We start from the raw sequence: 72,089 nt of genomic DNA on the forward strand, positions 1-72,089 counted from the left end.
TAATAAGTGGGATTTCTTGCCTTATAGTCCTACTGAATAGACTGTTAGAATTTGTATTATGGCAAGAAAAAAGCAGCTGAGTAAAGAAAAACGAGTGGCCATCATTACTTTAAGAAATGAAGGTCAGTCAGTCCAAAAAATTGGGAAAACTTTGAAAGTGTCCCCAAGTGCACTGGCAAAAACCATCAAGCGCTACAAAGAAACTGGCTCACATGAGGTCCGCCCCAGGAAAGGAAGACCAAGAGTCATTTGGTCTGTACTGTGTGTGTATATATATATATATATATATATATATATATATATATATATATATATATATATATACATACACACACTATGACTTATCTCGGCTAAGATAAAGCCTAGATCCTCAGGCTACATTCACACTATGGGCGTAGCCAGGATCAAACCTGGGGGGCAGAACCTCATACTGTTCTGCAGAATTTCATACTGCACACCTCAGCTGCTGCAGAACCTCATACTGCACACCCCTACACTTGAAAATAAAGCCTGCACCTTAAGAAGATGTGTTGATGAATGCAGTCTATTTATTCCAACTGTCAATTGATGTTGATGTGTTACTGAAGACGAGCACTGCCTGTCCTGGGCGTCCTTTTGGGCAGTTATGAGGTGGACCTGACTGGTGCTAAAAAAAAAGGAGTGTTAGTCTGTGTGCTACCCGGCTTTCATTCTTTTTGGTACAGATATGATATGGATAGACAGATATGGATAAATGGATAGAGCAGATTTCTAATCTGCTTTTGCTATTGAAAACATTATCTATGAGCTCAAAAACCTTTCAGGTGATGCGGTTTATTAAAAAGCTGATCTGCTTTGGCAACTGAAAAACGTATCCTCAAAAAACACAGGGAAAACGTTGTGTGTGAATGTAGCCTTAGATCAGGAATAGAACAGCCATTTATAGGACATTTCATAACTTTCCAAAAATTCCTATGAAAAAATATTCAGCACATTCTGCATTCAACTACTGTACCCAATTTATTATATATTTTAGGAGTCGGAGTCAGTCTATTTTATACCGACTCCACCAAAATGAGCACTGACTCCGACTCCACGACTCCGACTCCACAGCCCTGGTGGACGGGGGCGGAGCTGGTGCATGGCGGACGGGGGCAGAGCCGGAGCTGGTGCGTTGCGGACGGGGGCGGAGCAATATAGGAGCAATGTCTAGTAGAAGACTGTGAAAAATGAGGATGAATGAACTCATGGAGATCAACATCCAACACTGCGGAGACACCATCACATGTTTCTCAACGCAGTGATTCTAGAGCAATGCCCCCATCCCTTATGGGAAATATGTAAAAACATGCAAAACACAAGCCGTGGAGACACCATCACATGTTTCTCAACGCAAGCAATGACTAGCCAGGTCTTTCCTCGGGAAGGAACAACCACGGGAAGGGCAGTTTCCAATGAAGGAAACCACCTATGCCTCTAGACATTGCTCCTACTGGCCATTTTCCTACTCCACACTGATGAGGGGCAATACCCCGAAACAGCTGTCTGTGGATGGATACCATGTTTTGGCATAGGTCGTTTCCTACTCCTTGAGTAGGCTTGCACTGGTTGTTCGAGGCTCTTGCAGGGCAACCAGCATGATGGATTCTTCTTGGGTCAGAGGTGGAGAAAATGTCATGTCAATTTGTCTCATCAGGTGGGGTGGGCTGGTCTCCACCATAAACTGAAACAGGATGGGGTGTCCTGGCTGTGTCCACACGCTCAGGGGCTTGTAAAGCCCCCATCACATATAGCGATCTCGCTAGCGAGATCGCTGCTGAGTCACAAGTTTTGTGACGCAACAGCCATCTCACCAGCGAGATCGTTGTGTGTGACAGCTATCAGTGACTGGCCCCCTGCCAGTAATCGCTGATCGTTGTTGAAACATCTGGACATTTTTGGGGTCGCTGGTCTCCCGCTGGCCAGCACGCATCGCTGCGTGTGACAGGCGGGAGACCAGCGAACTGGAGCTGGTAACCAAGGTACACATCAGGTTTCTAAGGGGCGCGCACCCTTTAGAAACCCGATGTGTACCTTGGTTACCAGCTCCCTGCATCAGCACGCTGGTAACTAAGATATAATGCGGGTAAACTAAGCGACGTGCGTCGCTTGTTACCCGCGTGTCGCTGATACTGATCGCTGGTGAAGCTGCCTGTTTGACAGCTCACCAGCGATCATGTAGCGACACACCAGCGATCCTGACAAGGTGATATTGTTGTCGGGATCGCTGGTGAGTCGCTATGTGTGACGGGGCCCTAAGCTGGGAATGTCTGACTTGACCTTCAATCCCCACACAAGACATAGTGTTCTGATAGGCAGGTGGGGTCGGGGAGTTCCACATGCCTCATCACACTTCTGACTGCACCAGTGTCCACAAGGAAAGATATGACAACCCCTGGAGATTTGAGGTATTGGGTCCGCTGATGGAGTTTTACATGTCAGGAGCGTGATGTCTTGCGGACCTGGCTTGCCTCTGTCCTATAGACAGGGTTCTTCACTGTTTCCTGTGTTTCTTGCTTGGCCTATTCCCCTGCGTGATGTCCTGGGCTGCCGGGGTGCTGTGCACTGGTTCTGGAAATGACCAAGGTTGCCACAGTTGTAACACCTGATGGGTCTCCCGTCCCTGCAGGGTGGGTGCTCTTCCACATCGGTGGCCACCATAGGAGGGGCTGTCTTGCGCACTCCTGGGTGGGACTGAATTCTTCTGGCTACTACGAGCAGGGCATCTACGGCTATTGACCTGTACTCAGGCCTGATCACTATCAGCAGCTTCTTGATTGGTTCTCTTAGTCCTTGCCTAAAGGCCTCTGCCAACATTTGTCTGTGTATCTGATCATGAATAGTGAAGCCTAAGTCTTGGAATACTTGCCTCACTCTGCCATGAAACTTGTCTACAGACTCTGTCTCGGCCTGGCTCATGTTATGCAGGCTGAGTGCTTGTCTGGCTTTGGCCCACTCTCTGAGCTGCTCAATTAGCTTTGATCCTGACTCCCAGGAGTGCACATCTAATTCTGATGGAAGCTTGAAGTGTTCCTTCATGATTGGCCAGAGTGTTTCACCTGCATTTAATTCCATTATGGACCAGAGATCAATCCAGATTGCAGATATGTTTGCTGGCTCTGCTGCATTCTTCAGTAAAATGGCATGGGGTCCATATCTAGGTCTGGCAGATTTTTCAGAATACTGAACACCTGACTAGGGGTGAAGGGCACATAATGTAAGAGTTCTGGCTCTATCTGCCCCTGCCTTCTTGGTGTCTGTGGGTTTCTTCACCTAGTACTGGGCAGCATGTATGATGTCCCCTCTTCATATTCATCAGAGGAGAAACTGTGACATTGTGTGGGTGCTCCCCCCCTTCTGAGGTTGCAGATCTGCCTGGCACTTAGGATCCTCATTGTAAGACCCAGCAGCAGCAGATGCTGATGACTCACACCTCCTTTCTGCTAGCTGTTGTATTGGGGGGGCACCTGTGGTGTTATGTGTAGGGAGTGTTTCACTTTCTTCTCCTGGTATCATAGCTGGCTCTTTAGAGAGGGTGCCCTGTGGAGATAAGGACACCTCATTTTCTGGATTTGGCACTGGCCTAGCTGGTGACAATGAACTGAGAGGTGGGAGAGAGGGTGAGGAGCAGGGAGGGGTAAAGTAGAGAGTGGAAAGGTGGGGAGATGATAGAAGAGGAGGGGAGAGAGAAGACGAGGGGGATGAGGGAGGAGGAAAGACAGAGGGAAAAGATGAGGGAGGAGGAAATATAGGAGGAAAAATAGATGAGGGAGGAGTGGAGATGGAGGGAGGAGAGAGATGGGAGGAGAGGGAAGGAGGAGCGCACTCCTTCCCCTTTTCTGCAGTCAGAGAAGGCATGCTTGGACTTGTGCCTTCTCCCAGGGGGGGGGGAGCGGGGTGCCTCACAGACGGCACAGCTTAGAATTCCGCTGAAAACACTTTTCTCTCTTGTACACGTAAAAATAATCCTTTCCTGTTCACCTAACTCTCAGTACTTCTATGCTGTAAATCCGCTGCCACTTTATAAAACGCGGACTTCAATTCAGCTCAACTAACTAACTTCCCTTTTTTCTTCTCAATACATTATGCCATGCTGCAGCTTAAAAGCTGCCCCTGTAAATCTACATAACTTTCTGAATAACACTTACTATGTCTATTCCAAAAACTTCAAAAAAAGTGATTAAAACTTCAAAAACTTCACAACCCTTTTTAAACTTGCTTAAAAAGGAAAGAAAAAAGAAAAAAAAACAAAATATTTATAAAAACTTCAAAAGAAAATGGAAAACTAATAAAAACTCAGAAAGTGGAGAAAAAAAGAAAACAAAAAGAATAATCAGGAAGTTGGTAAAACTTGGAAAGAACACTCCAAAAAGAAATCAAAAATCCAAAATTCAGTAAAACTTCCAACAATAAAATGTCCGTGCACAAATGGAGGATACACACACTTCCACTTTCCTCTGCCTGCGTCTCTCAGTAAAATCTTTTGAGAACAATGGAAACAAAAGAGCAAACTGAGACAATGGTATATATTCAACAACCCAGCATTCCCAAAAATTCTCACACTACAGTAAAAAACTTCCACCAAATGCAAGATAAAACAAGGGAAAAGCAGAGTACAGAACAAATGTGACAATATGAAAAATATCAGAGACGCACCCCACGGGCAAAAGAGGAAGTGTAAAAGAAAAGGAAAAAAACTTTCTGCTTCAGATCTTCGTTGATGCACATATAGACGTCCGGGGAGAAATCGAGGCCCTCTTTAGTGACACGTAGCACAAGCAGATCTGGTAACCAACAACTGACAATCGTACTTGGTGTACTGCGCTCGGTCACCCGGGAATGTTAACACACTGTACCGGTCGTCCCGCCGGTAACAGGAGTCCGTGATAACTCCCACAAAATTGCCACCATCTGTACCTGGCCGGCCTCTCCTGTCCTTCCGATGTACAGGTGAATCGGTGGCAACCTGTCAAGTGATTTGGCTTGCGATATCTCCCCCAAGCTAAACACCACCACGTGCCTGGCGATCTGGGTGCTCCTGTCCCTTCCGATGCATGGGTGTATATGTGATAGCTTGATAGGAGACTCGACTAGTGATATCTCTCTAAGCCCCCACAACCCATACCTGGATAGGCCTCTCCAGTCCTCCCTGTGTACAGGTTTATTTGTGAGGACTTAGCAGGGGAAGTTGAATCTCAGATATCGGTTTCCCAGCAACCACATGCACAATCAATCACTGTTCCATCAGCTCTCTCCCGGATCTAGACACAAACAGGACCCAAAGCAGACACCTTGGCTTATCCCAGGGTTTGGATAAGGGTGTGGACTTTTACACTACCTGGGAATGCGGTGGTGACCACACCTGACCGGCTAGAGGTACAGACCCGGACTGGGCACAGGGGACATTCAGGTAAGATAACCAGATTTTCTTACCTTACTTATGGAGTTGCGCAAATCTCCGTCCCCATGAGCCAAGGCCTTAGTCGGCACCTCCGTCTCTCTGGTCAGCAGGGTCCCCATGCGTTTCGTCCACAGCCGCGCGTCTCTGCGCCAGATGATATGGAAATTTAGATAGATATATCTCTGTGTGCTGTGGCCTGTCCTAATTAGAACAGAGTCTCATTGAGCGCTCAACAGAAAAGACACCCTAAACACCTTGTTAGCAGTATCTCTTTCCAGCAGGACTCTGCTGGTTTATTGCACATATATGGTTTTATCATTACATACAGAAAGGAGTGGTTAGTCAATTAACATAAGGCTTGTGTTTTAATGCTATTGGCTATTTGAGTAAATGAACTTATATGGCAGTGTCCGACATGAGGGTGATTTAGCATCATTTGATTTACTCTTATGCATTGTCTTGCAATGTCAGCAAACCTCCGATATCAGCTAGTGCATCTGGTCCAACTTCCTCCTTTCCCATGGCTGGCAGATATATCACAAGACAATGCTACCACGAGACTATGCTGGTTCTCCAGACTGGCTCATGGGGTTAGTAGGTCATTTTCAGCAATTGATTATAAGGTTCAAGATAGCTATGAAAATGTGTATATCAGTATATAAGGATATATGAAAGTGAGATCTGTATGAAATGTATATATTTCCATCACAGCTGGAGTGTGGTGGATGGGAGATAAAACATAACCTTTAGTAAGATAGTAGGATAAAAACAATTTTGTGTCCCCCAGAGTGAGTGAATATAAATGTTTGGGTGAAGTCACAAATAAAGGGGTGTGAGGAGCACAGCCCGATCAGGAGGAATGATTCCCACTTGCAATGGCTGAACTGTAATCAGCAAGTCCCAGAATCTCACGTTGGGGATCTGGGAGAATCCCACAGAACCCCGCAAACAGCGACTGACAGATTCTGGCTGCATATAACAGTAATGACTGGAATCTGGATGACATTAATAGAGTTACCACCCGGAATATGCCAGAGCAATAAGTGAGGAAAGGCACAAGCTCAGCCATTCATGAAGGGGGTGCGGGAGGAAAAGGAGATCCTGGGTCCAGGATGCTCCATATAGGACAAGGGGAAGAAAATGCCCTACAAGACCCTAAAGGGCTAACAATATTGTATCCCCAAGACTCCCCCCTGACCTTCCACAGCTCCCCCTGTGCTAAACAAGCCCTGCACACCCCCATGGAAGGGGACTTATCCTTGTGATAGGAGGTGAGGGGCCATAGTGCTGAGCTAAAGGTGGGGGGGGGGGAAGTATGAAATACATACCATGGTACTTCCGGTGGTCGAAACGCACGCCAGGGTGCCATAAAGGTGCGTGAGCCGCAAGGAAAAAATCTGCGACACTCAAATGAAGGCGAACTACTAATTGTGTCCCATGAGGCAGAGGCGTGCACTCCACAACTTAGTGTTTCCAGTAAGTGGAACGCACGCCAAAATAACTTGTGGTTTCTTGAACCACATAGAAGTAGAATATGCAACCGATTTGGCTTGATGACGCGCGGTCCACAGCCTTTTATTTCCGGCATGTGGAACGCACGCCAAAGCCACATGCGGCATGTGGAACGCACGCCAAAGCCACATGCGGCTTGTGGAACGCACGCCAAAGCCGCATGCGGCATGTGGAACGCACGCCAAAGCCGCATGCGGCATGTGGAACGCACGCCAAAGCCGCATGCGGCATGTGGAACGCACGCCAAAGCCGCATGCGGCATGTGGAACGCACGCCAAAGCCGCATGCGGCATGTGGAACGCACGCCAAAGCCGCATGTGGAACGCACGCCAAAGCCGCATGCGGCATGTGGAACGCACGCCAAGGCCGCATGCGGCATGTGGAACGCACGCCAAGGCCGCATGCGGCATGTGGAACGCACGCCAAGGCCGCATGCGGCATGTGGAACGCACGCCAAGGCCGCATGCGGCATGTGGAACGCACGCCAAGGCCGCATGCGGCATGTGGAACGCACGCCAAAGCCGCATGCGGCATGTGGAACGCACGCCAAAGCCGCATGCGGCATGTGGAACGCACGCCAAAGCCGCATGCGGCATGTGGAACGCACGCCAAAGCCGCATGCGGCATGTGGAACGCACGCCAATCCCACATGCGGCATGTGGAACGCACGCCAATGCCACATGCGGCATGTGGAACGCACGCCAATGCGGCATGTGGAACGCTGTAAAATAATGTGAGTCTTGTAAAATACTCAGGACTAGTTACCAGATAAAAATATAGTGGTTTATTTGGATTCTTCCATCAAAGAAAAGATTATTACAGAAAAACATAAAAATAGGAGAAAGAGATATTATCCATTAGTTCATAGCTAAGCTTGTAACCTTCTTTCCTGGAACTCTGAAAAGACATGTGTCCTGTAGTGCGTAGCTTCTCTGGATGTGAGTTGGATTAACATACCAGCTGTTCAGTTATGTCCGTGCAGAGATGGCATCCTGCGTCTGTGTCTCATGTTGGTGAGGGAAGGAGCGAGCGACCTCTAGAGTGAGCTATGAATTATATACGTCTCCTAAAGCACGTAATCCAGGTATATATGGAGTTGTCCTGTACCATGAGCCAAACTTACAAAAATAGCCTATGTCGTGTCAGCTAAAGCAATGTACAGAACTGAGTCTTATACGAAATTAACGGATTATTAATATTTAACAATTCCCCCTTTTGAGGGAGACAGACATTAATTGGAACCCTCAAAATATAACAAGATCTTCTTTCTTCTTTTCTTCTTTGACAAAATAATTTAATATCAATAACATCAGATTATTGTTATACGCACGTAATGATGTGAATTCATGTTATGGTAAGCCGTGAACAATATTCATATACAATATGTATAATTATACTTCCCTAAATCTAAATTGAAGCATCTCAGGTCCAGTCATCATCATCTGATGTCATCTGGTCTTCATTTTGATGTCTTCTGTCTTCTTCTTGGTTCTTTTAAAAACACAGTTTTTCTATAGCATATAGATGTTTTAGAAATCGTGTTGTGTATAAAATCAAAGTCCATAAATTCAAATGTTGATAAGGAAACAAAGTCTATAGATGAAATGCAGCTTTAATATCTGTGCAATCTCACCTTTAAAAAAACCTGGGCTTACATTGGCTCGCCTTGGATATTCTGGAATCCTCCATCGGCACTGGTCTTTGAACAGGTGTGACATCTTTGGTCAGCAAAGCAAGGGTTAAAATGACTCTTCCTTGCTAAACATAGCATCATAACCAGTCCTTGTCCTAATGCACAGGACACATGTCAGGGTTGTAGCTTCCTGACAATTACCTTCATTGTTCACCAGCCTTCATCAAAGCTTTACAGGTGATTGGAAACCTCTGGAACTTGGTAAGAACGTGATAACACAGTTCATCTCAGCATCATAGGATCATCGTCCTCTGGTTGTCAGGTTAGACACTTTAATTGTGGCTGTCAGTGGTGGATACTGCACTTGTGACTGTCAGTGGTGGATTCTGCACTTGTGGCTGTCAGTGGTGGATACTGCACTTGTGGCTGTCAGTGGTGGATGCTGCACTTGTGGCTGTCAGTGGTGGATGCTGCACTTGTGGCTGTCAGTGGTGGATACTGCACTTGTGACTGTCAGTGGTGGATACTGCACTTGTGACTGTCAGTGGTGGATACTGCACTTGTGGCTGTCAGTGGTGAATACTGCACTTGTGACTGTCAGTGGTGGATACTGCACTTGTGACTGTCAGTGGTGGATACTGCACTTGTGGCTGTCAGTGGTGGATACTGCACTTGTGGCTGTCAGTGGTGGATACTGCACTTGTGGCTGTCAGTGGTGGATACTGCACTTGTGGCTGTCAGTGGTGGATACTGCACTTGTGGCTGTCAGTGGTGGATACTGCACTTGTGGCTGTCAGTGGTGGATACTGCACTTGTGACTGTCAGTGGTGGATACTGCACTTGTGACTGTCAGTGGTGGATACTGCACTTGTGGCTGTCAGTGGTGGATACTGCACTTGTGGCTGTCAGTGGTGGATACTGCACTTGTGACTGTCGGTGGTGGATACTGCACTTGTGACTGTCGGTGGTGGATACTGCACTTGTGACTGTCGGTGGTGGATACTGCACTTGTGACTGTCGGTGGTGGATACTGCACTTGTGGCTGTCGGTGGTGGATACTGCACTTGTGGCTGTCGGTGGTGGATACTGCACTTGTGGCTGTCGGTGGTGGATACTGCACTTGTGGCTGTCGGTGGTGGATACTGCACTTGTGGCTGTCGGTGGTGGATACTGCACTTGTGGCTGTCGGTGGTGGATACTGCACTTGTGGCTGTCGGTGGTGGATACTGCACTTGTGGCTGTCGGTGGTGGATACTGCACTTGTGGCTGTCGGTGGTGGATACTGCACTTGTGGCTGTCGGTGGTGGATACTGCACTTGTAATTAACACAGTCTATTACTCAGTAATCATAGCTTTGTTACCTTCTGGGACTTCTGGATAGCGGCATTCTTCTTGCAACTGATAAGAATCAATAAAGTTTAGAAATATGAAAAGTCTTAACGTAATTTCAGTATCTTGCTTGAAGTCTTCATTCCCTATTCTATACCAAATCTGGTAATTTTCCTATCCTATAATATCACAGCGTACCATAGCAATCAGCAATATCCATATAATTATTATCAGAATTTGTACCGTATATGGATTTCAATGTTTGAAATAATAAACCAATAATAAGTGATAATACATTATTATCCATATTCTTCATGTGATAGAACATTTTTTATGTCATAGGTGTAATTACCTTTTCCAACCCATAGGTGTCACTGTGTTTTATGTAACCAGTGTTTTCATCTTTATTAATAAGGAATATATTTATTATACTAATAATATGTAGGAATGTAAAGCCATGAACCAAAATAAGAATATATGAGTGAGCGAATGAATGAATAAAAGAATTGTTGCATATAACTCAGAACTGAAACATTTTCCTTTGTAATGAAACCGTATCATTGTTATATTTAATGAAGCAAAATTCTATAGTAGATATTACTTTACTATTGATGAAAGAAAAAATAAAAATGTAAGAATTAAAATAAAAAATAGAATAAAAAATTAAATTAAAATAAGAATAAGAATAAAAATAAGGCCTTTATGTTGATGCAGAGTAGTTATGTCTTCAGTAACATATACCCTTAATATTTCCATGATCTGGATTATTTCATAATTGTCATAAACTTGTATTACCAAAACATTCAAATTATGCAACTTTGCATGTAATACTCCTCAGAAATGACTCTTTATAATACTCAAATGTTATTATACCCAATACTTATACCATTGTACCTTATTAATATTTCTTTTTTATTAAAATGTGTGAAGAAGAGGTATTAATCAAATGTGATGTAGTCAGGATCAAAAACACTTTTTCCCCATTAATACCGAAAAATATTGTTTTATGAAATAATTCATTTATCAAAACCAAAATTAAAAATAATTAATTTATAAATTGTGTAAATATTATACTTGCTTATACCATTATTTGTCTGAAGATGTGTAACCATTAAAACTAATTTGAATATTATAAAATTATCCTTTGGAAAAATTAATTTAAATGTAGATTTTCTTCATAAACCATTTTGATGTGCGATTGCACTTTGCGCTTATCACAATTAACTAAATCAAGAAATTACTATAGAAATATAGAAATATATGTTGTGTAGATAATATTTCATTATATCTTAATATTCTAGTAATTTAACTGATCTGCATATTTCTCCTAAAGACAGTTTGTTTTTGTTTTTTGTTTTTTTATTGCATTCAGAATCCTGAGGCCTCACACACACCAAACGTATCACATTACTCGCTCAGCAGCTGCTCCTACACTCAGTCACTGTCACTCAGACTGTGTCACATATTATCCCACATACAGAGGTGTGATGAATACACGTATTTTAACCCAAATTATCCTAATTATCAATGCATTGTAAACTATTTAAATTTAGTCTTAATATTTCTTTGAATATTCCCCAAATACACATGACATAAAAATATATTGTATAGCTATACTTGACATTTAGGCTGAGTTCACACGTGGCGTTTTTTTCGCGTTTCCGCGGCGGTTTTAACCGCGCGATTTTGCCGCGAAAACGCGAAAAATAAGCATCCCATGCATTCCTATGGGATTCCGCAATGCTGTGCTAATGCTGCGGTTTTTACCGCGGCGGAATCGCTTCGCGGTAAAAACCGCAGCATGCTCATTAATTTTGCGGAATCGCGGCGATCCCGCACCCATAGGAATGCATTGTTCCGCTTACTTCCCGCAAGTGGCTGTGCACACCATGCGAAAAGTAAGCAGAGCAATTGCGGATGGTACCCACGGTCCGGAGGAGAGGAGACTGTCCTCCGGGCTCTGGGTACCATATCCCTGTAAAAAATAGAATTAAAATAAAAAAATATTGTTATTCTTACCTTCCGGCGTCCCGCGCAGCCTTCCCGCCTCTCTCCACGCTTCCGTTCCCAGTAATCCTTTGCGAAAATGCCCGCGATGGCGTCCGTTCTCGCGGGATCGCGAAGTCTCGCGGTAATTCGTGATGACGTCGCGCGAATGACCGCGAGAACGGACGTCATCGCTGGCATTTTCGCAAAGGATTACTGGGAACGGCTGCGCGGGACGACGGAAGGTGAGAATAACACCATTTTTTATTTTTTTTAACATTCTATCTTTTACTACTGATGCTGCATAGGCGGCCTCAGTAGTAAAAAGTTGGTCACACTCGTCAAACATTATGTTTGACGAGTGTGATCAACCTGTCAATCAGTTCTCCAAGCGATGCTACAGATCGCTTGGAAAACGCTAGCGTTTTGCAAGCTAATTACGCTTGCAAAATGCTAGTTTTTCCGTGGGAAAATCGCGGGAATTTAAAATGCGACTTTCCCGCGGAATGGAATTCCGGAATTCTCGTGGTAATTTCCGCGAGAGTTCCGGTACGTGTGCACTTAGCCTTAGGCCTGGAAAAAAATTCCATTGGTTTGCAAAAGTTGAGACCCTCCTTAAAAATTCTTTTCCTAAAGAACAGGGACATAGTATACTGGTATACTTATTATTAGAACAAGGTTCAAATTTCATATACTGTGGTAGTCATTCATAGAATCATAGAATCGTAGAGTTGGAAGGGACCTCCATCTGGTCCAACCCCCTGCTCATAGCGGGATTCGCTAAATCATCCCAGTCAGATGTCTGTCCAGCCTCTGTTTGAAGACTTCCATTGAAGGAGAACTCACCACTTCTCGTGGCAGCCTGTTCCACTCATTGATCACTCTAACTGTCAAAAAGTTTTTTCTAATATCTAATCTGTGTCTCCTCCCATTCAGTTTCATCCCATTGCTTCTAGTCTTTCCTTGTGCAAATGAGAATAAAGTTGATCCTTATACAATGTGACAGCCCTTTAGATATTTGTAGACAGCTATAAAGTCTCCTCTCAGTCTTCTCTTTTGCAAACTAAACATTCCCAAATCCTGCAACCTTTCCTCATAAGACAGGGTTTGCAGACCGGTCACCATTCTGGTCGCTCTTTTCTGAACTTGCTCCAGTTTGTTGATGTCTTTTTTAAAATGTGGTGCCCAAAACTGGACACAATATTCCAGATGAGGTCTGACCAAAGAGGAGTAGAGGGAAATAATGACTTCACGTGATCTAGACTGTATGCTTCTGTTAATACATCCTAGAATTGCATTTGCCTTTTTTGCTGCTGCATCACACTGTTGACTCATATTCAGTCTGTGATCTATTAGTATACCCAAGTCTTTTTCACATGTGCTGTCACTTAGCCCTATTCCTCCCATTCTATATATGCTTTTTTCATTTTTATTGCCCAGATGTAGTACTTTGCATTTCTCCCTGTTAAAAACCATTCTGTTAGTTGCTGCCCACTTCTCCAGTTTATTTAAATCTTTTTGAATCCTCTCTCTCTCTTCTCTAGTATTAGCTATCCCTCCTAGCTTTGTGTCATCAGCAAATTTAATCAGTTTACCCTCAATTCCTTCATCTAAATCGTTGATAAAGATGTTGAACAATACAGGGCCCAGGACAGAGCCCTGTGGTACCCCACTTGAGACATTCTTCCAACTGGATGTGCAGCCATTTACGACCACTTTTTGGGTTCGATCACTAAGCCAGTTATGAATCCACCTAACAGTTGCCTTGTCCATTCCATACTTAGTCATTTTTTCAATAAGGATTGTATGAGAGACTTTGTCAAATGCTTTGCTGAAGTCAAGATATACTATATCTACAGCATTTCCTTGATCCACCCAATCAGTGATACCGTCATAGAAGGAAATTAAGTTAGTCTGACATGACTTATTAGTTACAAACCCATGCTGACTCTGTTTAAACACTTCATTCTTATCCAGGTATTGAGATACATGTTGTTTAATAATTTGTTCAAAGATCTTTCCTGGTATAGAAGTCAGACTCACCGGCCTATAGTTCCCTGGGTCCACCTTCTTCCCCTTTTTTGAAGATAGGAACAACATTTGCTCTTCTCCAGTCTTCTGGCACTTCTCCTGTTCTCCAAGAATTTTCAAAGATTATGGAGAGGGGTTCAAAAATTTCTTCTGCTATCTCCTTCAGTACTCTGGGGTGTAATTCATCTGGACCTGGAGACTTGAATTCATTTAGGTTAGCTAAGTGTTTCCTCACTATCTTTCTGTTTATAGATATCCTGGATTCTTCTATTCCCTTAATAGGACAGTGAATAACAGTTGATGTTACATTTCCTTTCTGAGAGAAAGCAGATGCAAAATAGGAATTTAAAAGTTCAGCCTTCTCAACATCCTGTCTTACCATTTCATCATTTTCATCCTGTAAAAATCCTATAGCATCTTTGACTTTTCTTTTACTTTTGACATATCCCCAAAATCCTTTATTATTGTTTTTGACATCTCTTGCAAGCCTCAATTCATTTTCAGCTTTAGCTAATCTGATTTGTGCCCTGCAGGTTCTGCAGACAGCATTATATTCTTCTTTAGATATGCCTCCCTCTTTCCATTTTATAAACCTTTTTTTTCTTTTTAGCATGTGCTTAAGTTCTGTGTTCATCCATCCTGGTTTCCTTAAATGCTTCCTATTCTTCCCTCTTTTCGGAATTGTTAACAACTGTGCTTTGAGAATTTCATTTTTCAAGATTTCCCATCCCTCCTGGACATTTTTGTCTTTTAGGATATCCAGCCATTGGATCCCTCCAATTCTCTTTCTGAATCCCTTAAAATCTGCCTTTCTGAAATCTAACCTTGACGTCTGAGTCTTCACAGGTCTTCCGCCTCTAGTTATCCAAAATTCTAAAATAGCATGGTCACTACCTCCTAGGGTCCCAGCCACTTTTACCTCCTCAACCATTTCCTCCCTGTTTATAAGGATTAGATCCAAGGTAGCAGTTCCCCTTGTTTTCTCCCCTACCTTTTGGAAGATAAAGTTGTCAGCAAGAGAGGATAAGAATTTCCTTGACCTGTTAGTTTTGCCTGAGAGAGATTCCCAACAAATGTCTGGATAGTTGAAATCTCCCATGACAACTATGTCATATTTTTTGGAGAACTTGGCCATTTGATGCATAAAGAGTTCATCCATATCTTCAGCTTGCACAGGCGGCCTGTAGTAAATGCCTACAATGGTGTCCTTTCCATTGTTCTGTCCTTGTATTCTTACCCAAACAGTTTCCACAGAACTCCCAGTCTCTGAAGCTTGGATCTCTGTGCAGATATATGCGTTTCTAACATACAATGCGACACCTCCTCCTCGTTTATCAAATCTGTTTCTTGCAAATAAGTTGTATCCTTCTAGTCTTGTATTCCAATCATGTGTATTGTCCCACCAAGTTTCAGTGATTCCAATGACATCATATTTCTTTTCCTGTGTTAGTAGTTCCAATTCTCCTTGTTTGTTGCCCATGCTTTGTGCGTTAGTATAGAAGCATTTTAGTTTGTGATTGGTTTCTCTTTCTCCAATATTTTTATTAATTATATTCTTTCGTCTTTGTTCTTCCTTTCCACTTCTAATAGCAGAGTTCTCAATAGCATTTGTCAGGTGTATGGCTTTTTCTGGTCTTTTGCTTCCCTTCCCATGTTGTTCTAGTTTAAAGCTCTCCTTACAAGTGTAGCAAGGCGACTTCCAAATACATGCTTTCCAGTCTTCGTAAGGTGCACCCCATCTCTAGCAAGTAGTCCATCGTATAAGTAGTTCACTCCGTGATCCAGAAATCCAAATCGTTGCTGACGGCACCATCGACGTAGCCAGTTGTTCACCTGTAGAATCTTATTCCACCTCCTTGTTCCATGGCCATCCACTGGGAGGATGGAAGAGAAGACCACCTGCGCTCCCAGTTCTTTCACTTTCTTGCCTAAGTCTTCAAAGTCTCTGCAGATGGTTTCCAGGTCGTTTCTTGCGGTGTCATTTGTCCCCACATGTAGTAGCAGGAATGGGTAGTCATCTGTAGGTCTGAAGAGTCCTGATATCCTGTCAGACACATCTTTAATTTTTGCACCTGGAAGACAGCACATTTCTCTTGAAGTTATATCCGGTCTGCAGATAGCGGCCTCTGTTCCTCTCAACAGGGAATCCCCCATGACCACCACTCTCCGTTTCTTCTTCACAACATTTTTCTTTCTCCATCCAGGAGGACTCTGAAGGCGTACAAGGTTGCTGTTTGTGGGCAAAGTCTTATCCTGATGTATTTCTTCATCGTTTTCCTGCGTGAGAGCCTGGTACTGGTTTCTGAGCAGTATGGGTGCTGACTGCCTCCTGATCCTCCTGCTTCTCTGGGTCACATGTCTCCATTCCTCTGTTTCTTCAGGTGCACTTCGAATTTCTTCTCCTTCTCAAGCCATGCAGTAAAGGAACACACACAGAACACATTTTAAAATGCAGTTAGTCATTTCCTTTTAAGTGTTAAATATAAAATCATGCAATTATTGCAACTTCCTGTGTAAATAAAGGCATAAATCCTTGTAAGAGAATTTTTCCGATTAAGTCCTGCTTTGAAATGAAAATTCTAAGGAAAAATAAGAGAAGGTTAATATCATATTCATAATTCTAAATATTATTACTGATGTAGATTTTAATTTTCACTAAAAAATACAGTTCTACAATCTCTACTTCTACAAACACTCTATATATACTGTATGAATATGTATATACAAAACTATAGAACTACAGGATTATACTCTATAAAATAATTACATATAACTAATTGTATAATTCTTTTGCACAATATATATATAATTACTTTTTCTAGCCAATTCCTACACCCACTCTTTCCCTGTAAAAGATGTCTTTAAATATTCTTGCTACTTTGAAGTTAACGGATTTTCTGAGCTGCTCCGATGGACCCGTCAGCTCAAAGTCAATGATGTCACTCACCACCTGCTTCTGTCTGTCACATTCGGCCATCTTTTTTACAGAAAGAAGATCAAAACTCATCATTTTTCTTAATTCAATCTGTGTCTTTTCGGTGATCCTTTGGTGATTCCATAAGGCTTATAACAAACGTGATTTTCTTCGTGCTTCATAAATTTGATTTTGGGGAAAACTCATTTTAGAAGGCTTTGCTAATACAGGCTTCTGATAAGATTTTACTCTGCCTGTCTTCACAAAATTAGCACGATTTACTTTCCTTTCACGATTCTCGTGTCTTCTGGCAAAATCAAGGGATTGCGCACATTCCAATAAAGAATCTTTTTGTGACGCAATAACACGAGATGCAGGATTTAGAAACCAAAATTTGCTTACAAAACTCCTTATGAGGGACGGTGTTTTGACATTCTCACTCAGCATTTTGTACAGACGTTCATATATAGACATAAACGTGAAAGTACATTCCTTCCGACCAATCCTTAATTTTTGAAGAATATCAATATCTGGATGATTTTCATTTGATGAACAAAAAATTAGACTTTGTAATCTGTCTTTATCATTTAAGTTCTCATGTGTTTCACCAGATAACTTTAAAGTCAATCTCCTAGCAAAGGTTACAGGGATCCACATTTTGGACAACTGATTCTTCTCCTCGTTAGATAAATCAAATTTGTCAACACAGCTGTCAAAAACCTCAGAGTTTCTACAAACATGGATTTTGTTATCATATGCAGGAATGATTTTGCATATTTTTAGCAAACTTTTCCTTACTTTACTTCGGAGTTGGGCCTGTGAGTCGTCTATTTTTAGTGGTCCGTCTTTCCCTTGTACGTCCTCTACGTCAATTCTGAAGTCTCCTCCTACTTCTCCATCTTGTTCCACGTCTGCAAGGTCACCTTGAATGGCTGCTGCTACTATTTGCCTTTCATCTTGTAACTGCTTTTCCACATTACAATGTATCTCGGGAACATCACTATTTTCCTTTACACAATCATTTTTGGATTTCTCTGACACAGATCTATGAAATATATCTACCATCTGTAGAATATTTTTTAATCTCTCTCTTTCTCTATTGAAAAACTTAGAATCTAACTTCTGATTCTCCAGTTCACACTCTGCATATAAGCTAAGCCATAATACTTCTGGATTAGACTTGTCTACAGACTTAAATTTCAATTTACTCTGCTTAGCATAAGAATTAATGACATCCATTTTATTTCTCTTACCTTGAAATGTCTCAGCTTGTTCCTTTGATGGACAACGCTGGGCTCTTGTCTTCACACGTCTGGCTTCAGCACGTCTGGCACTTTGGCACTTGTAGTACTTCTCAATCTATCTGGCAATTCTTAGTCCTCACTTCTAGGTTCTGTCTGATTCTTGTGAGTAGTGGAGTTCCTGATAACTTGCACATATGACTGACGTTAGCAAAGTTCAATCCCCCTTTTGGGCAAGTTGAGGGAAATCCGCAAAAAAAATACAAAAATTCAGATGTGGCTGGCTCTCCAATGTAAAATAATGTGAGTCTTGTAAAATACTCAGGACTAGTTACCAGATAAAAATGTAGTGGTTTATTTGGTTTCTTCCATCAAAGAAAAGATTATTACAGAAAAACATAAAAATAGGAGAAAGAGAGATTGTCCATTAGTTCATAGCTAAGCTTGTAACCTTCTTTCCTGGAACTCTGAAAAGACATGTGTCCTGTAGTGCGTAGCTTCTCTGGATGTGAGTTGGATTAACATACCAGCTGTTGAGTTATGTCCGTGCAGAGATGACATCTTGCGTCTCTGTCTCATGTTGGTGAGGGAAGGAGCGAGCGACCTCTAGAGTGAGCCATGAATTATATACGTCTCCTAAAGCACGTGATCCAGGTATATATATGGAGTTGTCCTGTACCATGAGCCAAACTTACAAAAATAGCCTATGTCGTGTCAGCTAAAGCAATGTACAGAACTGAGTCTTATACGAAATTAACGGATTATTAATATTTAACAAACGCATGCCAATGCCACATGCGGCATGTGGAACGCACGCCAAGGCCACATGCGGCATGTGGAACGCACGCCAAGGCCACATGCGGCTTTGATGGCATCTTCCCTTTAAACTGCCATGGTTTTTGTTGCAGCCGCTCCTGTGCCGTCCCTGCGGTGTTCATATATGTTATGGTTCCAAAAAGAATTAATTTGTAAAAAAAAAAAAAAAAAAATGTTTCACTTGTTAAAAAATAGTAAAATGTGTCTTCTGCTTTATGTTTTTCTTTTTACAAGAATTGTTGGAGCCAATTTTTCATTAGAAACGTTTTAATATCGGCTTTTTCTGGTGTTTTTCTTGTAATATAGGAAAGCCTAAGGCCAGAAATAATCCCCATAAATCACTGTACATGGAGACTTTGGGATCAGATCATTTCTGTCCGCGTTGATTGTGTAAACAAAAAATCTTTTCTAAAAGCCTCAAACTTCTGTGTGTGACTCAGAGCTCAGATCTAACGTGATAGAAGATTCCAGTGCGGGGAAGACGGGAAACCTTCATATAGACGGCCGGTGGGGATGGAGGCAGTGACCGACTCTGGCCACATCTGTCTCTAGAGCCGCAGTAGAAGATGAAGATGTCGTCCTCATCATGAAGGAGTTATTTCTCATGTCGCGTGTAATGAATATCTCCTGCAGTATTGCTAATGCCGATTCCAGTGTCGGTAATGAGACGAGAATTAGCGTTATGGAAGATGAGTCTATGAGGAACGTGTTCAGCTGCCGACTCCGAGGAGGAAACTGCTTGTTGTCTGTGGCCTAAATATATAGGTTTTATTAGTAGATGTCAGGGAAGAAAACTAAACCCTGTAAAATAATAAATCTCCTCATATGTTTCCCTTATTATCTCCAGTAATTGTATTATTACACAGGATTCTTATGATGTTACATCGGAGCATCTTCTCATTCAGGTCTCTACAATATCGGATCCTCTCAGTGAAGATCTTCTACAAAAGAGAATTTTCCTGATTTACCCATCAAGGATGGATATGGACAGAGACAAGATGGTGGAGAGGATGTTACACCTCACCCTAGAGATCCTCTTCCGTCTCACTGGAGAGGTGAGAGATTCTGATGACGTCACATTACATCATTCTTATCTATGGGAATAACAGATGGACAGAACTGGAGAGGTGAGGACTCTGGAAATGTCTGGAGTGAGATTTATTAATGTGTCTCTCCATAACCAGGATTACACAGTGGTGAAGAAGACCTCTAGTGATCGCTGTCCGGACCCTGTGTCAGAGGGATGGGGAAGACCCCTGAGCCCAATCACGGGGCCTCCACCTCACCCCCTGATCCATGAGGACATCAATGACCAGAAGATCCTAGAACTCATCTACAAGATGACTGAGCTGCTGACTGGAGAGGTGACACTGCTGGGACATTATACAGTAACGCTATGAAGGGATCGGGGGATGACGGTATATCATTGTATGTGTCAGGTTCCTATAAGGTGTCAGGATGTCTCTGTCTATTTCTCCATGGAGGAGTGGGAGTATTTAGAAGGACACAGCGATCTGTACAAGAACGTCATAATGGAGGTTCCCCAGCCCCTCACATCTCCAGGTAATAGACAGGACTAAATACACACGGCCTATAATTATCTGTATGTAGAGAATGAATTCAGTCCCTGTATGTGTTTCCTCCAGATCTATCCAGTAAGAGGACAACACCAGAGCGATGTCCCCGTCCTCGTCTTCCACAGGACTGTAACCGAGAAGATCCCAGTGCTCCTCAGGATCATCAGGTAGATGGAGAGAAGGTGTCAGGAGATCTCCCCTATGATGTGTAGACGGCTGTGAAGGTCTTGTGCTCAGTCTTGTTTTATCCACCAGTATTATATGTTTTATACTTGTGTAATGAGAACGGTGGAGATGGCAGGATTAGAGCTGATCATAGATGGGACGTCTCCATCTGTCTGTGACTTTTACAATATTTGTTTCAGGGTGAAGATCTGACCCATATTAATACTACAGAGACACATGTGAGAGATGATGAGCGGTGTAAAGAGGAGATTCCCACATATGACTACCCAGGTGAGTAGTAACCACTGAATGCAGAGAAGTCACAGATTCCTCTCAGTCACCGGCTGTCGCTGCTTTATCGGTGGTGTAGTCCGGCCGTATTACCATGATCACCATTTTGCCTCTAGACCACAACATTCTCCTCCACCCAAAACTGTTCAAATGACTTTGGGCATTGAAAGCTCTTTTCTATAGAACTTACAACCTGGAGGATCCACATAACTCCTGGGATTAGTGTGAGGGTGATCCCTTAAAGCGAGATCTATATGATTGCTTGTACCTGACCCAATATAGGCCGAGTGCACACTTCAAGAGTCACACCGAACACAGAGTTAGATGTCTACTCCTTTCTCAGCAAAGGCTTGCACACAACTGAAGTTTATTCTTATAACAAAGTGACAGGAAATGGGTGTCACACAATCTCCTGAGTAGCCAGTGTCAGTCTATGATAGGTCCATTTCAGCTTCACTTCCATATATGGTATCCAGTATCTCAGCTTCTGCATTCCAAGGATTCCTTCCAGGGTGTTGTCTGAAGACACAGACGCCATCTTGGTATACCATATCTGAACTGACTTATATAAGGTTTAATAATTGATTTCATTATCCATTCTCTCCTTCACATTAGGAGACGCTGACCATTACCTGCCCAGATCTGTAACTATAAAGCCAAATGACAGCGTACGTAGAATGTGCTGACAAGATAGAAAATCACTTGTAGAAAAATCTTATGCTGGGCCTGTAAGAGAAAGCGGAGGGTAATGATGCTGTTGGCTTCCTAGATCCCTGAGATCTTATCGGATGAATCTTCTCTCCCTTCTGTGCTGCTGAATGTCTCATGGTCCCTACAAGACCAGGTCCAGTCTTTCTGACCAAACTTCCCTTTTATGAGCGACAACAGTAAATGTGCAGTGAGGCCAAGTGTGGATTTCTGTCCAACAACAGCAGAGTTTCCCTTTATCCTGACATTTCAGTTTGTATTAAAACCAACTAACTTCAGGGAGGATTGTGATAATCTACAGGACAAACATTCCACCTGTGCCATGATAGATCTCTAAGCTGTGCGTGGCTGAGGGCTGTAATATACATTTATTCCCGCCTGCAGGAGATGTGTTGGCTCCAGCCCTGGTGTCATGGATTCCCTCCACGTCATAAATTACATTGTTTTTGATCCTAAGGAATTCAGATTACTGCACAATCTCTCCTGAAATGGGGAGCAATATTATTATCTCTAATCTTCTGGTCAGGATTCATAGTAGCTCCAATGATCCACCATAAATGAGGGCAACTCTGGTTTACTGTTTAATCTGTATTTGTAGCTTTCAGTTAATGAGATTCTCGTGCTCTGGGGCGGGGCTGTGGGTGGGGCTGTGGGCGAGCCTTTATGTGGTGCTCTGATTACATATTCATCTGTATTGGCTTATGACAGGTCACTGATCCCTCACTGACCTGCCCCCCATTTTTATATAATAATAATCCTTATATAGCGCCAGCATATTCCTCAGCGCTTTACAGTTTAACAGTTTCAAAACACAAGTCATAAGTAATGTTAACAATACAATAATTAAAGCAAAATAAGCCGCCCCTGCTGGTGAGCGCTTACAATCTACAATGAGGTGGGGGAGATACAGAGTACAGGTGTGTATTTACAATGAAGGTCCAGCCATCTTGAGGGAGTGAGGGATGGATGGAGATAGTGAATGGGATACACACGCACACTTACACATACAATGACTTTGATTAGTGAACGTGATAGGCCGCTCTGAACAAATGTGTTTTAAAGGAACGCCTGAGACTATGCAAATTGTGGATAGTCATTTCTTGGGGTAGAGCATTCCAAAAGATTGGCGCAGCGCGGGAGAAGTCTTGGAGTCAGGAGTGGGAGGTACTGATTAGTGCAGATGCTAGTCGAAAGTCGTTTGCAGAGCGCAACAGTCAGGCCGATAGACAGAAATGAGGGAGGAGATGTAGGGGGGTGCTGCACTGTGGAGAGCTTTGTGGGTGAGAACAAGTACTTTGAATTGGATCCTATAATGAATGGGCAGCCAGTGTAAGGATTGGCAAAGAGTGGACGTGTCCGAGTACCGATTAGCCAGATGGATGACCCTGGTTGCTGAATTAAGGATGGACTGGAGAGGGGATAGTGGAGTAACGGAGAGGCCAATTAATAGAGCATTGCAGTAATAATAATCTTTATTTTTTATATAGCGCTAACATATTCCAGTTTGCACACATTATCATCACTGTCCCCAATGGGGCTCACAATCTAAATTCCCTATCTTTGGAATGTGGGAGGAAACCGGAGTACCTGGAGGAAACCCACGCAAACACGGGGAGAACATAGAAACTCCTTGCAGATGTTGTCCTTGGTGGGATTCGAACCCAGGACTACAGCGCTGCAAGGCTGCAGTGCTATCCACTGAGCCACCATGCTGCCCATAATCCAGGCGGGAGTGGATCAATGCTACAGTGAGGGTTTTTGTTGTTTCCATGGTGATAAGGCAGATTCTAGAGATGTTCTTTAGGTGTAAGCGGCAATAGCGGGCATGAGATTGTATATGGGATGTGAAGGAGAGATTGGTGTCAAACATAACACCCAGACAGCGCGCCTGCTGCCGTGGCGTTATTATGGTGCCACCCACGAGAGGGAAATGTCAGATTTAGGGAGGTTAGTAGACGGCAGGAGCAGAAGAATTTCAGTTTTTGAGCGGTTGAGTTTCAGATAGAGAGCGGACATGATGTTGGAGACTGCGGACAAACAGTCACTGGCGTTCTGTAGTACAGCGGGGCTAAGGTGGGGGGATGACATGTATAATTGTGTGTGTCATCAGCATAAAGATGTTACTGAAAGACAAATCTGATGGTTTGTCCAATTGGGGCGGTGTAGCGAGAGAAGAGGGCCAAGGACTGAGCCCTGAGGTACCCCGACATTGAGAGGAAGAGGAGATGACGTGGAGCCAGAGAACAAAACTCTGAAGGAGCAGTCGGAAAGATAGGAAGAGAACGAGGAGAGAGCAGTGTCCTTAATGCCCAGTGATTGGAGCCTAGAGAGTAGGAGACGGTGGTCAGCAGTGTCGAAAGATGCAGAAAGGTCGAGAAGAATGAGCAGAGAGTGGTGACCATTACGTTTTGCTGTCAGAAGGTCATTGGTCATTTTGCGTGCAGTTTAAGTCAAATGTAGGGGCGGAAGCCGGACTGTGAAGAGTCTAGGAGGAAGTGAGTGGGAGAGTTAATAGGTAAGCCGGGAGTAGACAGGCGCTGCAAAAGTTTAGAGATGAAGGGGAGATTGCAGACTGGTCTGTAGTTAGTGCAGGATGGGTTGAGAGCGGGTTTCTTTAGTAATGGAGTAACGATGGCTTGTTTGAAGGAGGATGGGAAAATGCCCGAGGAGAGGTTAAAGATTGTAGTTAGGTGAGTTGTGATGACTGGAGAGAGAGACTGGAGGAGATGTGAGGGAATGGGGTCGGTCGTGCATGTAGTCGGACGAGAAGAAGACAGGAGTCTGGAGACTTCTTCTGTGATGGGATCAAATGTGGAAAGTGAGCCATGGGAATCACAGCACTTGGTGGTTGGGTGCAGATTTCCTGACGGATATTATCTATTTTTTCTGTAAAGTGGGAGGCCAGGTCATCAGCACAAATGTCTGTGATAGGGGCTTGTGCTTTTGGCCTGAGGAGGGAGTGAAAGGTGTCAAAAAGTTTCTTGGGGTTGTTGGCTAGTGAGGAGATCAGGGTGGTGAAGTAGTTCTGTTTGGCGAGGTGAAGGGCAGCGTTATAGGTTCTTAACATAAATTTGAAGTGGATGAAGTCTTCTGGTGTGCAGGTTTTTCTCCATAGGCGTTCAGCACTCCTAGAGCATCGCTGGAGAAGTTGAGTTTGCGATGTGAGCCAGGGTTGTTTTACTCTGTGTTTGGAGGTTCTGAGGGTGAGGGGAGCTACTTGGTCAAGGGTGCTTCTAAGAGTGTCGTTGTAGTGATGAACAGCCAGATCAGTACAGGAAAAAGAGGAGATTGGGGACAGTGATGAGTGTAGTCTCTTATAGACGCTACTACGCAGGCGCCGCCATCGCCGATGACAATTTGCTGGATGTAATTTTTTTTAAGCCTCACAATATCCACAATATTATAGGCATTATCACCAATAATATCAATGTTATTATATGCGTTATGTAATAATGGGGGGCAGGTCAGTGAGGGATCAGCGACCTGTCATAAGCCAATACAGAGGAATATGTAATCAGGGCACCACATAAGTCTCATTGACAGTTACAGGAATCGTTTGATTGCAGTGATTGCCTCAAAAGGTTGTGCAACAAAATATTAACCCTTTCACGCCAGAGCCTGTTTTTGCCTTTGTGACCAATTTTTTCAGCTCTGACCAGTGTCACTCTATGAGGTCATAACTCTAAAATGCTTCAACGAATCCTGGTGATTGTGAGAATGTTTTCTTGTGACATATTGTACTTTATGGTAGTGGTAACATTTATGTAATATGACTTGCGTTTATTTGTTAAAAAAAGGAAATTTCACAAATGTTGAAAATTTTGCAATGTTCACTTTTTTTTAATGCTCTTAAATCAGAGGGTCATATCGCACAAAATAGTTAATAAATTAACATTTCCCACATGCCTACCATCAGCACAATTTTGGAAACAATTTTTTTTTTTGTTAGGAAGTTATAAGAGTCAAAAGTTTACCAGCGATTTCTCATTTTTACAACAAAATTTACAAAACCATTTTTTTTAGGGACCACCTCACATTTGAAGTGAGTTTGGGGGGTCAATATGACAGAAAATACCCAAAAGTGTCACCATTCTAAAAACTGCACCCCTCAAGGTGCTCAAAACCACATTCAAGAAGGTTATTAACCCTTCAGGTGCTTCACAGGAATGAATGGAATGTGGAAGGAAAAAATAAACATTTCTATAACAAGAAATTTCCTTTAGACCTAATTTTTTTTACTTTCGCAAGGGTAACAGGAGAAAATGGATTATACGGCAGGGTTGAGAAGGGAAGGAGCGCCATTTAACTTTTTGAATGTAAAATATGCTGGAATAATTAGTGGTTGCCATGTCGTGTTTGGAGAGCCCCTGATGTGCCTAAACAGTGGAAACCCACAACAAGTGACCCCATTTTGGAAACTAGACCCCCCCCCCCAAGGAAATGTGTGATGGGCGTTTTGAGCTTCCAAGTGCTTCTTAGAAGTTAATTACGTAGAGCCGTGAAAATAAAAAGTCTTTTTTTTTTCCACAAAAAATGATCTTTTCGCCCTCCGTTTTTTTTTTCCAAAGGGTAACAGGAGAAATTGGACCCCAAAAGTTGTGTAATTTGTCATTGGTGTGCGCCAATTCACGAGCACTAGGGACAGCGCTAGTACTGGGCATTGTTCCCTGAGTTGGAGACATTTCTCCAGAAGCGCTCTTTGTCCTTCTTGTTGTACTGGTCCTTGTGTGTGAGGATGGATCAGAATCACTGCTCATTTCTGAGCTGCTACTAAAGCCCTCAAAATCCACATCGCCATCTGACACTGCACTTTCTTCACTGTCAGAACATAAAAGTGCATAAGCCTCCTCTGCACTATAATACTGACGGACCATTTTAACCATTTAACCCTAACAGTAACCCTAACTTTAGTCTAACTTTAGCCTAACAGTAACCCTAACAATAACCCTTACTTTAGCCTAACAGTAACCCTAACTATTGTATTAACTGCAACCTGCCTTATCTGTTTTTCTGTTGACAGATGAAGTGAATGCCATTACTCCAGATATATCATCATCCATTCACAGCAAAGATCTGTCATCTGATCCTATGAAACAGGTCCCATCTTCTGATTCATTACTGACTACTAAGGAAAATCAAAGTCACAAAAGCAAAAGAGGCATTAAAAAACAAACTGCTCCTAAAGCAAAGAAGCCATTCTCATGTTCACAATGTGGGAAATGTTTTAACCACAAAGGGACTTTTATTAGACACCATAGAACTCACACAGGGGAGAAGCCTTTTTCCTGTTCAGAATGTGGGAAATGTTTTAACCAGAAAGGGAATCTTGATGAACACCAAAGAACTCACAAAGGAGAGAAGCCTTTTTCATGTTCAGAATGTGGGAAATGTTTTACTCAGAATTCAAGTCTTGTTAAACATCAGAGAATTCACACAGCAGAGAAGCCATATTCATGTTCAGAATGTGGGAAATGTTTTACTCAGAATTCAAGTCTTGTTACGCATGAGAGAATTCACACAGGGGAGAAGCCTTTTTCCTGTTCAGAATGTGGGAAATGTTTTAACCAGAAAGGGAATCTTGATGCACACCAAAAAACCCACACAGCAGAGAAGCCATATTCATGTTCAGAATGTGGGAAATGTTTTACTCAGAATTCAAGTCTTGTTACGCATGAGAGAATTCACACAGGGGAGAAGCCTTTTTCCTGTTCAGAATGTGGGAAATGTTTTAACAATAAATCAGATTGTGTTAAGCACCAAAAAACCCACACAGCAGAGAAGCCATATTCATGTTCAGAATGTGGGAAATGTTTTATCCGAAAATCACAATTGGTTAATCACCATGGAACTCACACAGGGGAGAAGCCTTTTTCCTGTTAATGTGGGAAATATTTTAACCAGAAAGCGCTTCTTGATCGCCATCAGAGCAGTCACACAGAGGAGAAGCCTTTTTCATTTTCTTAATGTGGGAAATGTTTTACTTGGAAATCAACTGTTAATAAACATCAGAGATGTCACATAGGGGAGAAGCCTTTTTTGTGTTCATAATGTTGGAATAGTTTTAGCCAAAATTGAATCTTCTTAAATGGGTTGTCTCCTGTCATTCCTCATGTTTGCTGACAAAAGGATAAAACTAAGTTTTATTAATTCCAAATATAAAACTATACCCATAATTCATCCCCTGAAGGTTAGTCAATAGGTGACTAATAGAAAAAACATGTACCCCACAGTTCAGTACAGTACATAGGGTGAGGTGATGTATACACACTCACTCTCCAAGCCTCTCATTTCTATGGGTTTCATCGTCCTCACCAAAGATGATTCATCAGGAGACTATTTAATATTGACCTATATTCAAACGAGACTAGACAAAAAAAAACTAAAATCATTTATCATGTTATCCAAAACAGTCAGAAAACTAGCCCCATATTGGCAGATCCCAGACCTCAAACTATATACTGTGTAAGTTTATAAGCCCCTCCAGTGTCAGGAATAGATAGTATGTGACAATACAGTATAATTCTTGTGTTTTTCTCCTATAGGGACTGCCCTAGTTTGGTAATGTAACTGCTGTTAATTAGTAGTGCAGACAAATTGTCCTAGACTAAACCCAGTCTTCAGACGGCCCAATATGTACCACTCAGGGAAAACTTACCTGCTCCAAAGATCATTAGCAGCTCCTAACTAATGGCCATGCTGCGGTCTGTCAGGAAATGAGTGCAATATCGTTATAAAGACTAGGGATATGTGCAATCATAATGTCTGGGAGATCTGTGCCATTATTTAGTATGAATATGGAAATTATCTCTGAAAGGTAAGTGTTCCCTGAGCGGTATATACGGTATTTTCACATACTATCTATTCCTGACACTGGAGTGACTTATAAACTTACAAAGTATATAGTTTGAGTTCTGGGATCTGCCAATATGGGGCTAGTTTTCTGACTGTTTCGGATAACATGATACATGATTTTAGGGTTTTCTTCATCTAGTCCCGCTTGAATATAGTTCAATATCAAATAGTCTCCTGATGAATGAATGAATCCAATGAATATTCATTTCTCTTAACCCTCCGTCAGGCGCAATATAGATTCTCCTCAGTTCATGCGCAATGTGCCTGACAAGCACAGGTCAGAAAACCACCTATAGTAGCTACATATTTCAATTTCAGGACTATAGAAGTAGTCAGTGACCTTCATAGGAATGTATTAAAAGAGATTACACCAAATCAGATGCAAAAAAAAACATTTATTAACCATAAACTTATTAAAACTAAAAGTACCACTTTTCGGTAGTACCGCCAAATAGGCTCCAGTTATCTTTACTTAACTATTGCTTAAATATAAAATTATGGAAAAAAACTTAAAGGATATTGCACTTAGATGTTACTTAATTAATTTCTACTCATCTTCAGTGGTTTCAATTGCAGCAGAAGCAGCACAGGTACACTTAGAAAAGCAAGGCTGGCAGACAAAAGTTGCATGGGAAAGGCAGATTGATTCTTTACATATTTTGCAGTCATATTTAGAAAGCCTTCTGAAACCAGATACAAATGAGCAGGTAGTACAACTGCGTCTTTTAGAAGGTGGTAGAGTCGGTGTTTGTTCTGGAACGTCCTTGGGACGTCCTTTGTATTTTTATCTTTGCCCAAATAATAAGCTAGATCTGGGTCTGTTTCCTCTGTATCAGTGTCATCACCATCCTGCTCTGTTCCAGAATCAGTGTAACATTCTTCTACCTCATCTTCAGATGAAATGTCACTAGATTCCTGTAAATCCTCAGTTACTGCTGGTTCTTCCTCATCATCTTCTAACAAAAAAATCTTCATTTCTTCTAAATGAAGGGGTTTAGATGAATCATACTGTTTTCTGGCCATTGCAGCAGAAAATCTGAAGCAAGAGAGAAAGAGTATGTGTTAGGGCGCAATGTGCCTTAGAAGCCACCCTCCTTTTGTCTAAGAAAACAGTACTTATGTACACTAACTTAGCATTAATCCTTCATAAAACAAGCTAAATACACAATCGTGATGAATAAAAAAAGAAAATACTAACCTTTCAATTTGTGTTGAAATCAGGCGCAATGTGCCTGAGAAGCCAAAGTGTTGATATCTGCTCACTAGAAGGTCTGCTGAGTCACTGTGATATCAGGTTTCACAGAGCCTGTAGAGTCAGGAGATAACTAGGAGGGGTGGGGTTTTCTGATAAGTGGGCAAGGAGAGAGAAGTGAAACTAATTACTGTGTGCCTGTCAGATCTATTGCGCCTGACGGAGGGTTAAGTAGCGGCACACATGACCGCCAGCAGCAGCAGGAAGCCGGTGGCTGACACTGCGCACTACTGAAGAGTAATGAATACTCACCGCTATCTCTGATGAACAGTCCCGGTGAGCACTCCGGCAGCTGTGCAAATAACGCTATAACAACGCATTCCCATGCAATCCTATGGGAATCCGCAATTGCTGTGCCCATGCCGTGGATTTTTCCGCTGTAGAATCGCATCGCAGTAAAATCCGCACCATGTCCATTAATTTTGCGGAATCTCGGCGATTCCGCTGCTATAGGATTGCATTGAAACGCTCACTTTACACATGTGGCTATGCCCACTATACGTAAAGTGAGTGCTTCATGTGCGGATGGTACCCAGGGTCTGGAGGAGACTTTCCTCCATGCCCTGTGTACCATATTTCTGTACAAAATAGAATTAAAATTAAAAAAATGGATATATCTACCCTCTGTCGGCCCCCAGCGATGCTGCCAGCAACTTCCGTTCCCAGGGATGCATTGCGCGAATGACCTTTGTGACGTCACGGTTGTCATCAGAGGTCATTCGCGCAATGCATCTCTGTGAACGGAAGTTGCTGGCAGCGTCGCTAAGGACCTGGAGGACTTTGGGGGATGACAGGGTAAGTATACACATTTTTTTATTTTTAACATTCTATCTTTTACTACTGATGCTGCATAGGCAGCATCAATAGTAAAAAGTTGGTCGCACTTGTCAAGCACTATGCTTGACAAGTGGGACCAACCTGTATCACTTTTTCAAGCGATGCTTCAAATCGGTTGGAAAGGGCTAGCATTATGGAAGCTAAAAACGCTTGCAAAATGCTAGTGTTTTGCCAGAAAACGCTTGCAAATTCCGCATGCATTTTACCCACGGCAGGGAGTTGTGGAAATGCTGCAGACAATTTTGCAGCATTTCTGCAGCGTGGGCACATAGCCTAAAACAATTGCTGGCATCGGAGCAGGATGCTGTGAGGGAGCCCTGGGTAGGTAAGTGTAATTTTTTTTTTTAATATTTTCTGATGGGGCCATGCATAACAGGACCGGGATGGGGCCCTGCATACTAGGATGAGATGGGGGCCCTGCATACCAGGATAAGGATGGGGCACTGTATACCAGGATAGGGATGTGACCACGCATACTAGCATAGGGATGAGGGTGATCATTTCTGCCAGGATAGGGATGAGTGATCCATGCATACTAAGTAAGGATGAGATGGCCATGTGTATCAGGATGGGGGTGAGGGGACCATACATACCAGGATAGGGGATATTAAGTACAGAATTGACCACACTTTTTGCGTTAATTTTTTTCCTAATTTCCTGCTCTAAAACCTAGGTGCATCTTTTAGTCCAAAAAATACGGTATATATATATTTTTTTTTTCAAAGGACTCATTCTTCATGTTTGGCATCATTAAAATAAAAACACTCATACTCCACTGGCGTGCCGGCTCCACTTCAGCGGTGTCGAGACTCACTGTCCCGGGGCTTATGTGATATTGAACATCAACAGGAGGCCATGGCTGCGGCTGCTCTCTGACGGCCTCATGATGCTTGATTTGTCTGAAGGTGGGGACAGTGACGTCAGCGCTGATTGGGCACAGGGCTCACATGATGTAAAACCTCAAAAGAGCCCCAAGAACACAAGTGCCGACACCACTGAGACGGTGCCAGCATGGGAGGTTTGTGTAAGTGTTTTTATCGTAACAGGACCAAACATGAGGAATGAGAAGGGGTTGTCCAACTAGTTGTCAACCTCTTTATCAAAAATCCCACACAGGGAAAAGTCATTATTATACCTAGAGCGTGAGAAATGAATTACAGGAAAATCATTTTTTGTTGACCTTCAAAAATAACTCCGACGAGGAGAACCTATATATATTATTCACAAATTGTACAAGAACATGATGCACGCGGCGTGCGTTCAAGGATGGAATATTGTATGGAAGTTTTATAGGATAAATTCAAGGATGAATATTATATGGGAGTTTATTCGGACTCCCATGACAGCACCACGAGAGAGGGGATCCGCCCTTCGGGAACAGGAAACCTACAGATACAAAAGGGCGGCACCTCTCCCACGCATCAGTTGGTTTCCTGTTCCTGAGGGGACGGGATCCTACAGACCGGATCCCAGGCCGGCCGGCCGGTACAGGTAGCGAGGGGGTCTCCTACCTCGGCCTGGTGCGGAGCTCCTGGAGGACGCCACTGTGGCCCAGGATGGGTGGCACGGCGGTGGTGGATACAGCAGGGAGCGGCATCCGGAGGAGGTCCGTCTCCATATGTGCGCCGCCGCCGGTAAGTATGCCCCCCGGGGGCTCCCTGCTCTGGCGGTGCGATCGCGGTGGATTGAGGGGGGGCGGCGCAGCTGCAGGGCGCTGGGGCCGGGGAGTGCTCCATGGTGGAGCGCCCGGGCGTCCCGCGTGACTTCAGGTCACGTCAGAATCGTGGTGATGTCAGGGGGCGGAGCCTCGGGGCGCTTCCGGGTCGGCGGCGCCACTGCGCAGGCGCGGGGACCCAAGATGGCGGCGCCCATCGGGAGGACGCCGGTATGCGCCGGTTCCCCTGCCCAAAGCGGCGCCAGCTGGGGAGGGGGGCCCTATTAGGGGGGAGGGCACGGCAAGAGGAAATCTGTCCGGAGGAGGGGTATATAGGCAGGACCCTAGATGGGTGCCTTTCCTTGGCCACATTATTGCAAGCCAGTAATGGAGAGCAATCAGGAGCAGCAGCAAAAGCAGCAGCAACGGCGGCAACAGCGACAATCTTCACTGCTGCCCCTGGATGACCTTAGGCAGGTCAAACAGAAGAAGAAAGAGGCCCGTGACAGTAAGGAGCATCCGGGACGAAGTGACCAGTCCAGTCATAAAAGCTCCTCTAGGCGGTCAGGAGCAGCGACTGAGAAAAATCCCCCTCATTCTCCGGTACTTGATTGTGGCACTGGTAAGTGATCTTCGTGAATGTTCACTCAGTGACGGGGCCTCCTTCTGTGTTTTATTCTAGGGGAAGAAAGCTACGAGTAAAACCAGACACAGGGAATGCGCACTCTGTGCATGCCCGTTACCAGATTCATGCCCCAAAAAGTTATGTCCCCCCTGTATCCAGCAGGCAGTGGCATAGGAGTCGCCCGCAGTAGCGGCGTGTTTAAGGGATATAGTAAGGGCAGAGATGAAGGAAACCCTAAAATCCCTGTCCCAACCAGAGAGTGTAAGGGGTGAGGACCTGGTGGAGTCGGATTCCTCGACAGAGTGGAGGAGAAGTAAGGGCTCCCATATTTCATTTCCCTCGTCCTCAGAAGAAGAGGACTCTGGTCTGTTTTGCCTGCCGCTCGACCGAGTAGACAAATTGGTAAAAGCGGTCAGAGGAACAATGGAGGTGGAGGAGCCGAAGCCTCAATTCAATTATCCATGCAGGATGTGATGTTTGGGGGGGCTGGAGCAGAGGAAGCGTAGGGTCTTCCCACTAAACGAAAAGATCCAGGATCTCATCCGCAGAGAGTGGAAAAAGCCAGATAAAAGAGGGTCGCTACCACCAGCCCTCAAGCTTAGATATCCCTTTGACGATTCAGCAATGAATACTTGGGACAAGGCCCCCAAATTAGATGCAGCTATTGCGAAAGCATCGAAAAGATCCTCGCTACCCTTTGATGACATGGGGTCCCTTAAAGATCCTCTAGACAGGAAGGCAGATACCTTCCTTAAAAATACCTGGGAAATGGCAGCCGGTTCCTTAAGACCAGCAGTAGCATCGACTTGCACGGCCAGGTCCATGGTGGTCTGGTTGGACCAGATAGAGTCGCAGTTAAAACAAGGAACATCTAGACAGGAAATCCTTGAGGCCCTACCAATAATCCAGGATGGCACAGCCTTCCTAGCAGATGCCTCGGCTGATGCAGTCAGAATGGCCGCCAGGGCAGCAGGACTCTCTAATGCGGCTCGGAGAGCCCTGTGGCTGAAGTACTGGCCGGGAGATATTCAGTCCAGGGCGAAACTCTGTACTATCCCGTGTGAGGGGGAATATTTATTCAGAGCAGTCCTGGACGAACTACTGGAGAAGGCCGGGGATGATAAAAAGAAATTCCCAAATCTTTTGTCCCCATCTTAACGACGTCCGTTTAATAGAAGGAGATTCGGTCAAGGGAGAAGGTGTAACCCTTCACCTAATAGAGACCGTCCCAGATGGGAGGATAGAAGAAGAAGAGGTACGGGCTTCATGTTCAGACGCTCGTCGAGAGAGCGAAAAAGACAGAACCAATGACTAGCAATTCCCGTGGGGGGTAGACTGTCATCCTTCCTCCCAGCATGGCTACAGGTCACCAATAGTGACTGGGTGCGGAATGTGATATCCGCCGGACTCAGGTTGGCGTTCACTCAAGTCCCACGGGATACCTTTAAACCAACACCCTTAACGTTCTGATAGAGGTTCCAGAGTCTGAGAGAGGAAGAGGATTCTACTCTCCCTTATTTCCTAATCCAAGAGCCGGATAAAACATTCAGAACGATTATTTGCGTTTCCTTAAAGAATTTTTGGTTAAACGCACCTTTAAAATGGAATCCATTAGTTCTACAATAAAGATGCTGTTTGAAGGGTGGTTTATGGCGGTAGTGGACTTAAAAGACGCATACTATCATGTGCCCATCCACGCAGATTTCCAGCAGTTCCTGAGAGTGGCGGTATCAATAGACGGTATAATCCGTCATTATCAATATAGAGCCCTTCCCTTTGGTCTCTCAGCAGCGCCCCGGGTATTTACAAAAATAGTGGCCGAAGTTATGACTCATTTACGGGAAGTTGACATCTTTATTATCCCATACTTGGATGATTTTTTGATTGTGGGAAATTCAGTGGATCATTGTCTATCTCAGATAAAAAAAGCTAAGTCCAGATTAGAGAACCTCGGATGGATAATAAATTACGAGAAGTCCCGATTTCAGCCCTTAAAGGTCCAGAAGTTTCTAGGCTTGCTGTTAAATTCAGAAACTCAGCAGTGTCTGTTACCGGTAGATAAATTACAGCAGCAGGTTCTTCGGGCAATCGATAGACCCTCCATGACCCCCAGGCAGGCCATGTTCCTGTTAGGCTCCCTAACCTCATGTATCCCAGCGGTCAAGTGGGCACAATTCCACACTAGGGCCCTTCAGAATGACGTCCTGGTTAATAGCAGAACCTTAGAGGGCTTCTTGCAGGGTCAGGTATTGCTAAGCCCCTCAACTATTACATCTCTTAGGTGTTGGCTCGATGTCGGAAATTTAGCCTCGGGGGTGCCCTGGGTGATACAGATAACCCGCGTAATAACCACAGACGCTAGTCCTTGGGGTTGGGGGGCCCATATGGGGGACATAGTGGTACAGGGACAGTGGGACTCCGATGCTGAGATCTAATCTAACCAGAGGGAGCTGCTGGCGATTGAATTGGCCATTAAAAAACTCATTATGTATCTACAGGGCCATCATGTGAGGGTACTCTCGGACAACCAGGTAGCGGTAGCCTATGTCAACCACCAAGGTGGAACCCGCTCCAACGCCCTGATGCGGATAACGGAACGTCTCCTTCAGATAGCAGAGAAAAATTTTCTATCTTTAACCGCGCTCCACATCAGCGGAAAAGACAGCATGAAGGCAGACTTTCTAAGCTGCAGGGCCCTAAGGCAGGGAGAATGGGCCTTAAACTCAGACATCTACAACCAGATTGTCCGCAAATGGGGTCAACCGGAGGTGGACCTCTTTGCCACCAAGGAAAACAGGAAGGAAAAACTTTGTTCCCTAAATCCCAGGGAAAATCCACTGGCCGTGGACGCCCTCCTAATAAAATGGGACTTCTCGCTGGCTTATGCGTTTCCGCCTTTGAATCTTCTACCTCTGGTAGTGAGGAAGATCAGGGAAGACAGGGCAAGAGTCATATTGATTGCCCCCTTCTGGCCCAGAAGGACCTGGTTTGCATGGTTGAGGACCATGTCAGTAAGCGATCCTTGAGTACTGCCGAACCTTCCAGATCTCCTCTACCAGGGGCCAGTCAACCACCCACAAGTAGCGGGACTCCGTTTGACGGCATGGTGTTTGAGAGGACACTATTGAGGGATAGAGGGTTCTCAAAAAATGTAATCGATACACTCCTAAAAAGTAGGAAACAAACCACCACAGGTATATATGCTAGAACCTGAAGGCGATTCCTGTTCACCTGTGAGTTTAATATCAGGGATGGAATACCCGTAAAACAGATTCTAGAATTCCTCCAAGGGGTCTCGAGTTGGGCCTTTTCACTAGTACATTGAAAGTACAAGTTTCAACTTTAGGGGCCCTATTTGCATGCGACATTGCCGGTAACCATTGGGTAGCGAGATTCATTAAGGCAGTTACCAGATTGAGACCCATACTCAAAGATAGGTGTATGCCTTGGGACTTAAATTTAGTCTTGACAGCCATGACAGAAACCGTTTGAACCTCTGGATTCTGCTTCACTAAAAATGATATCACTTAAGACAGCCTTTTTGGTAGCAATAACATCTGCACGTAGAATAATCGACATACAGGCACTTTCCAGATTGCCCCCTTACACAGAATTCTTACAGGATAGAGTAATCCTAAGGCCAGACCCGGCATACCTTCCCAAGGTAGCATCTCATTTTCATAGGACACAAGAGATAGTTCTGCCTTCCTTCCTCCCTAATCCAACCAATCCTAAAGAACAAAAACTTCAGGCTCTAGATGTTAAGAGATGCCTACTTAAATATTTAGCAGCCACAGATCCTTGGAGGAAGGAGGACGCATTATTTTTATCCTTCCAAGGTCCCAGGAAAGGGTATAGAGTGTCAAAGCGCACGTTAGCAAGGTGGATTAGGGAGGCTATCTCTCTTGTCTACACAGCAGGTGGCGGTCCGGCTCCACAGAACCTGAGGGCGCATTCCACTCGTGCCATGGCATCATCCTGGGCAGAGAGATCGGGAGTATCAATTGACCAGATATGTAAGGCGGCCACCTGGTCATCTCCTTCCACCTTTTTTAACCACTATCGGTTAGACATGGGTGCCTCCTTAGATCTCACCTTCGGGCTAAGGGTGCTGCAGGCTGTAGTCCCTCCCTAAATTAGTTTACATCTCTGTAATTCTCTCGTGGTGCTGTCATGGGAGTCCGAATAAAGTATTAAGTTACGTAACGGTATTTTTCGGAAGCCCATGACAGCACCCTTAGTTCCCTCCCTTGTTCACGTATAAGGGTGCACCCCTTTAGAAGATGGTTTTCGCGAGTTCAACTTATGTGGGAGATGGTTTAAAGAATTGTAAATAGGATAGATAGGTTGTATATATTGTGTATATGCGGTGTACTAACCATGGTAGCCTCTCAAGCTCTGTAATCCAACTGATGCGTGGGAGAGGTGCCGCCCTTTTGTATCTGTAGGTTTCCTGTTCCCGAAGGGCGGATCCCCTCTCTCGTGGTGCTGTCATGGACTTCCGAAAAATACCGTTACCGGTACGTAACTTAATACTTTTATAGCATAAATGAAATACCAACAGAAAATAAGCGACCCAAAACAAATATTTTTCAGTAAAAATAACTCCTCTTTATTAGGTAAAGTATAAAAGAATTGCGCCATTTTCCGATACTTGTCGCGTCTTCATTTTTCATGATTTTGGGTTGGGTGAGGGCTTATTTTTTGTGTGCCGAGCTGACGCTTTTAATGAATACCATTTTGGTGCAAATACGATCTTTTGATCGCCCGTTATTGCATTTTAATGCAATGTTGCGGCGATCAAAAAAACATAATTCTGGTGTTTTGGCTTTTTCTCATTATGCCGTTTAGCGATTGGTTTAATATGTGCATGTTTTATTTTCTTTGTATTGTTTTATTTTGAATGGGGTGGAGGGGTGATTTGAACTTTTATATATTTTTTTCTATATTTCAAAATACTTTTTTGCAACTTTTGGCATTGCGAAGACATACAGCATTGTATCTTAATTAACCAGATGACTATTTTTAGCAAAAGAAGAATAGTAGAATGTTATCTGTATGTTGGCTTTCAAATTTAAGTGTAGATTTCTGGTTGGTCAAGAAAACAGACTTTTGTTTGTGTAAGCCCGTAATATTGACTTTTATTGTGCGCTTATCCTTGATCACTAGTGATGATTGCTGATATGCTAATTTATACATTGTGTTATGGAGCCAGTTTGTTGACTTCTAAAGCAGAGAGGGAAAAACTATGCAAATAGTTTAAATAATCAAGTAATGCTACTTGATCTCATCTCCATTCTTACCCTTCATGTAAATACTGAATGAGGGACACTTGTTAAGTCTAAAAATAGGTTACATGCCTCTGTATAAAGAGACTGAGAGAGAGAAACAGCCAGAGATTCTGCCAAGACATCCATACATCTTAAAAGGACCAGAGACAGGACAGCAGCCATTTTACAGCATGACTCCATTACGAGGGACACGGATGTATCATTCTATAGGAAACAACCTAGGGGTTTTCAGCCTGAGTTGGAAGAATACAGATCTCCATTGACCATCACTGAACCTTGGATACATTTGGAGAAGCCAGATTGTGATCCTCAAATCAACTGGCCTTGTATGGACTGTCATCTTCCTACGCTTGTCATTACCTCCTCTTTGTGTGCGTGCCACAGGTAAGGTAGTGACCCTGGAAGATCTGTAGTCACAGCTGCTACCACCCTAGCAAGTCAGTGGAAGGGTGAGACTCAGTAATGTGCATCATCTTGGGTACTGTGCTGGGACTGTTCTATGTGTTATCTGCCTGTTTTGTGGTACAATAAAGCATTGCCACTCTGTTTTACCCTCACCCTGTGTTGCCTGAATAACATTTTGCCCATGTTATAAGGAGAGCGGGAGTTCGGCAGGACGATCCATGGTCCATGCGTTTTCGGCTAGTGGGGGCGCTCATAGCAATTCGGCAGTGACAACCATAGACTTCTGCTGGAGGCCAACGCATCGGTGACCCACAATCATGACGGGGTCACTGAAGGGCGGGATTTCCGGCACGCTTGATGACGTGCCAGAAAAGATGTGGGCTCAGCGCTGGAGCCCACATCAAATGGAGGGAGTTTGACAATGGCGTACATTTACGCCTGATGTCAGAGAGGGGTTAAAGGGGATTGTTTGGTAATCATGTATACTTACAAGTAATTACAAAAATAACAGCTTCTAATGTTAAATAGTATATAGTTAGGACAAGAAAATATTATTTGTGTAAACCATGTGTAGATATAAAAATACAGGCAAATGGAGCTCCATCTAGTGACAGTGCAAAAGTGCCATCATAGAGTAAAATGTATCCTAAGAGAGTGTCACTGTCAAGGTGGAAATGAGATTAATGAGAAGGTGACGATCTGATCGCAAGCCTTTTGATTTATGCTGGCTTTTAACCTCACTTGTATGGACTAAGTGAATAAAGAATTATATTTCACTATATCGTGGAGCTGGACATTTATCTTCATTACTTTATATGGAGGTTGTGTGTGGCATATACAGGGGTGAGCTGGTATATGGAGGTTGTGCGTGGCATATACAGGTGTGAGCTGGCATATGGAGGTTGTGCGTGGCATATACAGCAGTGAGCTGGCATATGGAGGTTGTGTATGTGAAGCAATGGCTGGGGAGACTACGGTACACAAGATGATGTGCAAACAACACGGTTAATTTATGGACAGGCAAGGAATGAAGTGATAGAGACGTGTAAGCAGAGGTATGCAATGACACAAGACAATTTACAAGAGTGATAATTTTTTGCTGGGCCATCAAATAGCATGGTGCTCCAACTATTACAGAACAATATATTTTCCAACAGGCAAAACACAGTAAACGCAGTATGATGCTACTTTAACTATAGCCTCACTGGCCTCTGCTACGCAGGCCACAGCTGCCGTGCTCTGTCTATTGCAGCCTATCCTAAGCCCTAACATATACACACAAGGGGTTACACACAAGGGGTTAAAACTCGCAGTAACGTTGAAGCCACAGTCTAGTCTCGGGGTCCCCCAGCAACACTGTAAGATGGTGCGCACGTCTTTCTGGAAACTCTGAAACGTGGTCTTCTACTTGCTTGAGGGTCCTGGAGATGCTCCTTGAAAACGACATTCCTTTCTTGTATTTCTTCATGGCTCCTCACAGGACAGCCACCTTTGCTATCCCCATTAGAGTCTGCACAATCTCATAAGTTTAGTCAGACCGTCTGCGCGTCTTTTCACAGATCCAGGCACGCCAGCTTCCTGCAGCAGCTTCAGCTCAGCACACGTACAGGAAAAGAGCCCTCCCCTCTCCAGTGCTGGCAGAACAGCACACACAGTCTTTTGCATGGGAGACAGAATGTACCTGTTATGAATGGGTCACCGAGGAGGAAAACAAGACCAAGCTAAGTCACAGAAAACCAGAGAGGTTGGTAACTACACGGATTGCAGAACCCTGAGCCTAACCACACAACTAACAGCAGTCGTGGAGCATACCTACGATGATTCTAGATGCCTCGTCACAGCCGGAGGACTAAATAAGCCAAAAACAAGAAAAGGGGAAATCTAAACTGCCCCAGAGCAGGCCCCAAAGGAATAGACAGCCCCCACACATGTATTGACGGTGAGACAAGATGAAAGCACAAACAGGTAGGAAAATAGGCTGAGCAAATGATGGGGCCCACACTAACTAGAAAGGACAGGAAAGGAAAGATACATTCATGCCAAAAAAAACCTGCAAAAATGTCGAATACTTCTGATAGCAAAAAATACCCTGAAGTCACTAGACTTCTCCCACTATATCAGCACTCTGGCATATTCTGAGAACAGAGCAAAAAGAGGCCAATCTAATAAGGGACAAAAAGCAAACTGGCACATACAGTGACAAAAGAATGGAACTTCAGCACAGCCCCAGCCGGGGCTGGCTGACCACACAAAAAACTGAATAGACCAAACCAAAACAAATGTGAACATTAGCAGAGAACACTTAGCTTGAGAAGGCAGGAACTGAACTGGAAACCAAGACCTCAGGAGGCAGGAAAAAAATCACCAGCATGGGAATAGGGAGTCGGCTGTCTTAAATCCAGTCTGAGACTCCAGATGTCCAATCCTCATCCTCATTATCAGGTGGCAGGTCTCTTAATTAGATCAGCTTCATTACCTCCTGCCACCACCAGAGGGAGCCCAGAAAGAGAACTCACAACTCCTCTGTCAGCACAACCAGCTCCCTCACCAGAAACCAGAGGCAGACCAGAAAATGAGTTTGCAACTGTACCCCCCCTTGAGGAGGGGTCACCGAACCCTCATCGATGCCACCAGGCCGTTCAGGATGGGCCCCGGTGAAAAGCACGAACCAATCTATTGGCATCAATGTCAGAGGCAGAGACCCAAGAATTATCCTCCTGGCCATAACCCTTCCATTTGACCAAATACTGGAGTCTCCGTCTAACCAAACGAGAATTCAATATTTTCTCTACCTCATATTCCACATTGCCTTTAACCAATACAGGGTCAGGAGGCGCCGCCACAGGAACTACTGGCTCAACAAACCTCTTCAACAGAGACTTATGAAACACGTTATGGATTTTAAACGCAACTGGAAGAAGCAGGATTAAGAATCTCCAAGATCTTATAAGGTTCAATAAATCTTGGCTTGAACTTTGGAGACGCAACCTTCATAGAGATATTCTTTGACGACAACCAAACCATATCGCGCACTTTAAATCGGGGACCAATGGTCCTATGCCGGTTGGAAAGCCACTGGGCCTTTTCCTGAGAGTGACAACTTATCCACCACTTGGTCCCAAATCTGCTGCATTCTCTCTACCACAGTGTCCACACCTGGGCAGGTTGAAGATTCCACTTGCCCTGAAGAAAATCGAGGGTGAAACCCAAAGTTACAGAAAAAGCGCGACATCAAAGTGGCAGAACTAGCTCTATTGTTTAGCGCAAATTCGGCCAAGGGCAAAAATGAGACCCAGTCATCCTGATCAGCAGATATATATCATCTCAAATAGGACTCCAAAGTCTGGTTTGTTCTCAGTCTGTCCATTGGTCTGAGGATGAAACGCAGAGGAGAAAGATAACTGAATTCCCAGATTGGAACAAAAGGCTTTCCAGAATCTGGAAACAAACTGGACTCCTGTCCGACACAATGTTCTCAGGAATCCCATGCAACCGAACCACCTGTTGTAAAAACAAGGGCACCAACTCTGAGGAAGATGGCAACTTTGGGGGTGGTACAAGATGGACCATCTTTAAAAATCTATCACAAATCACCCAGATAAGTCATTCTGTGACAGACAGGAAGTTCAGAAATAAAATCCATTGAGATATGGGTCCATGGCCTCTTGGGCACCGGCAGGGGCATCAACAACCCCCTAGAACGAGAACACGGTTTAGACCGAGAACAAATCCCACAGGACTGCACAAAATTCCTGACATCACGAGATAAGGCAGGCCACCAAAAAGACCGACTCACCAAATCTCTGGTACCAAAAATACCTGGATGACCAGCCAATGTGGAGCAATGAACTTCAGACATCACTCTCTTCCTCCACTGGTCAGGAACATACAATTTTCCCATAGGGCAATGCTCAGGTTTGTCCTCCTGAAATTCCTCCAGGGCACATCTCAAATTGGGCAAAATGGTAGAAAGAACTACCCCCTCACCTAGTATGGTAGTAGGCTCGGTCACAATAAGAGAATCAGCAAAGAAACTCCTAGAAAGGGCGTCTGCCTTAATATTCTTAGTGCCCGGAAGAAAAGAGACCACAAAATTAAAACGTGCAAAAAACAAGGCCCACCTAGCCTGTCTAGGATTCAAGCGTTTGGCCGACACCAGATAAATCAAATTCTTGTGGTCAGTGAGGACCACAACTTAATGTCTAGCTCCCTCCAACCAATGTCTCCGCTCTTCAAATGCCCATTTCATGGCCAACAATTCCCGATTCCCCACATAGTTACGTTCAGATGGGGAGAACTTTCGAGAAAAGAAGGCACATGGATTCATTTTAGAAGTCACAGGATCTTTTGGGGACAAAACAGCTCCTGCACCAATCTCAGAAGCATCTACCTCCACCTGAAATGAAAGTGAGACATCAGGTTGCCGTAAAACCGGAGCCGAAGTGAATCTCCGCTTAAGCTCCTGAAATGCCGAGACAGCCTCTGGAGACCAATTCAGCACATCAGCGCCCTTCTTGGTCAAATCAGTCAGTGGTTTCACAATACCAGAAAAATTAGCTATAAATTTACGATAAAAATTAGCAAAACCCAAAAACTTCTGGAGAGCCTTCAAAGAAGTGGGCTGAACCCAATCATAAATGGCCTGTACCTTGGCCGGGTCCATTTCAATAGTCGACTGAGACAAAATAAATCCCAAAAATGAAATCCTCTGTACACCAGAGGCATTTCGATCCCTTAACAAGCAGGGAATTCTCCCTCATAATCCGGAACACAGTCCAGACATGTTCCACATGAGAATCCCAATCACTGGAAAAGATCAAAATATCCAGATAGATAATCAAAAACTTATCCACAAAGTCACGGAAAATATCATTCATAAAGGATTGGAAGACAGAAGGGGCACTAGTGAGCCCAAAAGGCATCACCAGGTACTCAAAATGTCCCTCCGGAGTATTAAACGCCGTCTTCCATTCATCACCGTGCTTGATGCGAGTAAGATTATATGCCCCCTGAGGTCAAGCTTAGTAAACCAGCAGGCACTTTTAACTCTGGAGAATAAATCAGAAATCAAGGGTAACGGATACTGATATTTAACCATCATCTTGTTAAGGGAACGATAGTCAATACAAGGTCTTAATGAACCATCTTTCTTAGGCTGGTTTCACATTCACGTTAAAACAACGCTGCGCACTGCGTCGGTAAGCCCCGCCCCGATCCGGCTCCCTGCCCGCCCCATCCGGGATCACCGCCTACTATCGCATTTGCACGCATGCGATCGGCGCACCCTATCTTTAGCATAGGGTGCGCAGATCATGCGCTGCCAGTGTGAAAGTAGCGTGCTGCACACTTTTAACGGTGCGCCGTGCGCGCAGAAATGCAGCATATTGCATTTTGGGGCGCACAGCGCACGGTCAAAAATGCGCAGCACGCTACTTTCACACTGGCAGCGCATGATCTGCGCACCCTATGCTAAAGATAGGGTGCGCCGATCGCATGCGTGCAAATGCGATAGTAGGCGGTGATCCTGGATGGGGCGGGCAGGGAGACGGGGCGGGGCTTACCGACGCAGTGCGCAGCGTTGTTTTAACGCAAATGTGAAACCAGCCTCAGCCACAAAAAATACCCAGCAACTAAGGGTGAAGAGGATGGTCTAATATGACCCTTCTCCAACGACTCCTTAATATAGGATTGCATAGCATCATGTTCGGGTACTGATAAGTTGAAAAGCTGACCCTTGGGAAATTTACACCCAGGCATCAACTCAATTGCACAGGCATAACTCCTATGAGGAGGCAAAGACGCAGACTTACTCTCACTAAATACATCAGAAAAATCAGCCAAATAATCAGGAATATCATGAAACTGAGGAGGTGGAGAAAACAGGAATGTCTCTAAGGACACAGTGACAACCCCAACTCACCACAGACACAGATTTCCAATCCAAAACTGGATTATGAGTTTGCCAAAAGGGAAACCCAGAACAATAGTATCATGCAAATTGTGCAGCACCAAAAATTTACAATTTTCTTGGTGGTCTGGGGCAACTCGCATTATCACCTGGGTCCAGAACTGGGGTTTATTCTCCGCCAGAGGAGTAGCATCAATACCCCTCAAAGGAATAAGCGTCCACAGAGGTATCATGGGAAAACCACAACGTTTAGCAAAGTCCAAAACCATCAGATTCAAAGCAGCTCCTGAATCTACAAAAGCCTTAGCGGAAAATGTGGATAAGGAGCAGATCAGAGTAATTGCCAAAAGAAACTTAGGTTGTACACCGCCCACCAGAAATGTGTGTGCAAAATGTTTCTCTCGTTTAGGGCAGACAGAAATAGTACAAGAGGCGTCTCCACAGAAAAAACACAGCTTATTATGCCTTCTAAACTCCTGACGTTGCGCCCTAGACAAAACCCTATCACATCGCATAGGTTCAGACGCTTGTTCAAAAGGTGGCAGCGCCTCCCGTGTAGTTTTACATTCACGTAAACGCCGATCAACTGGAATGGCTAATGACATAGACTCATCAAGACCAGAGGGAACAGGAATTCCCACCATAACATGTTTTACGGTCTCTGATAAACCCTTCCGAAAGAGAGCTGCCAATGCACCATCATTGCATGTAGTAAGGATCGCCCACTTTCGGAATTTTTGACCATATAACTCTGCAGTAGAGTTGAGCGAAACGGGTCGAAAAAATTCAAAAGTCGCCGACTTTCGCCAAAGTCGGGTTTCATGAAACGAAACCCGACCTCAGCGTGAGGTCGGCCACGAGGTCGGCGACTTTAGCGCCAAAGTCACGTTTCAAAACATGCTTCAGCGCCTTTTTTCAGCCAATGAGGAAGAGCGGACACTGTGGGCAACGTGATGACATAGGCAGTGGTCCCCACCATCTTTGAGAAGGGCATGCAAGTGATTGGCTTGCTTTGGGGGGCATCACAGGGGGTATAAAAGGGCGTGCACGCCGACCGCCATCTTACTTCTGCTGATCTCAGTATAGGGAGAGATGCTGCTGCTGCAGATTCTGTAGGGAGAGCGTTAGGCAGGGAAGAAGAAAAAAAAATCAGCTGCTGCTGCTAGCGATTTTGCCTGTACAACACACCAGTCACTGTGCAGTGCAAGGGGAGGCTATATTTTGGTGCATCATCTCTGTTAGTTATTAGGCTGACTTTTAAGGCTACCTGGTAGCTGCATTGCTATGTGCCCACTGCTGAGCAAACTGCTTTTTTCAAAGCAATCCAGATTTTGTTTTGTCCTTGTGAGTTACTGAGCGTTCATTTTTCACACACTGTACAGCGGTGTACGCTCCTCTCTCAGTACCGTGTAACGGCTGTTATCACGGCCACAGTGAAGCTATCTGTGTGTGACTCTGTAAGGATAAGTCGAGGAGTTGTTCCATTCTTACAGACCTCCACATTATAGTTTTGTCTGTTTTTCAAACAGTGTAGTCTATTTGCTGTTTGATTACATTCAAAACTATAGAGCGACAGCGTGTGTCAGTCTGTATACTAAAAAAACACGGAGCTTGACAATTTAACATACACCGGACAGCGGTGTACGTGCACGCTGCTCTCAGTACCGTGTAACGGCTGTTGTCATGGCCACAGTGAAGCTAAGGGTGTGACTCTGTAAGGATAAGTCGAGGAGATGTTGCGTTCTTACAGACCTACACTCTAGGGAGATTCCAATCCTGCCCTGTTGTGAGTTCATTTTTCCCTTCAACACTGAGGCCCGATGAACTCCCTCTTCTGGTAAGGAAAGGTAGTGAGCCTGATTATCAGGCATCTGAGCCTAATGATGATGACTGGCTGAGTGGAGTTACTGACTGGATATAAGGCTGTCGACGCCCTCCCGCTCTTCTAAAGCTAAGTTTTCTGCTCTACTTTTTGCATTTGTGCTTTGACTTCGTTTTTGCTTTGTTTTTCTGTATTTCTGCCATTCCCTGCTGGGGTGAGCTGAATTCCTTTAGCTCTGTCCTCTGAAAATACCTGAGTGCTGATTTAGTTTTTGAAGCCTAGCTGCTTCAGGGCCTTTTTCCATATCAGCTGGTTGGCTTATGTCTTTTACAGGGTTTTGGCAGATTGCAGATAGCAACCTTCCTTTCCTGTCCTGTTTAGATTAGTTTGGGCCCCATCGTTTGCTCAGCCTATCTTTCTATCTGTGTGAGTGTTTTTTCATCTTGCTTCACCGTCATTATATGTTGGGGGCTGCCTTTTGCTTTGGGGTCTGCTCTGGGGCAGTTTAGATTTCCTTTTCTGTCTTTAGGCTATTTAGCTCTCCGGCTGTGATTGAGGGGTCTAGGGCATCGTAGGAACCCCCCACGGCTACTGCTAGTTGTGTTGATAGGTTCAGGGGTCTGCAATCTGATAGTTGCCAACTTCTCTGGTTTTCTGGACGTAGCTCCTATTTTTGTGTCTGCCTCCTACGGTGACTCTATCATAACACTGCCCTGTCCTATATAACATTTTTCACACCTGCCAAATTCATCCTGTCATACAGCGGTGTGATATACACTGGGCCTGACACAATACGTCAGTGTCCAGAAGTGTGTAAGGACATTCCATTTCTCCCGTCCTATATAACATTTTTCACACCTGCCAAATTCATCCTGTCAAACAGCGGTGTGATATACACTGGGCCTGACACAATACATCAGTGTCCAGAAGTGTGTAAGGACATTCCATTTCTCCCGTCCTATATAACATTTTTCACACCTGCCAAATTCATCCTGTCATACAGCGGTGTGATATACACTGGGCCTGACATAATACATCAGTGTCCAGAAATGTGTAAGGACATTCCATTTCTCCCATCCTATATAACCTTTTTCACACCTGCCAAATTCATCCTGTCATACAGCGGTGTGATATACACTGGCCTGACACAATACATCAGTGTCCAGAAGTGTGTAAGGACAATCCATTTCTGCCATCCTATGTCACATTTTCACACCAGCCTAATTCAGTCTGTCATACAGCAGTGTGATATACATTGGGCCTCACACAATACATCAGTGTCCAGAAGTGTGTAAGGACAATCCATTTCTCCCGTCATATATCACATTTTTCACACCAGCCAAATTCAGCCTGTCATACAGCGGTGTGATATACATTGGGCCTCACACAATACATCAGTGTCCAGAAGTATGTAAGGACATTCCATTTCTCCCGTCATATATCACATTTTACACACCAGCCTAATTCAGTCTGTCATACAGCGATGTGATATACATTGGGCCTCACACAATACATCAGTGTCCAGAAGTGGTAGGAGAATTAAATTCTCCCCTGTCCTATGTACACCTTGTACCTTGTTTTACAGTTACATATCGTTGGTGGAATTGTGGGTACATTTTTCCAAAAAAATTAGGAAGTGTGGTGTAAGAGGCCGTGTTAGTGGGCTGGGGTTGCCAGCTGTTAATGATGGTGTTGGTGTTGGATCTGCTGGTAGTGGCAAAAGCGAAATAACACCTAATGCAGGAGCTGTTAAGCCTGCGTCATCATCTGGCTCCACAAGGCCTCGAAGGCTCCCTTTTCTGGGAGTAGGTAAACCGCTTTTAAAGCCAGAGCTTCAGGAACAAGTTTTGGCCTACATTCCTGACTCGGCCTCCAGCTCTATCGCCTCCTCTTCTGAACTTGTAAAAAATAAAAGCACTGAGTCGTCTTTGGAGGCTCATGGTCATGAACCACACCTTTCTTTGTGTCCTTCACCCCAACCAAAATTGAAGGATGCGGCAGGCCACACAACAGATTACTCCATGAAGCTGTTTTCACATACCATGCCTGGGTTATCAAGTGAAATGGTGAATTACCCAGGCCAAGATGAATCTGACATGGAGTGCACTGATGCACAGCCACTGATAGATGATTCTGCTGGTACAGTCACTCAGAGCACGACATTGTCCTCGCAGTGTACTGAGCCAGATTCTGACCCTGATGAAACTCAGGTGCCCCTTCCCGCATACTATACCACCGTACACGGTGACACAGAGGAAGGTGCACATGATCTTGAAGAGGAGGTGATGGATGACCCAGTTGTTGACCCAGATTGGCATCCATTGGGGGAAGAGGGTGCCGCTGCCAATAGCTCGGAAGAGGAGGAGCATCCGCAGCAGGCATCGACATCGCAACAGCTGTTATCTGGCAGGCACGGATCAGTCCAAAAATGGGTTACAAAAAGCCAAAAAGTTGCTGGACTGCTTGGCCAGACGGTCAAAATAGCACAGCGTGCAAGGACGCAAAATGTCTTCCATAGTAGGAAGAGTGCAGTGTGGCACTTTTTTGAACAAAATCCTAATGATCAGGCCAAGGTTATCTGTAAGAAGTGCGCAAAGACCTTTAGCCGAGGGAAAAATCTGAAAAATTTGAATACCAGTTGCATGCTTAGACATTTAACCACCATGCACTTGCAAGCGTGGATGGAACACCAAACCTCAAGTACCACATGTGCAAATGCTCCCAAAGAAGGTAGTCAGCAACGCTACATTGTTTCCCCCACTGTAAGCCCACCGGTTAGCACAGCAGCAAATGTTGAGGTGTCGTTGCAAGGCCAAAGCTGTCAGGGAATCACAATGTTATATCAACGAAAGACTGAATCTAGGACATCAGAAAGAACACCAACTCGATCACCATCATCAACCCTCTCTCAGTCCGCCCTGTCCACCGCTAGCTCCACCATAGGCATCTCTCAAGTCCAGCTCACCCTGCCAGAGACTATGAGTAGGACAAGAAAGTACTCATCCTCTCATCCGCGTACACTGGGTTTAAACGCCCACATTGCCAAACTAATCTCGTTGGAGATGATGCCCTATCGGTTGGTGGAAAGCGCAGCTTTCCGCGAACTCATGGCCTACGCAGTACCACGCTATGAACTACCCAGTCGCCACTTCATTTATCGCAAAGCCATCCCAGCCCTCCACCTTCATGTGAAAGACCGCACTCAAGCAATCAGTGAGTGGAAAGGTGCACCTCACAACTGATGCACGGTCCAGTCGGCATGGCCAGGGCCGTTACGTGTCCATCACTGCGCACTGGGTTAATGTGGTGGATGCAGGGTCCACAGGGGACAGCGGTGGTGGGACTGTGCTGCCTAGCCCACGGTATAGGAAACAGTTGGCTGTAGGCGTTCGACCCGCCTCCTCCTACTCCTCTAGAAGCAAAAGCTCGTCCCCAGAGCGCAGTCGCAGCAGCACTCCTTCCGCAGCTGCCTGTGTTGCACACGAGGTGTCCCCCTATCGATCAGCTACTGGAAAGCGTCAGCAGGCTGTGTTGAAGATGATGTGTTTGGGCGACAGACACACCGCGGAGGTACTGGCCGACTACTTTCAGCAACAAACTGAGTCATGGCTGGGCAGTCTACATCTTGAGGCAGGCAAGGTAGTCAGCGATAACGGCCGTAATTTTGTGGCTGCCATAGCCCTTTCAAAACTCAGACACAGACACATACCTTGCTTGGCTCACACCTTGAACCTGCTGGTGCAGTGCTTCCTCAATAATTATCCAGAGTTAACAGGCCTGCTCCAGAAGGTTCGAAAACTGTGCTCGCACATCCGCCAGTCGCCCGTACACTCCAGTCGTATGCAGAAGCTGCAGCGATTGCTACACCTTCCCAAGCACCGGCTAATTATCGACGTTGCAACAAGGTGGAACTCCACCCTGCACATGGTTGAGCGGCTGTGTGAACAGAGGCAGGCCATAATGCATTTGTGGGAGGATACCCGGACAGGCACTTTGAGGGCAGACATGGAGTTGACAGGTGTGCAGTGGTCAAAGCTGAAAGACCTCTGTAAAGTCCTTCAGTGTTTTGAGGAATGCACACGGCTGGTAAGCGCAGACGACGCCATCATAAGCATGAGCATCCCACTTATGTGTCTGCTCATGCAAACTTTGACGCACATTAAGGAGCAGGCATCTGCAGCCGAGGTTGCTGAAGAGGAGGAGGAAATCCTTGATGACAGTCAGCCATTGTCTGCTCCGGGACCTGTCCTGGACGAGGTGGAGGAAGAAGAGGAGGAGGAGGGTGATGATGGGGATGATTATTTAGGGGAGGTCTGGTACAGGGTTTGTGCGTGACTGGAGGGATGTGGATTTGCCAGAAAGTGCTCCTCCACCAAGCAGTCGCACTGCATCATTGACACCGGGAACATTGGCCCACATGTCAGATTATGCCTTGCAGATCCTAAAAAGGGACCCCCGCATTGCCAAAATGATGAACGATGACGACTACTGGTTGGCCAGCATCCTGGATCCATGCTATAAAGGCAAATTCCAAAACATCATGCCACAGGAGAACCTTGATCTAATATTGGCTAACAAACAAGCTACTCTGGTAAACCGGTTGGTTGAGGCATTCCCAGCACACAGCAGCGGTGATGGTTCTCACACGAGTCGTAGGGGCCAGGGGCAGCTTGGAAGAGGTGTTCGTGGTGCACACATCAGAAGTGGCATTGGAGACAGGGGTTTCATGACCATGTTGTGGACTGATTTTTCAAGTCCTGCTCACATGACTGGTAATACTGCATCGATGGAAAGTGACAGGAGACAGCACTTGTCAACTATGGTTACAAACTACTTTTCTTCCCATATCGATGTTCTCCCGCACAGGTCATTCCCCTTTGACTATTGGGCCGCTAAACTGGACACCTGGCCTGAATTGGCACAATATGCGCTACAGGAGCTTGCTTGCCCAGCTGCAAGTGTGCTATCGGAAAGAGTCTTCAGTGCTGCTGGATCAATCCTGACAGAAAAATGTACCCGTCTGTCGACCCAAAATGTGGATAATCTAACCTTCATTAAAATGAACCATGCATGGGTTTCCAAGAATTTTGTCCCGACTTCCCCTGATGACACATAGGTTGAAAGAAAAATGGCTTGCTTTGGTCCTCCTCTTCCTGGGACTTGAGCAGTTTCGTCTTTTGCATCAGCTGAATGTCCAACATCAACATATGCCACTTTCTAAAACTCCCTAACTGTGCTGCCTCCCCCCCTATGGCCGGGGTCACCACCTAGCGCACGAACCGTGCAAGTGCCGTTGCCCTGGACAGGTGGGTAGGCCGACTCTTGGGCGCGGGCACTGGCACAGGGTCCCTCATAGTGCAATCAAGTGTCTCTGACGGTGGTGGTGCACACCCGCCGTCAGACACACCACCGTACTATGAGGGGTCCCAGTGCCAGTACCGACGCCCACGAGTGGGCCCCCCTTGCTTGGGCAGGGCCCCAGCATTTGCAATCTTTACCTCTCCCTGCTCCTCCGCTGTGTAGTCTGGGCCGTCAAATCCATACTGGGCCTGACACCGTCTGAGCCTGCCTCCTGATCTATAGACATATATTTTGAATGTGTACACTATGCTATCCATACATGTTATCCGGTGATACGGTACCCTTTCTCACCCTTGTGCAATCACGTGTAATCCATACTGGGCCTGACACCGTCTGAGCCTGCCTCCTGATCTATAGACATATATTTTGAATGTGTACACTATGCTATCCATACATTTTATCCGGTGATATGGTACCCTTTCTCACCTTTGTGCAATCACGTGTAATCCATACTGGGCCTGAAACCGTCTGAGCCTGCCTCCTGATCTATAGACATATTTTGAATGTGTACACTATGCTATCCATACATTTTATCCGGTGATACAGTACCCTTTCTCACCTTTGTGCAATCACGTGTAATCCATACTGGGCCTGACACCGTCTGAGCCTGCCTCCTGATCTATAGACATATATTTTGAATGTGTACACTATGCTATCCATACATGTTATCCGGTGATACGGTACCCTTTCTCACCTTTGTGCAATCACGTGTAATCCATACTGGGCCTGAGAACGGCTGGCGAGCTGTTAAGCAAGCTACAGCACCTGTGGTTTGCACACGTAAGTTTTTCATTTTTTCAGGAATGATGGTTAGGCCTAATTCCGGAACTGTGGTTGACCTGCACTTACTGGGAAATCATCGTTCGCGGGTAATAATTGTAATCCCAGATCCCCATCACTAACGGTGTTCAGCGGGTTAGCTGCACCTGTAAGCGACAAATGCTGGCCCTTTCAGTGTAGCGCACATGCAGCCACGGACATGTAAGGGCATGACACACCAGTTATTGGCCAATCTCACGTGCCAGAGCCTCGCGTGTCCCTCTAGTAAGCCGGACTCGGACCGCAGGGCATGACGGAGTCTTGTTCGTTAACAGAATTAAGCTTGCAATGTGTGCATCTTTTTTGTTGCTGGATGGTTGAGGTTGCCCGTGTTGAGTCAAATAATGCCGCAGGCTCCACTCCTGGTGGTGCCCTTTTGGACATTCCTTTAAGGTTCAGCTTTGCAACCATACTGCCCACGTAAAACAAACACTTTGCCTTCATGAACACTGTTTGGAGGGTCGTGACTCGTGGGAATAACGCCGCCCAATCAGTTAACCTGCTAGAGAGATCCTTCGTTGCTCCCAAGCATGACATCACACTCCCTAGGGAGAAGGTAATGCCACTGTGGCGACCGTACTCCTGGGGGCGACACAAGTGCACTGATGCCCAGCCACTGCTCGATGAATCTGCTGGTACATTGACCCAGACCACTACATTCCCCTCGCACTCTACACGGCCTGAATCTGACCCTGATGAAACTCAGGTTACCCTTCCCATATACTGTTCCATCTTACACGGTGACAAAGAGGAAGCTGCAGATGAAAGTGCAGGTTCGGCCCACCCGCCGTCAGACACACCACCGTACTATCAGGGGCCCTGTGCCAGTGCTGTCGCCAATGAGTGGGCCCCCCCTGCTTGCTCAGGATCACAGCACTTGCAAGGTTGAAATACTGTGCAGTGAGATGGAAGATGGGGACGACGAGGAGTCCAGACTAGTACAGGGATTCCCTAGCGAGGAGACGTATTTCATTGTTTTCAATGTTGGGACAGCAATTTTTGGGGAGCACTATACTCTGGAGAATGATAGATGGGGCCCACCATACACTGGAACATTCCAAAGGTGGACATCAGACACTGGAGCAGCATTTACAGGGCCCATTATACACTAGAGCATTAGAAATGGGGCCCATTATGTATGGAGCATTATTTGGGCCCATAAGACAGTGGAGCTTCATCCATGGGGACCAACATATACTGTAGCATTATGTGGAGCTCATCATATACTGTTTCAAACATTATATGGGACCAATGATTCTGTATGGAGAAATAGATGGGCCTCGTCATGAGATGTAAAAAGTGAAGTATTTTTCTTTGCAGTATACCACTATTTCTCTGCCGTATCGGAGCAGCATGAGTTGTGGTAGAATTATAGACTCATAGAATCGTAGAGTTGGAAGGGACCTCCTGGGCCATCTGGTCCAACCCCCTGCTCAAAGCAGGATTCGCTAAATCATCCCAATCAGATGTCTGTTCAGCCTCTGTTTGAAGACTTCCATTGAAGGAGAACTCACCACTTCTCGTGGCAGCTTGTTCCACTCATTGATCACTCTAACTGTCAAAAAGTTTTTTCTAATATCTAATCTGTGTCTCCTCCCATTCAGTTTCATCCCATTGCTTCTAGTCTTTCCTTGTGCAAATGAGAATAAAGTTGATCCTTCTACAATATGACAGCCCTTTAGATATTTGTAGACAGCTATAAAGTCTCCTCCCAGTCTTCTCTTTTGCAAACTAAACAATCCCAAATCCTGCAACCTTTCCTCATAAGACAGGGTTTGCAGACCGGTCACCATTCTGGTTGCTCTTTTCTGAACTTGCTCCAGTTTGTTGATGTCTTTTTTAAAATGTGGTGCCCAAAACTGGACACAATATTCCAGATGAGGTCTGACCAAAGAGGAGTAGAGGGAAATAATGACTTCACGTGATCTAGACTGTATGCTTCTGTTAATACATCCTAGAATTGCATTTGCCTTTTTTGCTGCTGCATCACACTGTTGACTCATATTCAGTCTGTGAACTATTAGTATACCCAAGTCTTTTTCACATGTGCTGTTGCTTAGGCCTATTCCTCCCATTCTGTATATGCTGTTTTCATTTTTATAGCCCAGATGTAGTACTTTGCATTTTTCCCTGTTAAAAACCATTCTGTTAGTTGCTGCCCACTTCTCCAGTTTATTTATATCTTTTTGAATCCTCTCTCTCTCTTCTCTAGTATTAGCTATCCCTCCTAGCTTTGTGTCATCAGCAAATTTAATCAGTTTACCCTCAATTCCTTCATCTAAATCGTTGATAAAGATGTTGAACAATACAGGGCCCAGGACAGAGCCCTGTGGTACCCCACTTGAGACATTCTTCCAACTGGATGTGCAGCCATTTATGACCACTCTTTGGGTCCAATCACTAAGCCAGTTATGAATCCACCTAACAGTTGCCTTGTCCATTCCATACTTAGTCATTTTTTCAATAAGGATTGTATGAGATACTTTGTCAAATGCTTTGCTGAAGTCAAGATATACTATATTTACAGCATTTCCTTGATCCACCCAATCAGTGATTCCGTCATAGAAGGGAATTAAGTTAGTCTGACATGACTTATTAGTTACAAACCCATGCTGACTCTGTTTAATCACTTCATTCTTATCCAGGTACTGACATAAATGTTGTTTAATAATTTGTTCAAAGATCTTTCCTGGTATAGAAGTCAGACTCACCGGCCTATAGTTGCCTGGGTCCACCTTCTTCCCCTTTTTGAAGATAGGAACAACATTTGCTCTTCTCCAGTCTTCTGGCACTTCTCCTGTTCTCCAAGAATTTTCAAAGATTATGGAGAGGGGTTCTAAAATTTCTTCTGCTATCTCCTTCAGTACTCTGGGGTGTAATTCATCTGGACCTGGAGACTTGAATTCATTTAGGTTAGCTAAGTGTTTCCTCACTATCTTTCTGTTTATAGATATCCTGGATTCTTCTATTCCCTTAATAGGAGAGTGAAGAGCAGTTGATGTTACATTTCCTTTCTGAGAGAAAACAGATGCAAAATAGGAATTTAAAAGTTCAGCCTTCTCAGCATCCTGTCTTACCATTTCATCATTTTCATCCTGTAAAAATCCTATAGCATCTTTGACTTTTTTCTTTTACTTTTGACATATCCCCAAAATCCTTTATTATTGCTTTTGACATCTCTTGCAAGCCTCAATTCATTGTCAGCTTTAGATAATCTGATTTGTGCCCTGCAGGTTCTGCAGACAGCATTATATTCTTCTTTAGATATGCCTCCCTCTTTCCATTTTATAAACATTTCTTTCTTCCTTTTTAGCATGTGCTTAAGTTCTGTGTTCATCCATCCTGGCTTCCTTAAATGCTTCCTATTCTTCCCTCTTTTCGGAATTGTTAACATTTGTGCTTTGAGAATTTCATTTTTCAAGATTTCCCATCCTTCCTGGACATTTTTGTCTTTAAGGATATCCAGCCATTGGATCCCTCCAATTCTCTTTCTGAATCCCTTAAAATCTGCCTTTCTGAAATCTAACCTTGACGTCTGAGACTTCACAGGTCTTCCTCCTCTAGTTATCCAAAATTCCAAAATAGCATGGTCGCTACCTCCTAGGGTCCCAGCCACTTTTACCTCCTCAGCCATTTCCTCCCTGTTTGTAAGGATAAGATCCAAGGTATGTGTTAAAGGGGCGCTCTTTCGCCCAGGGCACATGAAAACCTGGAGCCAGCCCTACCCCCCCACAACTTTAGCCAAATAACCCCCATTTTTCAGTGCGTAACTAGTATTATGAAGTAAATAAAGGGTGACAAGCTTCAGTAATAAGAATTTATGCTTTTGGCATTCAAATGGGCACTGTAAGTGTGTTTCCTGTCCTCCTCTCACTGCCGACTTTTCTTCCCCATTGACTTACATTGGGTTTCGTGTTTCAGTCGGACCCCCGACTTTTCCCTATAGTCGGCCGATTTCGTTCGACCCGACTTTTGTGAAAGTCGGGTTTCGCGAAACCCAACTCGACCCGAAAAAAGGCAAAGTCGCTCATCTCTACTCTGCAGAATCCTGACCCTGGTTCAATGCCATTAGGGTTTTTTCAGCTTGATCAATAGCATTAGGTTCATCATACAACAACCCCAAGGCTTGAAAAAATGTGTCCACATTAGTCAGAATAGGATTTTCAGGTGTCAGAGAAAAAGCCCAATCCTGGGGATCGCCGCACAGCGAGGAGATGACAATTTTAACCTGCTGCACAGAGCTCCCCGATGAGTTAGGCTTCAAGGCAAGAAATAATTTACAATTATTCTTAAAATTCAAAAATTTAGACCGATCCCCAGTAAACACATCAGGAGTAGGGATTTTTGGTCCAACAGCATGTGACTGAGTGAGATAGGTGGAAATTCCCCGCACTTCAGCAGCGAGCTGCTCCACATGATCAGACAATTGCTTAATCTCCATTAGAGAAAAAATCCTCCTACAGCCCCAGAGAAAAAGAGGAAAAAATACACATGGCCAATCCCTGATTGTAGGCTGGCTATCTCATTTGGTATTATTGCACCTGTGCAGTTGCCATTTTACTTGGGTCCGCTGCACCCTGGTGAGTGCAGATGTATTTAGGCCTGTCTGGTTTTCTGTTGATTTTTTTGGAGGATTTTTTCCTCTTTTTGAGGTTTTCATGTTATAGTAGGACTGGCAAGTGTAAGGAACTTTGACGCAGTTTGCCAGCTTCCGTATTATAGCCATAATATCAACCAATACCTTATATATATTGATATGTTTTTGTGCACTGCATATTTTTTCAGGGTGCAGTTGGACCCAAATGGTTCTGCTTACTGTGGCCTCTTTTCACACGGGATACATTCTAGTTGGCACTGGGCAGCCCCCCTATATGGTGTTACTAAGAGGCTGTGAACCAGAAGCTCTGCATTCCCTGTGTGAAAACTGCCACATGTGGATTTTTTTTTGCACTGGTGTACCACATGATCAATCCCTGATTGTAGGCTGGCTATTTCATTTTTTTATTATTGCACCTGTGCAGTTGCCATTTTACTTGGGTCCGCTGCACCCTGGTGAGTGCAGATGTATTTAGGCCTGTCTGGTTTTCTCTTGATTTTTTTGGAGGATTTTTTCTTCTTTTTGAAGTTTTCATCCCACATACAGCCTGAGTCAGCTCCTGTAGGCGGTCCCGGAATTCCAGCACATACGGCACAATAGGTATCCCTTCTCTGGTTCCCTCCCCTTACCAGTGTTCTCGCACTAAGTCTAGGGGTCCCCTTACCCGCCTCCCGTATAACAGTTCGAACGGGGAGAACTCCGTGGATTCTTGGGGCACCTCCCGATAGGCAAACAGGAGGTGTGGCAAGAATTTCTCCCAGTCCCTGTAGGTCCTGGTAAAAGTCCCAATGAGTTGTTTTAATGTTCCGTTAAAACGTTCACACAACCCATTGGTTTGCGGGTGGTACGGGGTGCTTCTAATGGACTTTACGCTGCACAGCTTCCACAGTTGGTTGGTCACCTCTGCTGTAAACTGGGTACCCTGGTCCGAGATAACCTCCCGAGGAAATCCAACCCATGAGAAAACCTGGAGCAGGGCAGCCGGCACTGTCTCTGCCAGTATGTTAGGTAATGCAACCGCCTCTGGATACCGTGTGGCATAATCTACCACTGTCAATATATACTTTTTCCCTGACGGACTGGGTTTGGCTAACGGCCCTATCAGATCGACTGCTACTCGGCTAAATGGCTCCTCCACAATGGGGAGGGGGTGTAGTTTGGCCTTGCAGTGATCTCCCCTCTTGCCAATGCGCTGGCAACTGTCAGGTCTGGCAGTACTGTCGAATATCATAGGTTACCCTCGGCCAAAAGAAGTTTTGAGTCAGACGATGCCTGGTGTGACTGATGCCGAGGTGCCCGGCCAAGGGTATGTCATGAGAGATTCGCAGTAGCTCCTGCCTATACTTCTTGGGAACTACCAGCTGTCATTTTATAGTGAGGCTCATCCCTGTGTGGCGCTGCTCTGTAACCCGGTAGAGGAGTCCCTGATGCCATACAAACTGTTCCCCTTCCAGTACTCCTCTCCCCTCCTGTGCCTTCCCACAATACCCCTGTAATGAGGGATCCTCAAGTACCTCCATTTTAAGCTCAGCTGGGGTGGCCCAAGAAATGTGTCTGGCTATAGGAATACGTGTAGGGCTGGGGTGTCTTACCTGGGCCTTCTCTGAGTGTGATTCCGCCTCCGCAGCTCGAGCTTGTCTCTGGGTGGTCACAGGATAGGTCTCAGCCAGAGGGGCGACCGAGAATGCAGACAAGATGGGCCACAAGTCATTTCCCAGCAAGACGTCTGCAGGCAGATCCTCCATCAGGCCGACCTCAACAAGGCCATCCCCGACTCCCCAGTTCAGGTGAATCCTGGCAGTGGGCAGTTGATGTATGGCTCCCCCTGCTACACAGACGGCCACTGTCCGGTCCGTCTTCTCTTGGTCCCAGATGAGATGAGGCTTCACAAGGGTCAACGTTGCTCCGGAATCTCTTAGTCCCTGCATACTTTTCCCATTAACCCACACCGCCTGTTGATGCTGTTCTCGATTATCTGCCTGGGCTGCCTGCAAGGGGTCTACTTCATTCAGCACTTCCTCCATCTCTTTCATCCCCAGATTAGTCATAGCCCTCAATGCCGGATCAGCTTCGCCCTGGTAGTAGTGTACAGCGGCCCAGTTGACAGTAGCCATTCCCGCCTTTGGCCACTGCATACGCTGAGTCCGGTTGGGACATTGTCTTTGCAGGTGGCCCAGCTGATGGCAGGTGTGGCATCACACCCCAGGGGGACTCTGGTAAGCCGGGGTTTTAGCTGGTCCCCCGACAATCTTCTGTGGTTTAGGAGCCTCCAGACCCATGGGAGGGCCCCTAGTGACAGTCTTTGATCCTGACAACTGAGACCTCCTGGCATCATGCTGTTCATCGGCCAGAGGAGCGGCCTCCTCAAGAGTCATTGGCCGTCTGTCCCGAAGCCATTCTTGTGTCTCGGGGTTTACTCCAGTAAAGAATTGCTCTAACAAGAAGAGCTGGAGGACGTCCTCCTTAGTGGTTGCTTGGCTCCCTTGTACCCACTGTAGCAGTGGCCGCCCTAGTTTACAGGCCCATTTAGCATGGGTATCTGTTACCTGTTTTATAAGTCCGTGGAACTTTTGGCGGCATGCCTCAGGTGTCAGCGCATACCGGGCCAAGATCACTTCCTTGACCTGCTCATAGTCCATACAGTTCTCATCAGGTACCGTGCGATAGGCGTCCGCTGCCCGGCCTGTCAGCTTGCTGGCCAGAACCTGAACCCAATCCTCCGGCTTCACTTGATGAAGGGCACACTGCCGCTCAAAGTCCTGCAGAAAGCCATCAATGTCTTCCTCCCCCAACTGTCGAAAGGTATTATACTGGATTTTTTTGTGGCTTACTGCTGACGGTACCTGGGCGGAGGCCAGAGCTCCCCCTGCTCACTGACTCTTCTCTCTCTGCTCTGCCATCTCCATCTTGGCTAGCTCCATCTTGGCTAGCTCTACTTTGGTCTGCTCTGCCGTCTCCATCTTGGCTATCTCTATCCTGGTCCGCTCTGCCATCTTTTCCTTCAGATCAGTATGCACATCAGCCATCACCTCTCGTATGATCTCTACTGCAGGGTTCAGGCCATAGAACGCCAGTCTGCTCTTTACCTCCCTCTGGAATTCAGTCTCTTCCACGTTCACATTGGGGGGCGCTGCACTGTCGTGTTCCATGATGGCTGCTATCAAATCCACTTTTGTTTTGTTGCTGGCGATTAATCCTCGAGCTTCCACCAGGTCTTTTAATGTATTCCTCTTTAACTTCTGGTAGTTGTTTTCCATTCAGTCCTTTACTCTTATAGACGGGGTATCATATCCCGCCGCTGCCATCAGTGTAACGAGGGTCTTCTGTGCTGTAATGCCTCTTACATTACCACTCCGTTTCTCAGGAGGTTCACTCTGCTTTTCCCCACTTCTGAATGAAGGACGCTGGTTCGAAAGGCTTTGTAACATGGGAACATATAAAAGATCACTGCTACTCCATGTATTTCCAGTGTGACAACATTTTACTCATCGGTCTCAGAATATATATACATACAGAGGGCAGGACAATCAATGTGTGTCATGCCAGTATATAACAGGCTCCAATTAAGACGCCACACGTACATTACAATAGCCGTGGGATTTACAAAGGTGGGAGGAGGTTAGAAGTGAGACATCTTGTTTACCTCTGCCCAGGGGGTCGCAGCCGGTCGGTTGCTGCATTAAGGGCATACATCTCCTATTCGGTGTGCTGGGGGGTTCTGTAACATATATAGAACAAGCACAGTATCCAAGTTAAAAACAATTAAAATTGCAAGAAAAGCAACCAAGTGATGTCATGAAATAATGATGTAATGACTCTCCCACACAGAAAAGCCTGTATAAGAATGATAATGTGAATACAGGACAACCTGCAAGAGTTAGTAATAAATATAGTTACCATACAATGGCATCCATGTTAATAGTAAAAAGGGCCTGCACCTGACACCTAAGTAGCTATTGACAGCACCATGCAGAGAATGCTATGCATATGTAGAGACACAAAAGACCTGGTAGACAAAAAAATGAGTTAATAAGTAGAGTTGAGCGAAACGGGTCGGCCAAATTCAGAATCCGCCGACTTTTGCTAAAGTCGGGTTTCGCCGATCGAAACCTGACCATAGCGTGAGGTCGCCAACTTGAGCGCCAAAGTCGCGTTTCTCACAATCCTTCCAGCGCCTATTCTCAGCCAGTCATGAAGGATGCATACTGTGGGCAACGCGATTACGTCGGCAGCGGCCCCCACCATGTTACAGAACGGCATTCAAGTGATTGGCTGGCTTTGTGTGGGGTCACAGTGCCAATAAAAAGCCATGACCGCCATCTAACTTCTGCTGATCTTAGGGATAGGTTGCTGCTGATTGTTCTCAATAGGAAGAGTGTTTAGGCAGGGAAAAAGTATAAAAAATTGCTTGTGCTGATAGCGAATGTCACTGCAAAACACAATTGTATAGTGTGCAGTGACCGGGGAGGATATATTTGGGTGCAGCAGCTCTGTTGGTTATTAGGCTGCCTTATAAGGCTCCCTGATAGCTGCATTGCTGTTTGCATACTGCTGTGCAGACTGCTTTTTTAAAATCAAAAATCCTTTTATTCCTTTTTTTCTGCACAGTAGACACTGAGCGTAAATTTATTCACAAACCGTCTAGAGGTGAACGCTCCTCACACACTACCGTGTACCGGCTGGTATCACGGACAAATAGAATCATAGAATCGTAGAGTTGGAAGGGACCTCCTGGGCCATCTGGTCCAACCCCCTGCTCAAAGCAGGATTCGCTAAATCATCCCAGTCAGATGTCTGTCCAGCCTCTGTTTGAAGACTTCCATTGAAGGAGAACTCACCACTTCTCGTTGTCGAGTTAGTCCATCGGCGTTACCGTTTTGTTTGCCGGGTCTGTAGTGGATGGTGAACTCCAGAGGTTGTAGGGCTAAACTCCACCGCAGCAATCTGCCGTTGTCTCCAGAGACCCGATTAAGGCAGACTAGGGGATTATGGTCCATTAGTAGGGAAAACTGTTGTCCATACAAATATGGTTGCAACTTTTTGAGTGCCCATACTACCGCCAGGCACTCCTTCTCGATGGCCGCATAGCTTACTTCACGGGGCAGTAGTTTCCGACTCAGGTAAGCTACTGGGTGTTCTTGGCCATCCGGCCCGACTTGGCTCAGTACTGCCCCCAATCCAAACATAGAAGCGTCTGTGTGAACAAGGAAACGTTTAGTTGGATCGGGTCCGGCCAGTACAGGGGTATTGGTGAGGGCGTTCTTTAGTTGGCGGAAAGCTTCCTCACACTCTGGGGTCCAGGTTACCTGGCGGGGTTGGTTCTTACGGGTCTGATCAGTGAGGGGCTTGGCTACGCTGCTGTAATTGGGAACGAATTTCCTGTAATAACCTGCTGTCCCTAGAAACGCCATGACCTGGGTTTTAGTGTGTGGGGTGGGCCATTTGGCTATGGCCTCAATCTTGGCTGGTTCTGGTCGCTGTTTCCCACTTCCCATCCAATGCCCTAAATACTAAATCTCTGCTTTGCCCACGTGACACTTGTTTGGGTTCAGGGTGATTCCGGCCTGGTGGATCCTGTCCAATACTGTCTCTAGGTGATTTAGATGCTCTTCCCATGTCGCACTGTAGATCATCCCAGACAGATGTCTGTCCAGCCTCTGCTTGAAGACTTCCATTGAAGGAGAACTCACCACTTCTCGTGGCAGCCTGTTCCACTCATTGATCACTCTGTCAAAAAGTTTTTTCTAATATCTAATCTGTGTCTCCTCCCATTCAGGTTCATCCCATTGCTTCTAGTCTTTCCTTGTGCAAATGAGAATAAAGATGATCCTTCTACAATGTGACAGCCCTTTAGATATTTGTAGACAGCTATTAAGTCTCCTCTCAGTCTTCTTTTTTGCAAACTATTGCAAAAAAGGGGGGGAGACAAAAAAGCGCAATAGGGTCTTATCCACGTTACAAAAGACAGTATATCATGAAATATGCTCACCTGGTTAGGATGAGATAAGAGCGTGTAGGTAGCGGCTGCTGCAGATCCACAGGTCTTCAGCGACCAAAGAAATGATGAATCCAAAGGGAGTTTGTAGCTATATTCCGCGCTGCCACTATGACAAATTCCAGGAGAATGCTGTATGATTGCAGTGGTTTTATTCTACGCGTTTCAGGGGTCTCATGCCCCCTTCATCAGGAAATACCACAAATACATAAAGGTATCACAGACATAAATAGGTTTGAAAGGATGCTGGATTTCAAAAAAATGAGTGCCAACAAGTCAGATGGTGCAGTGTCAAAGTTCAATGACACCACATGATTAACAGTTCACCTAAGATATATTACAAAAGAATACGTATTTTAAAAGATTTTTTTGATTAAATTTTCATTTACAAAACAGATAATAAAGTCAAATTTACGATTTTAACAAAAAAAAAAAAAAGGGGGAAAGGGGAGTTTATTCCTGTTTAGAGGTGGATACCTTACAAGTGGACTATCGTATGGAAACAGCAAACCGCTTTTTTCATTGAAAGCATTGCAATCTTTATACAAAAAGTGGAAAAAAGTAAAAACATAATTTTAATTCTTTACCAATAAAAAATATATAATTTTAGTTAAATTCTAAAAAATTAAATATAAAGTTATATTTTAGTATAGAGGAAATGGGTTTAAAAAATAATAAAGGAAGCTAAAAGCAGCAACACACGAGAAGCTGCACAGCAGTCAGCGCTGCTCAGAATGAGAACGCAGAAAAAAGAGACAGCATGGATTCATTACTTCACTGATACAAAGATCATGGGCAAATTTTAGATTTAACATGAAGCACATAAAAAAAGGGGGTTAATATCAGATGCAGCAACACACAGGACGCTGTGCAGGAGCCAACTACTGCTCAAAGTAAAAATGCAGGATAAAGCGGCAGAGTGAACGGGTGGCTTCATTAATAGATCGCAGGCAGCTTTTGTGTTCACCCCGTGACACATAAGTCTTTTTACTGCGAGGGAGTGGCAGTAACATTCTTGTACTGTTCACTAATCTCTATGGCTAGGCAATATATGCATGGGAGCTGAGTTAAAGGAGAAATGAGATACTATTATCAGCCGGGGTCATTCTTTCATGTCAGACTAGTAGAATTACCCGGGCTTAATTAAAGGAGAAAAAAAAAAAAAACTCTTCAAAAAATTCTTCAAAAAATGCAACTAACAGAGATAATGTTTAAGACAGAGGTGTGAAAGTGATTGGTCCCAAGGGCAAAAGGAGCTAAACCTGATAGGAGGCAATACAGGATTTTCATATATATAACACTCTTTTAGAGCTAACGCACAAGCAATATTTAAGCAAATACATAAATTTTTTTTTTCATTAGACCAAGGAGGCACAGTATTGTAAAATTAATTATAAATATAAATATAAAATTGCAATTACATTAAGTGCAAAAAAATATATAAAAAATATATAAAAACCACAAGGCGGGGACTGCATAACTAGGTTGACATTATCAACAAGGGAAACTGACACAAATAGTGCATATAAAATTTTAAATTTAAATAGAACAAAGAGAAATTATCACAAAGAACTCAGAAGCCATCTGTACACATGAGGGTTTTTTTTGAATATGGGTGTGAACAAATTCCACTGTCTAGGTAAAAACCTCAGTTATTTCATTTAAACCCTGTGGTTTCAGACTCCCTAATTTGTAGATCCAATAGGCTTCCTTTCTATTTAATTTCGTTGATCTGTTCGGTGCACTTTTAGGTATATGATCGATAGGGCTAATTTTTAATAATTTCGAATTCTTATTATGTACCAAGGCGTAATGTCTGGACAGCCCATGAGTAAGCAGGCCTTTTTTAATATTATGCCGATGGGAGTTCAATCTGAGGTGTAGGGGTTGTGTGGTCCTCCCCACATATTGCTTACCACAGGGACATTCAATGACATAAATGACAAAGTCAGAGTTACAATTTAGAACAAAAGGGATCATAAATTTCTCTTTAGTAGAAAATGAAATTATATAATCAGCTTTATGATTTATATTAGAACAGCACAAGCAGTTCCTCGTGCCACATTTAAAGATTCCTTTAGTTGAATTCAGGGTGTAACCGCTAATGGGGCTAGCATGAGCTCTCAGGCGGCTAGGGGCTATTAGATCCTTGATTGTGGGGGCTCTACAGAATGTAATCCCGGGATTCCTAGGAAGGATATTGTTCAGAATGGGATCGTTCAGTAATATATGCCAATTCTTATTTTTTGGGCAAAAAATCTTTTCTTTAAAATATTGGACTGATCTTTAAAGTCTGTATCCAATGAGCAGTTTTTTCTAATCCGGTGAAAATGATGAAAACAATTCACACCTACATCATTTTTCAATAATATTCCACATGATGTAGGTGTGAATTGTTTTCATCATTTTTTAAAATCTGACATTAGACTTTCTTTGGCTCAAAAGGATTTTATTTTAAAAGGTATTGATTTTATATTGAAAAATAATTTTTTTACCTTTGAAAAAATATTTTATCAACAAGTTAAGGGGACCACAATGGGCTCGAAGGTAGCACCTACATTCGCTAACCTTTTCATGGGGATTTTTGAAAATTCCTTTATTTTGAATGAAAATTGGAGCAAAAATATTATTTTTTATAAAAGATTCATTGATGATTTATTTTTTATCTGGGACAACTCCACTAACAATGTTGAAACTTTTATTCAGACAATAAATTGTAATGACTGGGATCTTTCTTTTACAGCAGCTTACAGCAGTCTTTTAATTAATTTTTTAGATATTAACCTTTTTATTAAAGAGGACAGAATATGTAGCAAAACGTTTTTTAAAAAAGTAGACACCAATGGCTACATTCATTTTAATAGTGGGCACTACAACAAATGGCTGAATAATATTCCTAACAATCAATTTCACCGGATTACAAAAAACTGCTCATTGGATACTGACTTTAAAGATCAGTCCAATATTTTAAAGAAAAGATTTTTTGCCCAAAAATACCCTTCACACTTAATTAAGAATGCCTATAAAAACTCTCTCAAAGTAAATCAGAGAGCATTGCTGGAGCCTAAAGAGCAAGTAATTACTGATAAGAACTTTTCAATGAATTTTATAACGCAATTCTCCATTGAACATAATGAAATCCGTAGAATTTTTCATAAAAATTGGCATATATTACTGAACGATCCCATTCTGAACAATATCCTTCCTAGGAATCCCGGGGTTACATTCCGTAGAGCCCCCACAATCAAGGATCTAATAGCCCCCAGCCGCCTGAGAGCTCATGCTAGCCCCATTAGCGGTTACACCCTGAATTCAACTAAAGGAATCTTTAAATGTGGCACGAGGAACTGCTTATGCTGGTCTAATATAAATCATAAAGCTGATTATATAATTTCATTTTCTACTAAAGAGAAATTTATGATCCCTTTTGTTCTAAATTGTAACTCTGACTTTGTCATTTATGTCATTGAATGTCCCTGTGGTAAGCAATATGTGGGGAGGACCACACAACCCCTACACCTCAGATTGAACTCCCATCGGCATAATATTAAAAAAGGCCTGCTTACTCATGGGCTGTCCAGACATTACGCTTTGGTACATGATAAGAATTCGAAACTATTAAAAATTAGCCCTATCGATCATATACCTAAAAGTGCACCGAACAGATCAACGAAATTAAATAGAAAGGAAGCCTATTGGATCTACAAATTAGGGAGTCTGAAACCACAGGGTTTAAATGAAATAACTGAGGTTTTTACCTAGACAGTGGAATTTGTTCACACCCATATTAAAAAAAAACCCTCATGTGGACAGATGGCTTCTGAGTTCTTTGCGATAATTTCTCTTTGTTCTATTTAAATTTAAAATTTTATATGCACTATTTGTGTCAGTTTCCCTTGTTGATAATGTCAACCTAGTTATGCAGTCCCCGCCTTGTGGTTTTTATATATTTTTTATATATTTTTTTGCACTTAATGTAATTGCAATTTTATATTTATATTTATAATTAATTTTACAATACTGTGCCTCCTTGGTCTAATGAAAAAAAATATTTATGTATTTGCTTAAATATTGCTTGAGGGTTAGCTCTAAAAGAGTGTTATATATATGAAAATCCTGTATAGCCTCCTATCAGGTTTAGCTCCTTTTGCCCTTGGGAGCAATCACTTTCATACCTCTGTCTTAAACATTATCTCTGTTAGTTGCATTTTTTGAAGAATTTTTTGAAGAGTTTTTTTTTTTTTCTTCTTTAATTAAGCCCGGGTAAGCGCTACTAATTCTACTAGTCTGACATGAAAGAATGACCCCGGCTGATAATAGTATCTCATTTCTCCTTTAACTCAGCTCCCATGCATATATTGCCTAGCCATAGAGATTAGTGAGCAGTACAAGAATGTTACTGCCACTCCCTCACAGTGAAAAGACTTATGTGTCACAGGGTGAACACAAAAGCTGCCTGCGATCTATTAATGAAGCCACCCGTTCACTCTGCCGCTTTATCCTGCGTTTTTACTTTGAACAGTAGTTGGCTCCTGCACAGCATCCTGTGTGTTGCTGCATCTGACATTAACCCCCTTTTTTTATGTGCTTCATGTTAAATCTAAAATTTGCCCATGATCTTTGTATCAGTGAAGTAATGAATCCATGCTGTCTGCGTTCTCATTCTGAGCAGCGCTGGCTGCTGTGCAGCTTCTCGTGTGTTGCTGCTTTTAGCTTCCTTTATTATTTTTTAAACCCATTTCCTCTATACTAAAATATAACTTTATATTTAATTTTTTAGAATTTAACTAAAATTATATATTTTTTATTGGTAAAGAATTAAAATTATGTTTTTACTTTTTTCCACTTTTTGTATAAAGATTGTAATGCTTTCAATGAAAAAAGCGGTTTGCTGTTTCCATACGATAGTCCACTTGTAAGGTATCCACCTCTAAACAGGAATTAACTCCCCTTTCCCCCTTTTTTTTTTTGTTAAAATCGTAAATTTGACTTTATTATCTGTTTTGTAAATGAAAATTTAATCAAAAAAATCTTTTAAAATACGTATTCTTTTGTAATATATCTTAGGTGAACTGTTAATCATGTGGTGTCATTGAACTTTGACACTGCACCATCTGACTTGTTGGCGCTCATTTTTTTGAAATCCAGCATCCTTTCAAACCTATTTATGTCTGTGATACCTGTATGTATTTGTGGTATTTCCTGATGAAGGGGGCATGAGACCCCTGAAACGCGTAGAATAAAACCACTGCAATCATACAGCATTCTCCTGGAATTTGTCTAAAGCGGCAGCGCGGAATATAGCTACAAACTCCCTTTGGATTCATCATTTCTTTGGTCGCTGAAGACCTGTGGATCTGCAGCAGCCGCTACCTACACGCTCTTATCTCATCCTAACCAGGTGACCATATTTCATGATATACTGTCTTTTGTAACGTGGATAAGACCCTATTGCGCTTTTTTGTCCCCCCCCCCTTTTTTGCAATAGTTTGCAAAAAAGAAGACTGAGAGGAGACTTAATAGCTGTCTACAAATATCTCAAGGGCTGTCACATTGTAGAAGGATCATCTTTATTCTCATTTGCACAAGGAAAGACTAGAAGCAATGGGATGAACCTGAATGGGAGGAGACACAGATTAGATATTAGAAAAAACTTTTTGACAGAGTGATCAATGAGTGGAACAGGCTGCCACGAGAAGTGGTGAGTTCTCCTTCAATGGAAGTCTTCAAGCAGAGGCTGGACAGACATCTGTCTGGGATGATCTACAGTGCGACATGGGAAGAGCATCTAAATCACCTAGAGACAGTATTGGACAGGATCCACCAGGCCGGAATCACCCTGAACCCAAACAAGTGTCACGTGGGCAAAGCAGAGGTTTAGTATTTAGGGCATTGGATGGGAAGTGGGAAACAGCGACCAGAACCAGCCAAGATTGAGGCCATAACCAAATGGCCCACCCCACGCACTAAAACCCAGGTCATGGCGTTTCTAGGGACAGCAGGTTATTACAGGAAATTCGTTCCCAATTACAGCAGCGTAGCCAAGCCCCTCACTGATCAGACCCGTAAGAACCAACCCTGCCAGGTAACCTGGACCCCAGAGTGTGAGGAAGCTTTCCGCCAACTAAAGAACGCCCTCACCAATACCCCTGTACTGGCCGGACCCGATCCAACTAAACGTTTCCTTGTTCACACAGACGCTTCTATGTTTGGATTGGGGGCAGTACTGAGCCAAGTCGGGCCGGACGGCCAAGAACACCCAGTAGCTTACCTGAGTCGGAAACTACTGCCCCGTGAAGTAAGCTATGCAGCCATCGAGAAGGAGTGCCTGGCGGTAGTATGGGCACTCAAAAAGTTGCAACCGTATTTGTATGGACAACAGTTTTCCCTACTAATGGACCATAATCCCCTAGTCTGCCTTAATCGGGTCTCTGGAGACAACGGCAGATTGCTGCGGTGGAGTTTAGCCCTACAACCTCTGGACTTCACCATCCACTACAGACCCGGCAAACAAAACGGTAACGCCGATGGACTAACTCGACAACGAGAAGTGGTGAGTTCTCCTTCAATGGAAGTCTTCAAACAGAGGCTGGACAGACATCTGACTGGGATGATTTAGCGAATCCTGCTTTGAGCAGGGGGTTGGACCAGATGGCCCAGGAGGTCCCTTCCAACTCTACGATTCTATGATTATATTTGTCCGTGATACCAGCCGGTACACGGTAGTGTGTGAGGAGCGTTCACCTCTAGACGGTTTGTGAATAAATTTACGCTCAGTGTCTACTGTGCAGAAAAAAAGGAATAAAAGGATTTTTGATTTTAAAAAAGCAGTCTGCACAGCAGTATGCAAACAGCAATGCAGCTATCAGGGAGCCTTATAAGGCAGCCTAATTACCAACAGAGCTGCTGCACCCAAATATATCCTCCCCGGTCACTGCACACTATACAATTGTGTTTTGCAGTGACATTCGCTATCAGCACAAGCAATTTTTTATACTTTTTCCCTGCCTAAACACTCTTCCTATTGAGAACAATCAGCAGCAACCTATCCCTAAGATCAGCAGAAGTTAGATGGCGGTCATGGCTTTTTATTGGCACTGTGACCCCACACAAAGCCAGCCAATCACTTGAATGCCGTTCTGTAACATGGTGGGGGCAGCTGCCGACGTAATCGCGTTGCCCACAGTATGCATCCTTCATGACTGGCTGAGAATAGGCACTGGAAGGATTGTGAGAAACGCGACTTTGGCGCTCAAGTTGGCGACCTCACGCTATGGTCAGGTTTCGATCGGCGAAACCCGACTTTAGCAAAAGTCGGCGGATTCTGAATTTGGCCCACCCGTTTCGCTCAACTCTACTTATTAACTCATTTTTTGTCTACCAGGTCTTTTGTGTCTCTACATATGCATAGCATTCTCTGCATGGTGCTGTCAATAGCTACTTAGGTGTCAGGTGCAGGCCCTTTTTACTATTAACATGGATGCCATTGTATGGTAACTATATTTATTACTAACTCTTGCAGGTTGTCCTGTATTCACATTATCATTCTTATACAGGCTTTTCTGTGTGGGAGAGTCATTACATCATTATTTCATGACATCACTTGGTTGCTTTTCTTGCAATTTTAATTGTTTTTAACTTGGATACTGTGTTTGTTCTATATATGTTACAGAACCCCCCAGCACACCGAATAGGAGATGTATGCCCTTAATGCAGCAACCGACCGGCTGCGACCCCCTGGGCAGAGGTAAACAAGATGTCTCACTTCTAACCTCCTCCCACCTTTGTAAATCCCACGGCTATTGTAATGTACGTGTGGCGTCTTAATTGGAGCCTGTTATATACTGGCATGACACACATTGATTGTCCTGCCCTCTGTATGTATATATATTCTGAGACCGATGAGTAAAATGTTGTCACACTGGAAATACATGGAGTAGCAGTGATCTTTTATATGTTCCCATGTTACAAAGCCTTTCGAACCAGCGTCCTTCATTCAGAAGTGGGGAAAAGCAGAGTGAACCTCCTGAGAAACGGAGTGGTAATGTAAGAGGCATTACAGCACAGAAGACCCTCGTTACACTGATGGCAGCGGCGGGATATGATACCCCGTCTATAAGAGTAAAGGACTGAATGGAAAACAACTACCAGAAGTTAAAGAGGAATACATTAAAAGACCTGGTGGAAGCTCGAGGATTAATCGCCAGCAACAAAACAAAAGTGGATTTGATAGCAGCCATCATGGAACACGACAAATGAAATGAAAAATGAAAAATGAAAAATGAAATTCTCAAAGCACAAATGTTAACAATTCCGAAAAGAGGGAAGAATAGGAAGCATTTAAGGAAGCCAGGATGGATGAACACAGAACTTAAGCACATGCTAAAAAGGAAGAAAGAAATGTTTATAAAATGGAAAGAGGGAGGCATATCTAAAGAAGAATATAATGCTGTCTGCAGAACCTGCAGGGCACAAATCAGATTATCTAAAGCTGACAATGAATTGAGGCTTGCAAGAGATGTCAAAAGCAATAATAAAGGATTTTGGGGATATGTCAAAAGTAAAAGAAAAGTCAAAGATGCTATAGGATTTTTACAGGATGAAAATGATGAAATGGTAAGACAGGATGCTGAGAAGGCCGAACTTTTAAATTCCTATTTTGCATCTGTTTTCTCTCAGAAAGGAAATGTAACATCAACTGCTCTTCACTCTCCTATTAAGGGAATAGAAGAATCCAGGATATCTATAAACAGAAAGATAGTGAGGAAACACTTAGCTAACCTAAATTAATTCAAGTCTCCAGGTCCAGATGAATTACACCCCAGAGTACTGAAGGAGATAGCAGAAGAAATTTTAGAACCCCTCTCCATAATCTTTGAAAATTCTTGGAGAACAGGAGAAGTCCCAGAAGACTGGAGAAGAGCAAATGTTGTTCCTATCTTCAAAAAGAGGAAGAAGGTGGACCCAGGCAACTATAGGCCGGTGAGTCTGACTTCTATACCAGGAAAGATCTTTGAACAAATTATTAAACAACATGTATGTCAGTACC

General features: G+C 44.2%; 1 protein-coding gene across 1 annotated transcript; it reads left to right on the forward strand.

Moving 5' to 3' along the window:
* The first annotated feature begins 20,023 nt into the window (after nt 1–20,023).
* Nucleotides 20,024–27,643, forward strand: LOC141060247 (uncharacterized). The gene is made up of 5 exons (XM_073556476.1): nt 20,024–20,245; nt 20,321–20,444; nt 20,528–20,625; nt 20,824–20,914; nt 26,643–27,643. The coding sequence occupies exons 1-5, from the start codon at nt 20,024–20,026 to the stop codon at nt 27,500–27,502; spliced, it is 1,395 nt and encodes a 464-aa protein (XP_073412577.1). The 3' UTR covers nt 27,503–27,643.
* Nucleotides 27,644–72,089: the final 44,446 nt, after the last annotated feature.

The sequence above is a fragment of the Dendrobates tinctorius genome, unplaced genomic scaffold (assembly GCF_039654945.1).
Source record: "Dendrobates tinctorius isolate UK_male_01 unplaced genomic scaffold, ASM3965494v1 ptg000233l, whole genome shotgun sequence".
Classification (NCBI taxonomy): domain Eukaryota; kingdom Metazoa; phylum Chordata; class Amphibia; order Anura; family Dendrobatidae; genus Dendrobates; species Dendrobates tinctorius.

Coding starts and splice junctions, on each gene's coding strand:
- LOC141060247 (XM_073556476.1), top strand. CDS start 20,024: ATGTCTGGAGTGAGATTTATTAATGTGTCTCTCCATAACCAGGATTAC. Junction 20,246..20,320: donor CTGAGCTGCTGACTGGAGAG/GTGACACTGCTG, acceptor TGTATGTGTCAG/GTTCCTATAAGGTGTCAGGA. Junction 20,915..26,642: donor TCCCACATATGACTACCCAG/GTGAGTAGTAAC, acceptor TTCTGTTGACAG/ATGAAGTGAATGCCATTACT.